General features: G+C 37.1%; 3 protein-coding genes across 4 annotated transcripts; all 3 read left to right on the top strand.

Moving 5' to 3' along the window:
- The first annotated feature begins 2,689 nt into the window (after nucleotides 1-2,689).
- LOC149018856 (protein ECERIFERUM 26-like) lies at nucleotides 2,690-6,013 on the top strand. The gene is made up of 2 exons (XM_089154439.1): nucleotides 2,690-3,250; nucleotides 4,966-6,013. Exons 1-2 carry the CDS (start codon nucleotides 2,807-2,809, stop codon nucleotides 5,845-5,847), a joined length of 1,326 nt encoding a protein of 441 aa, XP_089010565.1. The 5' UTR covers nucleotides 2,690-2,806; the 3' UTR covers nucleotides 5,848-6,013.
- A 13,062-nt stretch (nucleotides 6,014-19,075) lies between these two features.
- On the top strand, nucleotides 19,076-19,933 carry LOC149018855 (protein ECERIFERUM 2-like). Its single transcript, XM_089153994.1, has one exon. It carries the CDS (start codon nucleotides 19,076-19,078, stop codon nucleotides 19,931-19,933), a length of 858 nt encoding a protein of 285 aa, XP_089010120.1.
- Nucleotides 19,934-30,143: 10,210 nt separating this feature from the next.
- LOC149018854 (cyclin-C1-1-like) lies at nucleotides 30,144-66,807 on the top strand. Of its 2 annotated transcripts, none has more exons than XM_089152983.1 (9): nucleotides 30,144-30,457; nucleotides 30,603-30,709; nucleotides 35,412-35,451; nucleotides 38,484-38,528; nucleotides 41,138-41,256; nucleotides 41,353-41,461; nucleotides 51,284-51,328; nucleotides 61,334-61,481; nucleotides 66,190-66,807. In XM_089152983.1, the coding sequence occupies exons 1-9, from the start codon at nucleotides 30,426-30,428 to the stop codon at nucleotides 66,292-66,294; spliced, it is 750 nt and encodes a 249-aa protein (XP_089009109.1). In that variant the 5' UTR covers nucleotides 30,144-30,425; the 3' UTR covers nucleotides 66,295-66,807. The 2 variants fall into 2 exon arrangements, with proteins under 2 accessions (XP_089009109.1, XP_089009108.1); XM_089152982.1 differs by having other exon boundaries at nucleotides 30,146-30,457; nucleotides 41,347-41,461.
- Nucleotides 66,808-72,089: the final 5,282 nt, after the last annotated feature.

Raw genomic sequence — 72,089 nt, 5'->3', positions numbered from 1 at the left:
TGAAGAATCTCTAGCCAATTGTATTTGGCTCCTTATCTCCTTGGCAGAAATCTCCTCGTGAGTATCCAATGAGTTGTAAGATTCAGCTATATATAATATTCTAATTCAAATGAACTCATTGGATTATCCTAACATTTGGATTAGAATATGACATGGGGCTAAATCTTATAAGTCATCGAGCACTCATCGGGAGATCCCCTCCAAGGAGAGGATCCAAACTCCTAGTAGTTACACTATCTTCTTCGGATTTGATTTCCCCTAGCTAGTTATTGGCACCCTCGACTTGGCTATCTGTTGTTTAGATAGTATCATGTGTTATTTAACAATTCAATCCAAAGCTCTTTGATATAACATTTGTTAAAATGAGCACCAAGAATCACGAACAGAGATGGAATCACTTTGAAATAACACAGATTTAATGTGGTTCATAAATCAATGATGTTTTACATCTACATACAAAGGAGAAGAGGTTTCACTATGTATGGAAGAAAATTATAGTGCAAATCTCTCACCAACTGCTCTAGTGTTACAAACCTCAAGTCTTGTAATACTTCTACAGGAGAATGTAAGATACATATTTATAGAGTTTAAATGCAAAAAAATCCCAGCAGGAAGGCTCGTTCCGTAGGGCTGCAACTGAGCTGGGCTTTTGCAATCCCAAGCTCAGTCCTATATGTTCTAATCTGAGCTCATTCCCGCCCTGACCCTAGTTCAAGACCAATTGTCCCTGGCCCTAAGCCCTACAGGGCCAAGCCAAGCTCATTTCCGCCCTAATTGGCCCTAATTGGGCCAAGTCGGGATGGGTTGGCCCTGATTGGCCCTAATTGGCCCTGACCCTGATTAGCCCTAATTGACCCTATCCTTAGCCCTGATTGGCCCTGTCCCTAATTGGCTATGATTGGCCCTGTCTCTGGCCCTAATTGGCTGTGACCCCGATTAGCCTTGTCCCTGGCTTCGATTGACCTTATCTTGGCCCAAGCCTTAATTGGTCTTATCCTTGGACTTAAAATATCAAATGTAAATTCATAAAAAATATATAATAATAATAAAAATAAAAGTATCATAAGTAAACTAAAAATAAAATTCATAGAAATATAAGATGATTCAAGCTCATACAAAATGATAAAATAATCAATAAGTTGATAATGTTGCTTTAAACATAAATAAATTCATACCCCATAATTCTATATTGATCTCTGAAAGTCTCTCATTGCTTTGACGATGGAAATTGAAAACCCCTCCCATTGATATTCTTATTCAACAAAAAAAAATCATATTCAAAACTTTGTTACCAAGTAAATCAACGATAATTTAGTATTGATATTTTTTTTGTAATTAAAAAAATTATATTTTAATTACAAACATAGCTATCTGTCTTTAATTATTTTCCCCCCTTCTTCTGAAATATCACATTGGAGGCAAAAGAAAGATGTCAATATTCATGATGAGAAGTTGGGGTCTAGATATTAATTCTTTATATATTAGCTTTTATTATTTATAATATATTATCTCGCCTTAGTCCCAAAAAAAAATCAATGATTTTTTGGAACTAAAAATGACTTAGTTTGAAAAATAAAAATTATCTTAAAAATAATATAAAAAGTGAACTCATAGTTTTTTTTTTTTTTTTTTTTTTAATAAAAGTGAACTCATAGTCTAATATAATCAAAATGACTGAAGGTTAAAATCGAGACTAATGTGAAGATTAGGGTAAAAATCTAATACATGATCAGGGTCAAATTAACATTAAACTAGAGCCAAAATTAGGGTCAAGATCGGGATGTGGATTATAATTAATTCATCTCCATATAAGTGGAGGGTGCAAACTCAAATAAGGGCCAAAGTCATGGCCTAAATTAAGGCCAAGATTAGGGCCAATATCAGGGCCAAGATCAGGGCCAGGATCAGGGTCAGGATCAGGGTCAAAATTAGAGCCAAAATTAAGGCTAGAATCAGGGCCAAGATCAGGGTCAAAATCAGGACCAGAATCAAGGTCAAAATCAAGGCCAAAATCAGGACTAGAATCAGGGGCCAGAATCAGGGTCAAAATCATGGCCAAAATTAGGGCCAAAATCAGGGACGGAACAGGATGGGCTGAGCGGGTCAAAGAGTAATCCCAGGCCCGCCCTTGGCCCTAGTTTAGGGCCAGAATATTTTGGCTCTAACCCGCCCTTAGGGCCAAGATCTTTAGCCCAAGCCCTATTCGGGCTCAGGACGGGCTTAGGGCGGGACAAGGCCGCCAGGGCAAAACTTGCACCCCTGACATTCCGTACCCGCGTCCATCACATACATCAAAATATATAGGTCATTCGGGTCACCAATAAAAAATATATTGGTGCGGATGGATCTTCTGAATAGGATACAATAATTTGAGTCGCACATAACAGCATAGTTACTGGGCAATCTTGAATGCTAATAAGTAATTATTGTAATACTGGGCAATCTCGAATGCTAAAAGAAATCAATGCAATTAAATTTTGAACACGTTTGATCTTCTCTCTCGTTTTTTAATGATATCGTACTGGTCTCGCCAGTACTCGCAGTTGGAGCTCATTAATTTTACAAACTTCGAGAGAGATGACCCTCGCATTAACTCATCATCCTCTCGCAACAGTTCTCATGTAAGGAGAAATAAGTTCGTTTTGAGAGATCAACTCTCAAATAAAAGGAGCACCACTGCTGAAGCTCTTCTTACAGAACATTGCTCTCTCTCTCTCTCTCTCTCTCTCTCTCTCTCTCTCTCTCTCTCTCTCTCTCTCTCTCTCTCTCTCTCTCTCTCTCTGTATGTGTGTGAGTGTGTGCAACAATGGTTGTTCCAGACAACACCAAAGATGGAAACATGATCTATGATATGAAAATTTCGTCCGTGGGACCTGCAGAAGTAACGGGAACAGATGTAATACATGAACCCACAAATATGGATTTGGCAATGAAGCTTCATTACGTAAGAGCAGTTTACTACTTCAAACCCAGTTCAGTTGTTGAAGGACTTACTGTTCCCACTTTCAAAGACGCCTTATTCAGATGGTTTAATCTCTATTCACATACCTGTGGAAGGTTCAAGAGAACTGAGTCAGGTCGTCCCTTCATCAAGTGTAACGATGCTGGGGCACGGTTCATCGAAGCCAAATGCACTAAAACCATTGATGAGTGGCTGGAAATGAAGGACCCCCTCTCTCTTCACAATCTCCTTGTTCCAAATCATGTCCTTGGTCCTGAACTGGCTATCTCTCCTCCAATCTACTTTCAGGTTTTTTGTGTAATCTTTCTCTGTCTCTCTGTGGTGTTTGTCTGTGCTTGTGCTATTTTCTATAGAAGGACTAGGAGTTAGTCAATCGGTTTGGACTAGTTCAGCTTGATTTCACTAGTTTTAGTGTATGATTAAGCAAGTCCAAAACCTGACCCAATAAGGATTCATCAGTTTTAGTTGGGTTTTGGTTTTTGAATTCATTTGGGTTTGGTTTGATTAATCATCCATTCACTTTTGAATTGATTTTTATTTACCTCATAATATGTTTAGAAATAGGAAGATAAAGAGTATTGTTTTTCAAACAGTTTTTCAACAAAAATTTATGGAATAAGGTTGCATACCTCCCCAAACTGGAAATTGCTAGGAGCAACCCTGCTCCCAGCAGCTGAATGACTGGATGAATTTTTGGGTCCAGATCAAATCTGGACCATTTAATTAAGTTTTCACTTAATGGTCCAGATTTGATTTGGATCTAAAAATTCATCTGAGCGGTCAGATGGTCAGCTGCTAGTAGCAGCACTGCTCCCAAGCATAATCCTCCCAGACTCTACTTGTTTGGAAGCATTCCGCACTGTATTCGCCCTTCTGAAGAAAGAGATTGTTTTTTAATGAATATTTGGTTTGATATTGATTTCTTACTAGGTTATATCTTTTCCAAATTTTAATCCCAACCTATTTAGGTTTTTATCCTTTGCTACTTGACACCCTTTATCATAAGTCATTGATTTGCATATGCTTTCTGGTTAATTTAGAATTTTCAAAATGAGCAACAATTAGATTGCATTTTTGAACAAATGATTATTTGAGAGGGAAACACAAAGCAACAACCAGTGTCAAAATTCGAAACTGCTTCATCATAAGGAATACTGAATATTAAAAACTTGACTTGAAGAGGTTGGCTCGGTTGAAAAAAGACCAAGCTAGGCCTCGTAGTATGAGGTCTAAGAGTTCGAATATCCTTGAGTATAGGGATAAAGCCTCGCCCTATATTTAAATTACATATAAAAATTACTATAAGGATGTAGTGATGTGGGGAAAAAAATTTGAAATATCAATTGAAAATTTGAAATGCCCCGTTATATCCAATGTCATCTCATTTATTATAATGAAATAAAAAGGTAGTTGCTTGTTTCTCTTGTCTAGATCATGTGGTCCTTTGGCCAAAAAAAAATCATGTGGTCCTTTGGCCAAAAAAGAAAATCATGTGGTCCATGAGATTCATTCCTTTTTGGTCACCATTTTTGTGAAATATCAATTGCTTTTATCCAAAATGGAAAAAAATAATTAATACAATGCCTTATCATATTCTATCCTATCCTTTTTATCTCATTTATTATGAAATAAAAAGGTAGTTGTTTACTCCCTCTTATCTAGATTATGTGGACGCATGTGATTTATTCCTTTTTTAGGATCACCATTGGTGTGGTGTGCTATTCTTTCAAAATCCTTATCAGCACCCCGTCAAGAGAGCACTCTGTACTCCTCGACAGCTGTACCACCACAAAACATGTGGAGGACAACAAGGGTTGATGATGATTTTTTTATATTTTATTATTTTTAATTTATGGGCCCCACATGTTTTGTGGTGGTAAAGCCATCGAGGAGCACAGAGTGTTTTCTTGAAGGGGTGTTGATCCGGACTCATTCTTTCACTCATACACTCATAAAATTCTTCTTCTGAGGCTAATAATCACCCAATGTGCTTCTGTTTGCAGATGACTACCTTCAAATGTGGTGGAAAGGCATTGGGCTTTAGCTGGGCCCATGTCCTTGGAGATGCATTTTCTCTCTCTCACTTCCTCCACTTGTTGGGCCAAATCTTGAGTGGTCAATATTTACCCAAACCATCTTATCTACCAGAACCTCCAGAAACAAAAGCCAATAATGAATCGAGCAACCCATCATGGCTTGCGGTTGAACCGCTATCATTGAAACGGGTTGAACCGGTTGGAGACCACTGGATAACTGCGAAGAACTGTAAAATGGACACCTATTCTTTCCGCATCACAACCCAACAATTGAAGGCCATGAGTTCAACGATGTTTTCTTCAACTGCCAAACTCCCACCTTTTGAAACTCTCTCTGCTGTCTTCTGGCAATGCTTAGCAAGAACTAGAGAAGGACCAGAGCCTAAAACTGTAACCATTTGCAGGAGAAGAGAGAAGAAGGGGTCTTGTTTGATCAGCAACAACCAGATGATAAGCAATGTTCAGGTTGATTTCTCTGTCACAGAAGCTGATCCAAAGTTACTAGCAGCATTGATCTTGGAAAGTCAGAAGATGGATGAGAAAAGCAAGATTGAAGAAATTATGGAGAAGGATGAAGGGTTGTCTGATTTGATCATTTATGGAGCAAATCTGACATTTGTGGACCTGGAAGAATCTGATCTTTATGGCTTCGAGGTGAAGAAACAGAAACCCGTGTTTGTGAATTATACAATTGATGGTATTGGAGATGAAGGGCTCATTCTAGTAATGAAGGATTATCCTGCAAGAAATGTTGATGGTGATGAAGGAAGGACTGTTACTGTTATTCTTCCTGGAACTCAGATATTGAAGCTGAAAGATGAGCTCCAAAAGGGGTGGTCTATTGTTTGACGATAAGATGCTTAAGTTATATTAACCTTATCAAGCGTGTAATCTTGTGTTCTATGTTTTATGGATTCACTATTTGTGGCTTAGTGTACTAGTTGGAGTAGTTGCATATATATATATATATATATATATATATGGGAAGACAGTAGCTGAACGGACGTGTGAATATGTTAGCTAAACGATTATAAATAAGATTTATTAATTAAATCTTAATTGTCAAATAAAATTTCTATTTTTCCTCTTATTATTAGTCAGTTTGTTAAGTTAACCTTCTATCACCTGTTAAATTTAAAAGAGAAAAGAAGTTAAAAATGCTCGATTCTTGACGGGTTGGCAGTTAGAATTTTTTTAAGAAATTAACAACCTCCATTGTTTAACTCTAAAGGGAAACCTCCATTGTTTTAACTCTGAAGGGAAACCACCACAGTTTAATTCTCACAAGTAACTAAGAAATTCTCTTAAAACCTTCATTGTTGAACTCTTAATAACTAAAGTAGAAGGTCTCTCAAAATCCCACTGTTAAATTCTCAACAAGTGAAGAAGAAATCCTCTCAAAACCCCCCAGTGTTTAACTCTCAACAAGAAAAGAAGAACTTCTCTCAAAATATCCATGACATGATGAACCAAATTGACCCCCCAACTCGGATAATCAAAAGAATAATGGCAATTGTAGCTGTCAAGGGCTTTACCTAGTTGATCCCTTTATTAGAACATCACCCGAGAGATTTTGGTAAAGAGAACACCAACGACTCAAATCCTATCCATCCAAGTTCCTATAGCAATTTTCAATCTTTCCAAGTATTCATTCGTTCTCTTCCATTGCCTTATTATAAAGGGTTTCCACATCTTTCATTTTTAATCTATACCCAAACATAGCCACTTTGTTCTTTTTCCTCTCTCCGGTAATCCAATGTGGTAAACCCTTTCGATCTTGGAAGTCAATTTATATCCATCAGACTTATAAACAAATGCTGTTTTGTACAATTTTCAGAAACCTATCCCGTCTCCATGGGTAAAAGGAACAGAGGAAGAAGAAAGAGACTGTTATCGACAACCGGTGATATCAGGTTAAACTTAACTAACCCATAATAATGAGAGAATAATTAGGAATTTTATTGGACGATTCAGATGCAGTTTAACAAATTTGACGATGAATATTTAGAGCTGTTCAGCTAACCTATTCACACATCCGTTCAGCTACACTTTAGCCTATATATATATATATATATATATATATGGTTTTTCGAAGTCCAAAAGGAAACGCATCCCTTGTTTAATTGAGTTGGAAAGCATTCACTATAAAGACAACGCCCTGACCGTAGTTTCGATATTGTGAGGATATGTTCTCAACATTAGTTGTTTTGCACTACTCCTTTAACTTGTGTTTTGTATCCTAAGGATGATTGCATCCATATAGTATAAAATTGCATTTGCACCAGGCCCTAAAAGTCTTTTTTTAATTATGACGGTAGTACTGAGTAGGAATACACAATCACTGTTCACACGTTTACTATTCACGTTACTATTCATTATTCACTATTCACGTTTACCATTCACTATTCACTATTCACTATTCACGTTTACTATTCACATTTTACTGTTAAGGCTTTTTTAATCATTTCTATTGTCTCAATCATGCATACTTCAGTAGATACATTTACTGTCTTTATAATTGCTTTGCATAATAGTAACTCGAATAATGGCTTAAAAACAATCTTTTGTAGTTTACTTGGATATTATAAGTCAATTGTGAATAATATTGAACTTCCTGAACATTTAGTAGAACAACGAATAATTTTACCTATAGAAATTCGTGAAATAATTTTTGAAAAATTAGCGTCATCAATAGAAAATACTCATGTAAAATTAGTAAAACAAAAGAATCAATTAAGAATTGATACTAAGCAACAAAGACAAAAATTATGTTTATATTGTATTACAAATTATTTTGATAAACGAGATCATGAATTACCTTGGTATAATAATATTGAGAATATGAAATATAAAACTCCTGTATCAGCAGATTATGAGCCCTATGGAAGAATGTTATCTCTACCCCATACAATAAAAAAAAAACACCAAAACTTTAAATATAATCCCCTCCCAAAAAACTTTTTTTTTGAAATTTTTTTTTTTGGATAAATACAACATACAACAACAACAACAACAACAACAATAAGCCTTTTCCCAACTAAATGGGGTCGGCTACATGGATTCTTGCCCTCCAATCAGTTCTGTTCAAGGCCATGCTAGATACAAGGCCTAAGCTATACATATCCTTTCTCACCACTTCTCCTAAGGTTATCTTAGGTCTACCCCTAGCTCTTCTAGTTCCTTCAATATGGATTATATCACTTCTCCGAACAGGAGCATTTATAGGTCTCCGTTGAGCGTGGCCGTGCCACCTCAAACGACTTTCTCTAAGCTTATCACTTATGGGAGCAACTCCCGGACCAACTCTAATATGATCGTTTCTTATCTTATCCATCCTAGTTTTGCCACTCATCCATCTTAGCATTCTCATTTCTGCTACACGAGTTTATCGATATGATTCTTTTAACAGCCCAACACTCTGCACCGTACATCATAGCTGGTCGGACAACGGTCCTATAAAATTTTCCTTTAAGCTTTAATGGAATACGCCGATCACATAAGACCCCGGATGCACCTCTCCACTTCATCCACCCTATTTTAATTCTTTGGGAAACCTCATCTTCTAAATCACCTCTTTTACTTATGATTGAACCTAGGTACCTAAAACAATCACTCGACGAATCTCTTTATCGTCAAGTATCACCACTTCATCATCTGCCCGATCATGACTAAAGTTACAAACTAGATATTCTGTCTTCGATCTACTAAGTTTAAAGCCTTTTGATTCCAAAGCTACTCTCCATGAGTCTAATTTGGTATTAATCCCCACTTGGGTCTCATCAATCAACACAATATCATCCGCAAAAAGCATACACCAGGGGACCTCATCTTGAATGTCTTTGGTTAATTCATCCATTACCGGTGCAAATAGATATGGGCTTAAAGTTGACCCTTGATGTAGCCCAACTGTTATCGGAATTCCTTACTTTGTCCCCCACTTGTTCTAACACTAGTCACCGAACCATCATACATATCCTTAACTATATCTACATATTTACTTGCAACACTTCTTTTCTCTAGTACTTGCCAAATTAACGCTCTAGGGACTCTATCATAGGCTTTTTCTAGGTCAATAAATACCATATGAAGGTCTTTCCTACATTTTCTATACCTTTCCATAAGTCTCCTAATTAAGTAAATAGCCTCCGTTGTAGATCTTCCCGGCATAAACCCAAATTGGTTCTCCGTAATCGTAGTTAAGTGTCTCAACCGGGTTTCAATTATTCTCTCCCATAATTTCATCGTATGGCTCATCAATTTAATGCCTCTATAGTTATTACAACTTTGAATATCTCCTTTATTTTTGTAAATTGGAACCACAACACTTCTCCTCCAATCATCCGGCATTTTCCCCGTGCTCATAATCTTATTAAACAACTTAGTCAACCAAACTAGTCCATGGGTTCCTAAGCTCTTCCATACTTCAATTGGGATTTCATCGGGACCTTGTGTTTTGCCAAGTTTCATCCTCCTTAAAGCTTCTTTTACTTCGGACATCGAAATTCTACGTATATAAGTTCGGACACCGGTGCCTTGGTGAAAAGTGTAATCGTCCGAGACATAAGTGCTTGAAGAATGCTCATTTAGTAAACTAGAGAAATAGGTTTCCCATCTTTTCTTAATATCCTCCTCACAAACTAATACTTTACCATCTCCATTTTTAATACATCTAACATGGTCAAGATCTCTACTCTTCCTATCCCTCATCTTAGCTATCTTATAAATAGATTTTTCCCCTTCCTTTGTGCCCAACTTATTGTATAACTCTTCATACTTTCTTTCCCTTGCTTTTCCCGCAATTTTCTTAGCTTCATTTCTATCTAACCTATACCTTTGAAGATCCTCAACATCCTTAGTTCTTTGCCATGTCTTAAAACTAGCCTTTTTATTCCTAATGGCAGCTTGAACCTCACTATCCCACCACCACGTCTCTCTATAAGAATGGATCTTTCCTTTTGATTCACCTAGAACATCTTTAGCCACCTTCCAATACACATAGCCATCTCATTCCACATTGCATTGGTATCCCCTTTAAAATCCCATTTTCCTTGTTTGACTACTTCATTAACGAAGGATTTAGAGTACTCTCCTTTCAAATTCCACCATTTTATTCGGGATAGTTTACCTTAGACCTTTTATGTGTTCTTGGGACTAAGCACATATCCAAGACCACAAGTCTATGTTGTGCGGTTAAGCTTTCCCCGGTATCACCTTGCAATCCTTGCACAACAATCTATCAGTCCTTCTAGTTAGGAAGAAATCTATTTGGCTTCTATGCTGTCCACTTTTGAAAGTAATTAAATGCTCATCACTCTTTTTGAAGTAAGTATTTATAATAGATAGATCAAAAGCGGTAGCAAAATCCAAAATTGAAATCCCCTCGTCATTCCTTTCTCCAAAACCATATCCTCCATGAACACTCTCATATCCTCTTTGATCTTTTCCAATATGTCCATTTAAATCACCTCCTATGATAATCTTTTCTCCTTGACGAATTCCTTGCGGTAATCCACCCATATTTTCCCAAAATTCTAGCTTTAGACTTTCATCTAGTCCTACTTGAGGTGCATATGCACAAATTATATTACTGAACTCTTTCTCCATTACAAGCTTGATAGCAATAATCCTATCACCCACTCTTTTAACATCCACCACATCATTTTTTAAATCTTTATCCACTATTATACCCACTCCATTTTTATTTGTTTTATCCCCAGTATACCAAAGTTTAAAGTCATCCAACTCTTTGGCTTTTTACCCCTCCATCTAGTCTCTTGAATGCAAGCTACATTAATCCTTCTTCTCCTCATAACATCTATCAATTCTAAGCTCTTACCAGTTAGAGATCCTATGTTCCAAGATGCCAATCTAATCCTATGCTTATGGACTAGCTTCTTTACCCGCACTCGTCCACGGCGCGGGAACCCTTGCCTACTTATCCCGCATCCGGGCGCCGTGCGCGCGTCGCTCGGGCGCCCTGCTCCCTTGCCCACTTATCCTACCCGGGCCTGTGTGCGCGTCGCTTCTTTGTCGGGGCGCCCTAGCATGCTTTTATCATATAGGTCGAATCCATGAAAAAGGTTTGGCTAGATTTTCCGGTGCGCGCCGCGCGCCCAACCCTCCTCCTTTAGGGGGGGGGGGGGGGGGGGGAAAAAAAAAAAAAAAAAAAAAAAAAAAAAAAAAAAATAGAAAAGGGAGAAAAAAAAAAAAAAGAAGGGAGAAAAAAAAAAAAAGGGGGAGAAAAGAGAAAAAAAAAATGCAGGGGGGGGGGGGGCAAAAAAATATTTTGATAATATAAAAAGGGGGGGGAAAGGAAATAATAATTTATTTGAATTAGATAAAGGACGTAATTAACTTAAAGAATGAATTAATAAAAGTTAGGCAAAATCAATATTATATTAGAAAAGTAATGGAACAAATTATGCATATTACAAACCAGTTAAAAATACAACAAATGCCAACAAAAAGAAGAAATACACAAATTAATATTTTTCTTGGAATAAGATCAGAAAAGATATCAAAAACTTGAACAAAAATATACTGATATAATTAAATTAGTAAATAGAAAATTTGATGAAATAATACAACTATTGGAACAAAGATTTGGAAAAATAGAACAATTAATACAAATAATTGAAACATGAGTCAAGAAACAAACCATTTTTATGAACAAATATTATAAGAAGCATCAGCATATCACAATGATACAGAAAGAATATCAAAACATGAAGCTAATCAACAAGCCGATAAAAAAATGATAAAACAAAATAATGTAATTATATTATTACAACTTAGAATATTAAAATAAATGGATAATTACTATTGGCCCCTGTACTTTGATTTTATTACTATTGTATCCCATGTACTTTTCAAAATTACTAATCCAACCTTTAACTTTGTCTACAATTACTATTGCCCCCTACTGTTAAGTTCCGTTAGTTTACTGATGATGTGGCATCTTTATATTTTCTCAAACCCTAAAATACCCTTATACTTATTTCTTTACTTATTTACCATTTTGTCAAAAGTTACAGTAGTACCCTTAATTAGTTGTGGAGAAAAAAATAACTATAATCCGTTTTATTCTAAAAAAAAAAACACCAAATAAAGAAAGAATGATTGCATAAAACTCAAATAGAAACCGAAGAGAAAGGAAAATGGAATTCAACTAAAATTGGAAACTGAATATCACTAAAAATTTTCAAAATAAATGAAGTTTAGTGAAGGTGGGAAACCGAATTGGATTGGATTTTTCTCATTTTTTTAATTCAAAATAAATGAAGTTTAGGGTAAAATTGACATTTAATCTGGTTTTTATTAATAGGGTAGCATTGTCTTTTGATTTCTTAATTTTAATGAAGGGCAAATTAGACATTACATATTCAAACTTAACGGCTACTTAACACCGTTATAAGGAAGGGGGCAACAGTAATTTCGTAAAGAACAAGGTTTTATTAGTAATAAAATCAAACTACAAGGAGGCAACAGTAATTATCCCTAAAATAAATTGAACAATTACAAAAAGATCTTTTACAATTACACAGTGTACGACCAAAGAAAACTAACATTAATGAAATTCTTACAAAAATGCAAAATTTAGACATTAATAAATCAATTGGTAATGAAATACCAAAACAATCTATAAAACCAACATACTTTATTATAGAAAGAAAATGAGTATAATGATTAAAAAATTTTCAAATACCCGAAATATTATAGGACATTCTTCAAAAACATCTGAAAATCCATAAGAAAATACAATCACAGAAATAATATATATTTATGAAAATATAGACATCTTTAGAAATAATGCATTAAACTTATTAAATCCTAAATCATTATATAACACAACACAATTTCCTAAAAACACAGTACATAACAAGTATAAAAATGAGGAAATAATAAGTTGTCTTGACGGACATACTGTACGCTTACCAATGGTTGATAAAGAATTAAAAATTTTACTAAAACCTAAAAATATAAAATTAATACATACTGGAATATTTGTAGTAAGAATTAAATCCCTTACAAGAAAACATTTAGGAATAAAAGTTCTAATAACAATTTATAATTCAAGATGAAAAAAATACAAATTCAATAATACAATTAATGGAAATAGATATGAATAATAATATAGGTTTAAGATTCTTTACACCAGATATATTAATAGATAAAGAAGCATTTATAAACAATATACAAATTGGCATACAAACAAAATGATATGAAAGATTTACAGGTAATAATCTCATAATAAGCACAGGATTTTTAGAAGCAGAAATGCATAATTCAACAACAAACTACAAAATTAATATACAGGATATAGTTGAAAGTATGACTAGTGAAGGAGTAAAAACCATAACACCACCAAAAATAGATTTATTAGAATACGCAGGATTACCTTGGAACATTTCACAAATTATACAAAATAATAAACCAACTATTATAACTCCTTCTGATCACTCAACATATCAAACATCCACAGGAGATACATTAATTAAATTTACAAATTACAAAACTTACACACCATTTAAAGATGAAACCGACACAGAATCAATAAATGAATAAAATAAAATCCACAAGAATAATAGATTATACTACATATATGTCAGAAGACTTTAAAGAAATAAATAATAATCAATTAAAAATCATAGAATTTATAAAAGAAAGAAATAAAAGGTATATAACCACGAAAGAGCATAAAAATCAAATTATAACAGAAACTCAAAAAAATATTGAACAAAAAAATAATCTATCTCAAAATAGTCATGAACAAGAATATACAATAGAACCAGACACTGAATATGTCCTTGACCCTGAAGTAGATACATACAAGAAATTCTTAATAACATACATGAAAATGAATACGTTGATATTTAAGAATCACAAGCTAGTGCAAACAGATTATTCAACAATACCAAGATCATCAAGTACTAATATACTTAGACCATCAACATCATACAATGACATATATTGGCCTCAACATCATCAAAACTCCAATGTTAAGTTAGGAACAACATAATTGAAATCTAGAGGGAGATACCAAACAGATAAATCAGTACAGTTTCAAGATCATGGAAGAAGAACAATTTTGAATATTACACACCATGACCCACAAAAATGGAATTTTGTAATATCCGTATGGAAACAATTAGTGATAAATGACCTCTATAGATATTTCAATCTTGCAAATTTAACAACAGAAGAATTATTTGCTAGGTTAGAAACATATTTAGGTGATTCCGTTAAAGCTATATGGGAAAAATTTAAACAATAATATCAGCAAAATTATCAATTTTTATTAACATTAGGAAACAATCCATTTAATTTTTTAAATTATGTAGGACAAATAATTACAAGAAAGGACCCAAACTTCTGGAATATAACAGAACATGCAGATGCTTTAAAAACTTTAGGACAAATGTCCCTAACAGATTATAGGTATATTAAAAAAATTTGTAATGATTATATGTATCATGGAATAAAATCTGGCTTATATTTTAGTGATGAAGTAAATAATAAATTATTTCTCAAATTACTTGGAGTCTTAGGATAACAAATAATGCAAGAATGGAAAAAAGAATATGATACTTGGGATACTAACAAAAGAAATAGACTTGATATAAGATATAAAAGGATTAGGTTTTAAAATAGAATTCATAATGGAAGTCTTAAAAGATAAATGTGTCGATCAACTAGCACAAAAACAATTAAAAGGCGAAAATAGTTATTGTGATATAATGTATATATCCCAACAGTACAATAGAAATGTATCTTTCCATAGAAAAGAAGCAAAAAGAAATATTAGACAATTTAGAAGTCAACAATATTACAAAAACCACTAAGAAATTATAATGGTAATTCTAGAAAATCTAATTATTCTATAAGAAAATCAACATCACGAAAACCTTTTCTATCAAAAGGAAAAACACATTAGGAGATATGATCCTAAAAGAACTTATAAAACACAGTTAAAATACTATACATGTGGAAATATATGACATTTTAGTAACAATTGCCCCAACTTACAAAATACTTATACTAAAAACTCATATTTGGTACAAAATACAAATCAAGCACTCTTAGAAGTAGATATAGACGTATCCAATATCGAAAGTATTTATAGTATAATAGAAATACAAGCTGATAAAGAAAATCTAAAACAAGACATCAATGAATTACCACAAATTGAAGAACAGTTTTATAATCTATCACTAAATCATATTTACTAGTAATGAATACTTGTCAGCATAGTTGGGAAGATAACAAAGGTAATTTAACAATAGCCTGCATATACTGTGGCTTTTGGCCATCGTTACACAATCGATATCAATGTACAAAATGCTTTAGAGAAGCATGCAAACTCTGTCTCACCGGACGTCCATTACCATTTCCTAGAACAACTGAATATTCTCACAATATCATTATTTCTCAATACGAACCCCCTACTCCCAATTTTTCTATTGCACCATCTGATCTTAGATTGACTCAATCAGAAAATACCACCCAACAACATATCCTTCAATTCCAGCAAATAAACTCAAAACTTACAAGCATTGAATCAGATATTACAACTATTAAGGAAGAAATTAAATATCTTAAATCTCAAATTGCAACAATAAATAATAATCTTCAATATCTAACTTACTCCAACCAAATCTATTGTCTAATACAGAATTTCACAATATTGCTCCTTCTACTGATTTCCAATGCTCATCAAAGCCAACCATTAGAAATCTTTTAGTAAAGGTTAAAATTACACTTCTTCACAATCATAAAGAAATTTACCTTACCGCCCATGTTGATACTGGCTGCACGAAGAATTTGCTCTCTTCTACTTTTGTTTCTTCTGATGATCTTCAAACCATTCCCAATCCTCAGTCTACTCTTAGTTATGGAATCGATCAAATTCCCCATTACTATACACATCAACTTCAGCCTGCAACTTTAGCATTTAAGAATCATTGTAAGCAATATTCAGCTTTTTTTTTTGATCAAAGAAAGGCAAAGTATTATATTAGTTAAAGGCACAAGTACATATTTTGGTTGTATCTATTACAACCACTCGGTTGTGATAGTCTAGTGCAGAAGATTCATATGCTATATGGTTAAACCATTGTTGGGCTTGGTGGTTACCCCCTAAGGTGAGAGTCTTTTATTACTATTATGTTAACAAATGGGGACATTGCTTTGGCCAGTTGTGATTCGTGTGGGTTCTTCTTGTCTCCCCATTTCATCCAGAGATTTCCTTTTCCTCTTGTCCACCCTCCTTGTCCCACTGTTGGCCTCGTCTCCTTTCCTTCCCTTTTCTTCCGCTGCATCTTAGTCTTCCTTTCGGGCCTGCTCCATCCCGCTTTTGTCTGTGTTTGTCCCGCTTCGGCCCCTCTTTGTTGTTCTACTCGTGTTTGGTTTATCACTTTGCCGGTCTCACTATTCGAGTCATCTTGGTATCTAAGTAATTTGTCTTGGGTCCATCTGTGTGTTGTGTCCTCTCTTGGTTAGGCTGTCTTTATTGATTTTATTATTCCTTTCTTTCCATACTACTGTTATTATGAACCGATGCCATCCATTGCTTGTGTGTCTTTTCCAAACCTAGGGTTTAGAATAAAGAGTTGCGAAATCCATAATAGACCCCGTGTGAGTCTTTCGGCCTTAAACCTAAGGGTCCAGCAGCCCATATTCTTTTGTCCAGCCACGGACATGAAAATATGCCCTAAAGTCTCCACATTTTTTCACACATCTCACATATCGGGTTCATTGGTATCCATTTAGAGAGAATTTCTTTCACTGGAAGCCCCGTATTTACGGCCCAAAAACAATTTAAATTTGGGGTGAAGGGGAGTTTCCAAAAAAGGACCACCATTTTTAAGAGAGTGGGCTCTGGCATTCTCTTCTTTGTAATAGGGATTTCCTTGCCAATTTGACAGAGAACTCCCCATTACTAGAAATAAGAGCCCTCCACTCATCCTGTTCATTATTCAAAACTAGATTGGAAATGCTATAAACTTGTGAAGGTTGAGGAAAGATTAACTCCCTGTTTTGATGGTTGGCTGCCACTTGTTCAACTGACGCATTTCTTGCCCACATATCGGTATTTGGTGTTAGATATGATCGATCCATTGGTTCTTTTATCCATGGATCAAACCAAAAAGATGTAGTCCTTCCATTTCCAACTTTCCTCCAGACCATTTTTTCGAGGGTAGGTAACATTTTTTCGAGGGTAGATATTTCAGCTTGATTTCACTAGTTTTAGTGTATGATTAAGCGAGTCCAAAACCAGACCCAATAAGGATTCATCAGTTTTAGTTGGGTTTTGGTTTTTAAATTCATTTGGGTTTGGTTTGATTAATCATCCATTCACTTTTGAATTGATTTTTATTTACCTCATAATATGTTTAGAAATAGGAAGATAAAGAGTAATGTTTTCCAAACAGTTTTTCAACAAAAATTTATGGAATAAGGTTGCATACCTCCCCAAACTGGAAATTGCTAGGAGCAACCACTCCCCCCCAGGGGTGACCATGGGATGAATTTTTGGGTCCAGATCAAATCTGGTCCATTTAATTAAGTTTTCACTTAATGGTCCAGATTTGATCTGGATCTAAAAATTCATCTGAGCGGTCAGACGGTCATCTGCTGGTAGCAGCACTGCTCCCAAGCATAATCCCCCCAAACTCTACTTGCTAGGTTATATTTTTTCCAAATTTTAATCCCAACCTATTTAGGTTTTTATCCTTTGCTATAGGGGTGTCAATTTATAGTCCAAACCGTTAAAACCGAACTGCACCAGCCTGTTATAGCCCAAACCGGCCTGAACCGAACCTTAATGGGCCGTAATTGAGCTAAGGGTTGTGGAGTCCACACCAACCCGCCCCCCCCCCCGTTTTGTAATTTTACATTAAATAATATTTGAATCATTATATTACCATTAGGTAGTTGGTATAGACAATTAAGAAAATTAAGCACGAATTCAAAGATCAAATAGTCATTTTACTACTTAATATCTAGGTTCTTGATTTCTATAGAATGAGTGGGTTTTTTTAATGGAAATTGACCAATAGCAACTTTTCTTTCTATATAATTTTTGCTTTTGTTGTAGATGCTCAATTGTTTCTTTTTGTTCTTTTTCTTACACACCATAAACCGTTAATCAACACAAATTTAAACCATTAGCCTAAACCATTAGTTAGCCCGAACCCAAACCGCACCAAACTGAAACCGGCCCGAAACCGTTATTTTGCTAATGGGTCATGTTTGGGCTATGTGTTTTTTAGCCCGAAACCGCCACAAACCGCACCGTTGACATCCCTACTTTGCTACTTGACACCCTTTTATCTTACACTTTGTCACTTAGATGGTGCCTCATGTTCAAAAAAAAAATCCTATTCATAAGTCATTGATTTGCATATGCTTTTTGGTTAATTTAGAATTTCAAAATAAGCAACAATTAGATTGCATTTTTGAACAAATGATTATTGGAGAGGGAAACACAAAGCAACAACCGGGTCAAAATTCGAAACTGCTTCATCATAAGGAATACTGAATATTAAAAACTTGACTTGAAGAGGTTGGCTCAGTTGAAAAAAGACCAAGGCCTCGTAGTATGAGGTCTAAGAGTTCAAATATCCTTGAGTATAGGGATAAAGCCTCGCCATATATAAAAATTACTGTAAGGATGTAGTGGGGTCGGAAAAAAAATTTGAAATATCAATTGCAAATTTGCAATGACCCGTTATATCCAATGTCATCACATTTATTATAATGAAATAAAAAGGTAGTTGCTTATTTCCTCTTGTCTAGATCATGTGGTCCTATGAGATTCATTCCTTTTTCGTCACCATTTTTGTGAAATATCAATTGCTTTTATCCAAAATGGGAAGAAGAAAAAAATCAATTAATGCAATGCCATATTATATCCTATCCTATCCTTTTCATCTCATTTATTATGAAATAACAACTACTCCCTCTTATCTAGATCATGTGAACCCATGAGATATATTCCTTTTTCAGGATCACCATTGGTGTGGTGTGCTATTTTCACTCATACACTTATAAAATTCTTCTTCTCTTCTGTTTGCAGATGACTACCTTCAAATGTAGTGAAAAGGCATTGGGCTTTAGCTGGGCCCATGTCCTTGGAGACGCATTTTCTCTTTCTCACTTCCTCCACTTATTGGGCCAAATCTTGAGTGGTGAATATTTACCCAAACCATCTTATCTACCAGAACCTCCAGAAATAAAAGCCAATAATGAATCGAACAACCCATCAGTGCTTGCGGTTGAACCGGTTGGAGACCACTGGATAACTGCCAATAACTGTAAAATGGACACCTATTCTTTCCGTATCACAACCCAACAATTGAAGGCCATGAGTTCAAAGATGTTTTCTTCAACTGCAAAAATCCCACCTTTTGAAATTCTCTCTGTTGTCTTCTGGCAATGCTTAGCAAGAACTAGAGAAGAACCAGAGCCTAAAACTGTAACCATTTGCAGGAGAAGAGAGAAGAAGGGGTCTTGTTTGATCAGTAACAACCAGATGATAAGTAATGTTCAGGTTGATTTCTCTGTCACAGAAGCTGATCCAAAGTTACTTGCAGCATTGATCTTGGAAAGTCAGAAGGTGGATGAGAAAAGCAAGATTGAAGAAATTATGGAGAAGGATGAAGGGTTGTCTGATTTGATCATTTATGGAGCAAATCTGACATTTGTGGATCTGGAAGAGTCTGATCTTTATGGGTTCGAGGTGAAGAAACAGAAACCCGTGTTTGTGAATTATACAATTGATGGTATTGGAGATGAAGGGCTCATTCTAGTAATGAAGGATTATCCTGCAAGAAATGTTGATGGTGATGAAGGAAGGAATGTTATTGTTATTCTTCCTAGAAATCAGATATTGAAGCTGAAAGATGAGCTCCAAAAGGGGTGGTCTATTGTTTGACGATAAGATGCTTAAGTTATATTAACCTTATCAAGCGTGTAATCTTGTGTTCTATTACTTCTATGTTTTATGGATTCACTCTTTGTGGCTTAGTGGACTGGCAGTAACTGGTTGGAGACTGCATATATATATATATATATATAGTTAGAAAATATACATGCAAATACACATCGTTCTTTGTGCAATTGAATACACATGAAGATGATTGGTCAGTTATGCACTTTTTTACTAAAACATAAACTTTTATTAATAAACAATCTCAATGGGAAAAATAGTTGAATGATTTCATATGAGAGAACCTCAAATATATAGGCAGCTAGGCCTGTAAACGGACCGGATTCGGCTCGGATACACCAGTATCCGAATCCGAATCCGATTAGCAAATTCGCTATCCGAATCCGAATCCGAATCCGGCAAAAATTTAGAGAAGGCATCCGAATCCGAATCCGAAACTTTATCGGATATCCGATAATAATCCGATCCGATAAAATATCCGATTATTTATTGATAATTGTCACTTTTTTACATGTTTTATTATAAATTTCTAATTTCCGATTTTCGAATACCGGTTATCCGAATCCGATTACCGGTATCCGAATCCGATTATCACCTATTTTTAAAGAAAAAATGTTAAATACTCTACTCTATCCGGATAAAAATTTATCCGGATATTATCCGATCCGATAAGCAATTATCCGAATCCGAATCCGGTTGCTTAATGAACGGATACGGATGTTTTCCGGTAAGAAAATTTTCGGATACGGATACCCTTAAACGAATACGAATGCGAATTCGGAGGCGGATTTCGGTTATCCATTTACAGGTCTATTAAGGCAGCATACATCCCATGCTGTTAGGTAACTATGAACAATAAAAGAAAGATATAAAACATAGAAATATAATACATGGAAATGTTTGTATGGAAATATAATACATGGAAATGTTCGTATGGAAATGATTTACTAGAGAAACCTAATCAAGCCAAAGCCAAATTAGGATATTGATGAAATGGAAGGATGAGATGGTATGGAAATAATTTAAATGTAAAGAATGATGAATGGAAGGAATTCAAATGAGAGGAGTGATGAATGGAAAGAATTCAAATGAGAGGATGAAATGATATGGAAAGAATTCAAATGAGAAAATGAAATGATATGAAAATAATTCAAATTAGAGACAATTAGGGAAAGGATGAGAAATCATCCTTATCACGCCTAATAAGTTTGGCTTAACAAGCACATTAATCCTGAGATTTAAATTACTCACCTTCAATTAATTGCTCAGCTTCTCACGATCCCCACATTCAAGAGACGCCAAAACGGAGAAACAACAAGAAAAACTGAGTAGCCACAATCGAAATTGTTAAGATAGACTAGGTCACTAGAGATGGGAAAGATGAAGAATGCCTTGGCAAGAATAGCCAAAGTGGATTACTGGTGGATTAGGAACAAAGCCAGACCATATTCGTTATTCATAGTTTTAACTTTTATCCCCCCCCCCCGGATTCACATCCTCTGTAATTCCTTTCTCTACAATTCCCTACAATTTCCTCATAGGATTGTGTCATGTAACATTTAAGTAATCCAATGGTTATCCAATTTAAACTAAATTTGAATTTTATTTAAATCCACCCATAAATTTGAATTTTATTTAAACTTTAGTTTGTTGGGTAACCATTGGATTACTTAAATGCCACATGGCACAATCCTATGAGAGAATTGTAGGGAATTGTAGAGAAAGGAATTACAGAGAATGTGAATCCCTCCCCCCCCCCCCCCCACTTTTCTTAATGCCTCGATGATTCTCTACTTAAGTTTATCTAACTTCCAATCTCAATTTCCATGATCTTAATTTTACCTAACTTCCTCATTTAAAGTTTTGAATTTTTCTTCTATTTCTTTACCGTTTCCATTTAAATAGGGAGAGGTACCATGGGACCTAACTATTAACAAGGGGAGGCTATGTGGCATACATATGCGCAAATGAACCAATGGGAGTCCAACTGGTCATTGTTGTAGGACAAGACAATGGTTCAAGGGAGTAGTGAAATGACTACCCTACCCCTACTTTAAAAACCCTAAAGTAAGGTCTTACATGTCTATGATTGAAGAATGGGCCAATGAGGTGTATTGAAGTTGATAAACTATGGATGCTTTATTGTGTCATTTTGTCCAAGAAATTCTGAGTTCAAGCCTTGTAATATCCAGCCATATTCTAACCCTGACCCTAACCCAGATCTACTGTTGTATTTAGGTCCGAAGACCCAAAGCGGTGGTAGATGAGACTTATGGACCCTTTTGATTGATAATTATGAGTCGAAGACCGAGCCCATGGACATTGACGATGATACCCCTTGCTTGGGTACATTGTCGGTGTTTAACGAAAGTTTGCGCATCGGAGAAGAATGATTTAGTTGAAGTACTTAATGACCTCCCGTGCACAATCCGAAGGTATTTCCCAAAACTAGACTTCTTGATTGAATTGTAGAAGAAAACCCCATTCAATTTGACCTTGTATAGTCCTCCAAGTCCCTGCCTGAAGTTGCTGAACTATACCTGTTTTTCTGCTGAGAAACATTTTGGTCGATGCCATCGACCAAGGACATCAACCAAAGTTTCCCAGTCAGCCAAGTTAATGATTCTTTGGAATATTCCCTAATCTATTTATACTAGCCTCGTGTTTTGAACCCTATTGCAATCATTTCACTCCTGAGAACGTGGAGGGAGCTTCCCAAAGCAACTCCTAGGCATTTGTGAAGGATACTCCACCAAAACTCATTGTTAATCATTGTTTCTTGTCTCCATCTACAACTACAAGGTATGATTCATCATTCCACTCTCTATTCTATCTTTTTCTATTCTTTTCTATCCATCTTTTGTTGTTGAGACTTTGTAGATGGTGCTGCAACCTTGCAACCATCACTCCAAGTGTCCACTCTTGCTTAACCGATGATCCTCTTAGCTATCTATTGATGTTATGCCCCCATCTCAAGCCTAGCATATGTATTCTTTGATTTTCCTCTTAACATCATGCCATTTTGTACAAAACTGAGTTGTATGGTATGCTATGTACATGTTTATCACTAGCATATGATTCTAATCGAATTTCTATAAGTTCCCCTAGTTAATGCATTCCTTTTCAATGTCAATGCAATCAATTCCAATTCATGCTATGATGCTTGTCTCTTGAACTTGATAGCTCAATTTGGGGCTTTCTATTTAAACCATTGGATTATGTTAATTCCTTTATTTGTAGTGCCCTCATATTGTTCTTAAGCATTCCTCCAAGTTCCGGATTGATCCGAACCCCGGAAAACCAATTTCGGATCAAAACCCCCAAAATCCACTATTCTGTCCCGAAGAAGTTTTGGTCAATCCTCCTTGGTGGATGCCATCGACCAAAGTTGTTGCTGACAGCAACCTTAGCCAGTTTTGACCCATTTAACATCCGATCTTCCCGATTTATTCTCTAACTTATTATTGATGTTTGTTTAGGGTCTTAACATTTCTTTTGGACCATTCCTTGGTAATTCTCAATTCATCATTAACTCAACCTAAGGTAAGTATGGTTATCTCCATAAACATATAGGCCATAAACTTATGATTTGTGCTCATACTTAAGGAATATAATCTCTTGATTGTTTTTAATTATTATAAGATTGTTATACATGTGTTAGGACAGTAGTCTTGCAATTCATATACTATTGTCATATTAATTTGTTATTCTGATTACTTGTGTCTATGATGAATCATTTCAATATTATGATTTAACTTTTATCGTGAAGATGTATTGGATGCATGAGAAATGATGAACTTGAATATGTGATTGCCTACGTATAACTTGGGATTTGGGGAGGGTCCTATTGACACTTCTGTCCTTGGGCATCGGAGGGAATAGTATGGGATGTTCTCCAAAAGTGCCTATCGACACTTTCCCGGGTTATTGGATGACATACATAGGATTGTCTAGTTGTGTGGCTAGGATTGTCCTTGTCGTGTCAGACCCGAATCGGAAGGGCATTGAAACAGAACGACCCGTGGTAGTGTATGGTTTGATGAGCGCTCTAGGCCGGTAACCAATCCGGTAGGGGACATAAACCATGCTACGGATACCCGAAAGGGGCCATTTATTGGTAGGGTTGCAAATAGCTAGACTTGGGCTCACAGGCGCTCAAGACCGGTAACCAATCCGTGAGAGGACGTGAGAGCTTCTTGTTTACTATTTGTGGATGACCAAAAGGGTTGATGAGTCCGTAATCTGGGATTACGCTGACTCTAGTGTGAAGGATACCGGAAAGGATCGCCAGGGGCGAGGAATGGACGTATCTAGATCTGACTTGATACGACTGAGTAGATGACTTGCATTAGGCTAGGCTTTACTGTGACATGCGCCAGTACTTATACCAAATGGTGATGTGAGAGAGCGGTGACTGATTCCCCTACCATGGTTTGAGAGGACTTTACCCAATTACTAAGGCATTCCCAAGATACGGAATGGGTTGAGGGAAAGTGACTGACAACCCAAAGAAGTATGATGCTATGACTTAAAGCATGTCTACCTTAGAGACCAACATTCATAGAGTTAGAACCATACTTGCATCATATGTTTCATATCACATTGCATTATGTTATGTTTTGTATATGTATGATTTTAAATTATGGAATAACTAGTGGAACCTGCTCTAGGAAATGGACATGATCTAGATGGAAAGAGTGTCAAACGATAAGAAGATTTGGAGAAGTTCAGGCTCTTGGATTTAACGAGTTTAATGGGATGGTTCATGTTGGTTTTGGACCAAACGGTTAGCAGGTCTCACACGGGTTGTTCCAAACCTGTTCGAGCTGGGGCTGCTCAACCCAAACACAGCACGTTAAGGTTCAGTTTGGGCTGGTTTTAATAGTTCGGTTAGGTTTTGACACCCTTAGTTAAAGTAGAACCTCTGTAGATAGACTTCTAAATCCAGATCTCTTTAAGTATATTTGGAATTCCATCTATAAGGATGTCAAAGCCAAAGCCAAACTTTCTCTTCCTATGCCCAAATAGCTAGGATTTTTGTTGTCTATAATTAGCTTCCCTGCAATTACCTGGAATTGCCTATTAAGACCATGACACATGACTACATCATATCATCTAATGGTAGGATTAAAACCTGTTGGGTCCGGCCCATGGCCCATTAAAGCCATGTGGGGCCCATCTTTAAGTGAAGCAATAGGGTTTCTTTGAAAGTCTATTGCCACCTCACTCTCTTATATATATGGTTGCAGCACAAGAAAGACAACACAGAAAAAGAAAGGAAAAGAGGAGAGAGAAAAAAACGTGAAAGAGGGAGAGAGAGCCAAAGCGGGAGAAGAAGGAAGAAGGGATTTTCTAGTTTTTTCGGCGAATCCAACTGTGATACGTTGCCGGAATGAAGTGAGATTTGAAGGGAATGGTCGTGGCACCTAGCTCTTCATATCCAACGGACAGAATATCATTCTACCACAGTTCTCGAGAAGCCTCTCTGGTGACCTTTCTCCATTCTCTTTGTGATTCCATTTATTTGATGATGTGTTTGTGATTTTGAGTTCCTCTAGTGTTATCTAGAGATGGGATATTGATTGTGTACTCATTATTATTAATAGTGAAAGTCTTGGGTGAACTCCGATAACCGGTCCCATGATTTTTTCCTTTGTTGCTGGTTTTTTCCAAATTTAAATTCTTCTGTGTTTGTTTCTTTAATTTACACTAGCATACTATTTAGCCCCATTAAAACCCATATTAGGAAAAAAAAACTTACCTATCTCCTAAATTTTTTCCACTAATTTTTGTCATTTATCCTTGTTAATTGTTGTTAATTGATTTTGCACCGTCAATCTCTCTCTCTCTATCTCTCTCTAATCATTTTCTTCTCTTTTTGGGTTGAGACATCCGCTTCAAGTACATGAGCAGACAACGAAATCCACATCTATTCATTTGTTGGTGGGAATGTGTTTTGAGCATTTTCCACATTTTGATGGATTCAAATTGACCCGTCTTAAACTCGCAGCGGCTGCATGGTCTTTTCTTTTTCTCTTTTTTAGGTAAACTACTGCATGGTCTCAGTCACTCTGTATTGGATGCTACTCATGGATTTGAAACAAACTTTAATCGTTCTTAAAGCTCCATCCACTTCATTTCTTACTGTTGCTACTCATAGATGAAAGAAATGGTGGATCTTCTTTCCTAATAGGGTGATTAACCACCATGAGAAAAGAGTAACGAATTAATTTGAGAGAAATTGTTTTCTTTTTTGGTAAGAAATTTGAGAGAAATTGTAGTGATTCACTAGAGAGATAGTTTATAATTGGATTTTAATTATGATTTTTGGATAATTAACTGCCACAAATCACAATCTTAAATCCCTATTATACGGAATCACAGGAAAATGAATGGTAAATGATATGCATTTAAATTGCTACATGTTAGATGGAGAATCATGTAATAAATAGTGCCTGGGACGTGATTTGCAAAAAAGTTTGTAAACAAATTTAATTCTTGAAATTTTCAAGAAAAATTACGTTATTATTTTAGGTTTCTTTACAACGGTGCTTAAGTTTCAATAATTATAGGGTAATTTTCGACCCCGGGTTGGTCTATGCTTTTGTCCAAAAAAACTTTGCTCGCCTCCCTATACGAAGTCATTTGGGCATTTCTTCTGACATTTGTCTTTTTTTTTCTTTTTAATTAAAAAAACATGAAAAATAAAATTCAAATCTTTGACTAGAGATCGATTGTTGCATTCGAAATCAAAGAGTTGTTTAGATCGAACATCATGCCATTCGATCAAGGTTGTTAGATGAACATTGCCGCGCCTGGTTTTTTACTTCGGTCTGGAATCACATCTTTCTTCGTCGGGTTTCGATTTGTCTTCCCGCTTCTTGGCCATGGATCCTTTCTTATCGTGGCGTTTGTTTGTTTCTTATCATCTTTCGCAGCGGTGTTTGGGTATGATATTCGTTTGTTCTGTATTCCATGGAGTCCTAGCTTTGGTTCCATGGGTTATGGCACTGCCCACAACTTCTCCCATCCCCAATGTGTTCACCATCTTCGACTTTAGCCTGGTTTCTCATTCGCGCTCCATCACCTTCGCATCGTAGTCTTTTTTTCAACTGGTTTTTCTTTTTTTCTCTTGGTTCTTCGTCATATGAATTTACCTTTTCAAATCCTTGAATCTTGTTTCCACTTACCGAGTTTTCAAAGGTCTGGCAAGGGCTTTGAGAGGGATTGTAGTGAGTTGATGAGGATCAGTGTTTGATGTTTTGTGTTTGTGGTGTTCTGCCCGAATCACGATTGAGAATCCCTAATGAATATTGACATGAATGGTAAATGTTGCATTTAAATTGCCTACGTGTTTGATGGAGAATCATGTAATAAATAGTGCCTGGAACGTGATTTGCAAAAAAGTTTGTAAACAAATTTAATTCTTGAAATTTTCAAGAAAAATTACAGATTAATTATTTTTAGGTTTCTTTTTACAAACGTAGTCACTTAATGTTTCAATTAATTATACTAGTTATTTTGAGTTTACAAAACTGACAAAAATATAATTTTTCATCCATTTAGACACTTTTTCACTCCTAAAATTGACCATAAGAACATGGTGGTGAAAAATATTGATTTTTTCCCTTTGAACAAAATGATGATTTTCTCCCTTCGGTGTGACTAGTTTTAGGGTTAAAAATGTTCAAAAGGGAATGAAAAATTAGTCTTCGTAAGTTTTGTAAACTTAAACTCAATTCAACTATTTTTGTTAAGGAATAATTATTGGTGTTGCCGATACTATAGTTTAATTATTATTTTATTTTCTATACTTTTTAAAATTATTAATTTAACCTTAGACTTTACTTATAATTAACTCCGTTTATTAAGTGATGATGTAACGATTTTTATTTATTTTAAAATTCTACAATAACCCTAAGGTTTTATATTACTTATTTACACTTTTTATTTAATTGCATTACTATCCTTAGGAAAAAAAATTAACCCTAATTAAACGATATTCTTCTTTAATCAAAATAAAGAGCATTAAAAGGGGGGGAGAGAATTTTTTTATGTGTGGATCCTCTTAGTAGATTAAAACCTAATGTACTTAATGGCGACTAATAGTGTTAGTTTGCTTATGACCTACATGTAATATATTGAATTAAGGAAATCTAACATTAGTTTATGGTCTACTAAAGGGACCCATATATAAAAAACTCAAAAAAAAAAAAAAAATCATTTTCTTCTCTTATCTTACCCAAGAAAAAAAGAAAATCTTTTTTTCTTCCTCTTCTTTTCAAGGACTTACCCCAGCTCCTTCTTCTCCCTATTTACAAAATCCAAAACTTAGATTAAAAATATAAGATAAAAAAAAATGGAAACTCCTTTTTCTTTTATCTTCTATATATTTATTTTTTAATTTAGTGTTATTTTTTAGCTTTTGTTATTTACTGTACAATTTTATATTATCAACTTAGGAAGTTACTACTTCCAATAGGTTTTAGTCTATTTTTCTATCTAATTTGACATTATAATTTTAAGAAGTTCATTTTTTTACCTACAAAAATAAATAAATAAAGGAGTTACTACTACCAATAGGGTTCTATATATTTTTTTTAATACAAAATAATAAGGATACAAGTGTAAATTTGGTATTTCTTATTGTTTTTGTGCATGAGGATAATATAATCTTATGGTTTCTTAACTCTCGAAGGTAAAATAGACATTAAACAACTATAATGGTCTTCTAACATTATTAGAACATAGGAAGGCAATAATAATTTCACAAAAAGTAAAGTCCTTGTATTAATTAATCTATGGTATAAGAGGACACTATTTCTTTGCAAATGTGGGGTGGTAAAACTCGTTGAATGATAGAACAAGAAATGAAATGAAAAGGATTTTGTGAAAAATTTCAATTGTGATCCCACTTTATTATTTTCCATAATTTTTCACAAAATTTCTCTTATTTAATAGAATTTTAAATAGACATGGATGAAAACAAATGAACATAAATTAGCATATCACATTAACTGAAGCTTTCTTAATTTACCTTTTTTTTTTTTTTTTTTTTTGGGAGAAGCCATATTTCCACACCAATAGAGATTTCTTATTTTGCCAACGCAGAACTGTTCTAGTGGTTGAAACCAAGGTCCAACATGTCGCTCCATGTTGCCGTGTCGGACAGTGGCGACACGGCGATTCGGGCGACATGGAGCGACATGTCGCCCGATTGTTTTCCCTTGCTTCATCATTCTCCAAGAAGGCAAGAACTCCTCCAATTCCTTATTCTTCAGAAACTTATCTTCAAAGCCACCGCTTGCAGGAACCCCCTGCTCCTTTTCCTCCTCCTCCCCTCACCTTCGTCTCCTTCCTCTCCATCCTCATCGTCCTCGTCATCATCCATCTCTTCAAAGTCATCAAAGTTCTCCTCATGTCCATCAATTTCGTCAACATCAGCTTCGTTTTCCTTCCGGACGACATCTCCTTCTGCCTCTTCTTTAACTATTTCTCCATCAATAAGCTTTGAAATCTCGCCAGGATTCTTTTCAAATCGTTTTATATCTCTTTTAAGGTTCGATAGCATAGTAGTGGCTGTGACTGGAGATCTATCTGTTGCCATATCTTCTCTGCATCGAAGAGGAGCCGGTCGAATGGTGATTTGGGAGAGAACGGTTGTAGGGATGAAAAGAGATATTGAGAAGCTATTCGAGATGCCTGAGAGAGCTCGGTAGAGGGAGAAAGCCAGAGAGGAGGCTCTGTCGACTTCAGTCGGAGCAGAGCTTCCGAGCCTCCTGCGCTTGCGCTTTCGATCCTTCCCTTTGTCTTTCTTTCTCGGCGATATCGGCGATATATCGCCGACTTTTGGTAAAGTCGGTGTCGCTGGGGGGTTTCGTGTCGCCCCCCAGCGACATGGCGAAAAAATCGCCCACAAGGTACCATGGTTGAAACCAACACCTCTGGGTTTGACTCTCGCTGATGCATATTAATATCCTCATCCCCTAGCTTTATAAAGCTCCTTTGTTAAAAAAAAAAAAAAAAAAAAAAAATTTTCTTATTTTATTGAATTAAACAAATTATATTTTGAAATTCCATCAAAATAATTTATTTTTCATTCCACTTTAGACTTAACAAAACACACGTTTACGAAAAAAACCCTAAAAGTGGCTTAGTCATCTGCAAACAGGACGACGGGTAAAACTGTTTATAAAATTGTAAACAAATGCAAATAATTTAACAATTTTTCTGAGAAAACAAAGATACATGAATACATAGTAAGTTCAGACAAACACGAATCTGTAAGGGCTGATCCCTGATCCGATTACTGATACCATGATTTCAGGCTTTCAGCTACATTAGAGCCGAATCAGTTCGGCACCTCCTTTACTGCTTGCTATTCATTCTTCTCTTCTTCAGAAGAAAGCTCCTGTGGAAAAATCAACGCCTTGGTCGATAAAAGGAGATTTCAGGACTCTTCTCAGCTTCCAAAATTATGGCCGCCAATTTCTGGACTTCCTCTCAGTGGTAATCACCAATTTAGGTTTCGTTTTTATTTCTTCGAACTTTTTTTCTTCTTTTTTTTTTTTGAATTACTTGTTCCGCTTTTTATTTTAAATAAGTTTGGATAATTCATTCGGTTTGTTTGTTGGTTTTGGTGAATGTAAATCAGTAAACACCTTATGGACCCGGAAGAGGTGAATGTGGTGCCTGCTCTTGATCGGGAAAGGGGACTCACCTTGGAAGAATTCAAGATGATTAAGATACAGATGACAACTTGTAAATTCCTCTACTGCTTCATTTTTTGTGGTTTTGATTGGATATTATGATCCATTTGTACTGTTTCTTATGTTATTTTGATTTATTTTTGTTGTTGGATAACGATAGTGTCCATTTGTGCTCTTTCTCATGTTATATTGATTTTGTTGTTATTTAATACAAATCATGTCTACTGATAGAGGATCCTTTTCAAGGACAAAAGAATAGGTTTTACAATGTTAACGGAAGTTTCAGTAGTGCAAATACCTATGCCCAAATGATAATTTCTTTTGCATATGTTACCAAACACCTTGAGGAGCTTTTGTATTTCCAATCAATCAAGCCCCTCCATATTTCTGTCCAACACCGGACACCAAGAGAAGAGATTAAGAGAATGAGAAGACAAATTCTAATGGTGGAGGGTTGTGCGCTCCATGCTTGTACATGTGACTGAATTACAAGGATTTCTGTTTCACTGGATTCAATCCAGTCATCCCGTATTTCATTGTTAGAGGAATCCCATATTGACTCATTATTTTCCTTATTTAACAGTTTTGGAGTCATTTTATTCTCCATGATTAACTTTGTTTTTATGTTTTTGGATTTTATATGGAGGTATCTTATTGGGGCTTTGGTTAGTAAGATAAGAGTAAAACTCAAGTTATTGTTAGTCCATTTAACAAGACAAGATGACATGTGAGATGAGACGATGTGCTTAGTACATAAGGTCTTGAGTTTCAAATCTCGAGTTATAACTTTAATGATTGGATTGTCATTTTAAATTTTTTTAAGGTTAAACTATGAACATGTAATGTTTAGACCTATTTGAGTTTTGAAGTTTGAGCGTTAGTGTATGAGTAGATCATTTTACGGTTTCACTTCGGCTTAGTGCTTTCCAACTTGGGGTCCAAAGTGGAACTCACGGTTACATTATTTTTCTTCACAATTCTAAGGTAACTAATGTGTTGAGAAAGGCTGAAGTAAGCTGGGTAGCAAGTTTCAGGCCTAAATGTTCCCTGATACCCCTTGAGTTGGGGAAACAATTCCACCAACTTGGTGAAATCTCGAGCCCAGCTCATTTTATTTGAGTTGGTGAGATAAGCTTTGAGGTTGAGATCAAGATCTTGAACCATGCTCCAGGAACAAAGTCACATGGATCCTTCAATGGCGGATAAGAATAGGAAGAACTGAGTCCCTCATTTTTGCCTCATTGGTTACCACCAACCATTCACATGATTTTCCCCCATCAAACTTCAGATCAAATCCTGACCATATTTATTGCTGGATATTATGTTTGAGTTTCAAACCTGAATTTCTGAGATCTGCCAGAATAATTCGAGATCAGAATAGGAGATCTCTTCATTCATATCTACCTAATTTTCTGATTCTGATTAACCTTTTTTTTTGTTGGTGATTGATCCTGACTACTTACAACTAAGCTAGCTGGTTTTCATCTAATTTTAGACAATTATTTTCAAGATTTACAAATAGTTCAGTAGCTCTCAATTATTATTAGCATGACTTGAATTTTTGGGTGATCCAACAAAGACAACATTAGAGGAGAGAGGAAGAGAATTTAGGGGTAAAAAGTAAAAAGAGAAGCCATGAGCTAATGAAAAGAGGGATAAACCAGAGGAGAAATGAAAGTCATGAGATAAGGAAACTAGGGGGGCAAAAAGAAGAGAGAAATTGAGTTCCTGATGATTTAACAAATGAGTTGAAGAAGGAAAACCAGGTGGGACAATGAGGGGAAAAACAGGGAAAGAAATGTGAGAACCTGAAGATTGGAATGGATCAATTGAAGAAGGAAAAGCAAGGGGCTTTGAGTGATAAAAGTCGTGGTCCTCATCATTCTTGAGTTAAGGGTCCTTTTAGAGTTTCATCTGATTGATGAACTTCTGAAAGGATTTAGAAGAGATTGTGTCTCTTTAAAGTTCAATTCCAGGTTGGAGAGATTTGAGGGAGTTGCTTCCAAGTGCAAAATATCACTTTGGTTTGATTCAGATGGTAGGAATTGAAGGAAGATGATGAAGGTAAGGGTTTGATTCTTTTGAAAGGTTTATGTTTAGGGGCAATAAGGTAATCTCATAGTCATCTATGGATAGGCCAGGAATTACAAAATATGAAACGATCACTTACTAGAAAATGTTAATGTATTGGACTAGGGTGTCGTTTTGTTACTAATTTCTGGGGTGTCCATTCTTTTGGATTTAAATTATTGGCAAAGTTATTGGAGGGGGGGGGTGTCTCTATCATCACCTCTTACCATCCTCCATTTGGTTTTGACTTCGATTCTTAAGATGTCATTGGTTTTGATAGCTTCCCATTTATTCAAAACCTAAATGAAGGAAAAGGACACTACAGTTTTGGAAGTCCTCCTTGCATGAAGCACTCTTCCCTTACCCTCTAGGTATTCCTTCTTTTCTCATGGTCAGTCTTCCTCCACCCCCTGGTGGTTATTCTGTCTTCTTTCCCCCTTGACATTTTACTCCTCTTTTCCCTTTTTTTTTTTAGTTTTTACATGGCACCCACTATTATTGGGGTGAAACTAGTGACCACCCACTGTTATACTCTAAATTACATGGCACCCCCTCTTAAAATTACGAGTGACCCACAGTTAAGATTTTCTGTTAAGTGGTGGGTAAAATGACCTAAATGCCCTTACCCCCATTTAATTCATTTAAATAAAAATTACCCAAATGCCCTTTGGAAAAATGACATTATTGCCCCCAATTTAATTCACTAAATGACCTAAATGCCCTTGCCCCTTATCCTCATTTATATCTTTGATCCTTGGGTGAACCCATATCTATTTTCTAAATTGCAGAAAACGGAGTTCTGGCAGAGGTTGATTCATTAGCAAACTCAATTTCTTCATGAAGAATCATAAAAGAAATAATTGTTGTTCAAATTTGTCAACCATTTCTGTTCTCTTACTCACAGTTTCTTTGCATTTGCTTGGTCTCGAATGAAATCGACTCCATGAAACCCTAACAACAAAACTTGCAAAACTAAAAATTAGGGTCCGAATCCTTCTGTTTTTCAAATGCTGATCCCATTCCCTCAATTTCCTATATACTTCCGAACCAAATTGTAACCCTAGTTCACCAAATTCACGACAAAGACAAGCAATGATCCTTATCAACCACGAATCAACCCAATTCGCATGAAATACAAGCTTGCATTTTGTAAGAACCCTGCATCTCTCTCCTTCCCTGAGCCTTTCCAAGCAAACAACACAATCTCCATTCAACATAGTTCGTATTTTATCCATAAAAAATAAAAAAAATAAAAAAAAGGAGCAACAAAATAAAAAATGGAAAAAGGTGAAAAATCTTTTTTGGTGAAAAAGGAAGGGGATTAGTTGAGAATTTGAACCCAGATTAAGAACAAACATGTCTCATTGCCTTCTTGAGGATCCTGATTTTACAGATTCTACCGCTTGAGTCATTGTGAATTCTAGTTTTAAAATCAATAACATATATGTATGTTCCTCGTTATTGCACAGAGCTACGAAATTTACTGTTAATTTGAAAATATATCCAGTAGGGGGATGGGGGGAGGTGGTTGCCGGCCGGAGTGGGGGTCTCGTGGTTGCTGGAGGTGGTGGCTGGTTTGCGGCAAAGGGTTGTAAGAAGATAGGGGCAATAATGTCATTTTACTACCCAAAGGGCATTTGAGTAATTTAAATTTCAAGTTTTAAATGAGTTAAATGGGGATAAGGTCATTTAGGTCATTTTACCCATTGCTTAACAAAAAATCTTAACTGTGGGTAACTTGTAATTTTGACACTGCCATGTAATTTAGAATATAATAGTAGGTGATCACTAGTTTTAACCAAATAATAGTGGGTGCCATGTTTAAAAACTCTTCCCCCCCCCCCCCCCCCCCCCAACAAAATGCTTTTCTACAGCCATTCCCTGAACATGCAAGTATGCTTATTCTGTGTTTTTGCTGAATAGCATCTGCTTTTGTTTTGTTTATATTATTGAGAACATTGCTGCCCAGGAATTTTAGTCCCTTTGTCCATAATTCATCTTATTTGCCCCTTCCTCAATGTTTAGGATACTTTTTGTCATTACTATTTGCTGTTCTCATTCTTTGCTATTTAGGCTGCGTTTGTTTGCTGGAATAAATGTGGGGTGGGAAAATTCTTGAAAAAAACAAACTTTTGCTACTTTTCCTTTAAATCCTAAAAGTGTACATTGTTTGGTTGCTTGGGGTGGAAAAGTTAGAGACAAGTTTCCTTAAATTAAGGAAACTTGTCTGGTGAGGTGGCAACCCAATTTTCCCACCCAAGCCTTTTCAAAACCCCACAAAATATGTGGGACTTTGTGAAAAAGTGTTGAAAAGTAAAATGTGGAACCCACAATTAACACTTTTCCACACTTTCCTTTCCTTTTCCTTCTTCCTCACCCCACTACACATGGGGCCCACTTGTTTTTTTTTCCCCCACCTTTGCAAACAAATGCAGCCTTAAGGAATTACAATGTTCTTTTTTTCTTTCAGAATTATAAATATCCTCGCATTTGGTTACATGTTATGTTGCCATGATCCCTCCATATATTCCAGTTAGATTCTTGTTTGGTTCTTGCATATCAGCTTCTGTTTTGTCTTGATTAAAGACAGCACTTTAGGCTGCTTTACTAATCCAAAAAGGGGGGAGGGGGTGGCTGTTGTGCTGGCATTTACTATATTTTTTGTTTTATTTCCCTTGATGCAGATATTTGGAAGCTTGCACAACATATTAAAGTTCGGCAAAGGTTTGTCCTTTTTTTGTTCATTTGCGCTGTTTGCCAGTTACTTCAGCAGAAACTGTTCATTTGTAGTCAGCAAAAGATGATTACATGCACTTTCTTTTTGACACATACTAGCTATAATGTTTTACTTTTTATTAGTATTCTTTTTCCTTTGAAATATGCGTACATGCCCTTTTTTTCTCTTTTTTTTTTCTTGGGGGGGGGGGGGAGGTTTTCGGAGGGGAGAGGGTGAGGGAAAGAGAAGTTCCGGCTCCTCTCCTTGGAGTATTCCTAAGGAGTGTCCATGAGTTATTATATTCAGCCATGTGTAATATGCTAATCTAAAGGTTATGTTTAAAAACCTATGTATGATAGCAACTAATAACCATCACCCGTTCAAACTGGGTAGGGCTCTGTTCAAACCTGAGGTGTCCCCATCTCCCCACTTTCTTTCAAATCCCTCCTTGTCTTCCTCTAAAGGCTCCAAAGCTGGCAAGTGTAGTTCACTGTCACTCATTGTGAAGAAGGTATGCTTAGTCTAGATGGTCCAAAGCTGTAGCAGGCTGTCCTGATAGATATCACCAATGATTGGCAAGGATGTGAAATTGCAACCTTGAGGGAATATCGACCTGGGTACCCCAGCTTACAGATCATTATGCATAAAAATAATACACGAATGTAGAAAAATTCATCAACATCCATGAATCCCACCCAATTGCATTCGGTCTTTGCCATGAGAATGCAATGGGATAAACCAGCTTCCTGGGTCATGAGCCAAGGCCAGACATGCTTGCTGACATTGTAGGTCTCTGATTGAGCTCATTTATCACTTGCTAGATATCGTTGTCAATGTTGTTATCATAGATGAACCAACTCAACAGGCCAAACATGGTTGATGATCCATTCCCTTAGGGAAGAGGATTGGTTCTGTACCATGGCTCCACATGCCGGCTTCAAAGCCCTGAGAGGAAGATGAGGAAGACAGCAATAGGGATTTGAAGAAAGGAGGAAGATGGGCTTCCATCGGGTTTTAGGGGAGCTCTAACTGGTTTTAAATGGACTAACGGAGATGTGTTTTAGTTGCTGTCGGAAATGGTTTTTTACCATAACCGTTAGATTAGCATATTACATATGGCTGAATAGAATAGCTCTGCGCACCCCTTTGGAAATTTCCTCCAACAACAGGAGCCGGACCTGGGAAGAGGAGGAATTGGTTTGAGAGCGAAGCAAATTCCCTGATGACTTATGTCTGTGTACAACCTCTGATTGAAGGTCGATAATAAAGTTACAAATTTCAATAATAATCCCTCAAGAATCTGTCCTTAATTGTCCATGTTTTATTTCAGGTCATTTTTTCCTTTTAGATTCATACCAAGTTTGGGTGAGATAGCCTGGTTATGGATTGGTATTCTTTATGGTGTAGCAAGGGGCTCACGTTGAGGCCCTGCTGGTGTTGGCATATAGCCAGATGCATCTCCCATATCTTGGGCTGTGTGCTGTGACGTACTGGGCTGTTTAATGGTTTCCAGAGGCACTGCTGTGCCACAGAGTGTCCGCATACATTTGGTTACAATGCTAACTGATACTCTGAGTTCCAGATTAAAATAACAACTATGACAGAGACACCCCAAGAACTTCCCCTTTATTCAGACACCCCAGTGGAATTCAAAAAGAATCAGACACCCGATAAATCTATTATGAAATTACACCCTGTCGATTTCATTAGTATTTTTGTTAAGTTACAATTTCCTATTTTGTATTTCTGGAAGTGCCCTTATACCAGTGTGAGATTACTGTGTTTCCCTTTACTTGAAACCTTTAAAATAACTAGTCATTGTCTTCTTCCTCTCAGTGATCATATTCTTCTAATTGCTACCAATTTCTGGGTAATTCTTCTTCTAATTATTGCTGAATTTGCTTGTACTCCTAGAAATGGGGGAGAAAAGGGGATAAAGATCGCATATTGTCTTTGAAGAACTTAACAACCTCTCCCCTCTTTCCCTCCATCTCCCCCTGTCTTTCTCTTGTCAGCGACTTTCTGGTATCTCACCTCCCCCATAAGACCTTCGTTCCCATCTTCTCAACCTTCTCCTTGTCTTCCTCCCTCATCCTGGCAATAACTTAGCCAGAGAACGTACCACCCAGAAGTTGCAGAGGCTCCAGAGCTATCTGTTCTTCAAATCAAGTGTCCTTTGCTCCTGACTGGGATGATGGAGAGGTTTGTGGTTTGTGGAGTTTCCATCTTCCAATGATTGATATTGTAACCTGCTTCTCTAGTATTTTTCTTTTCCTATTATTGTTGGGAAGAGCTACTTCGAGCTCTTCTGATTTTGGCTTTTGGTTCTGGTCATTATTGATGAGTACAACAATAGATAATTTCCAGAATTGGTTGCTTTCATTTGTTAAATTGTGAAATGATCAGTTGAAGCACTCAAATCTCTTCGGTTAAATGAATCCGTTGAGGAAGGTAGATATTCCGAAGCCTCTCATAATGAAGTTGCTGGTCAATGGTGCAGCACTTCAGCGGCACGCAACTGCTAACCCATGCTATGGTGTCTCTCTGTCTCTCTCACTCTCTTATTATTATTGTTTTACCTTTTCTTCTCTTTTTCATTCCGTTAATTAATAAGAGAAAAATAAGGCTGTAAGTGACTGACTCGGGAAATGGAAGAGGAAACATATAAAGAAGAGTAAACTGGTCTTTTCCAATTAGACCCAACAGTTCTATCAGATTAGGAGCTGTGTGATTATTTGAATGTGGGGTGTTTGAATAGAAGCAAAGTGTATGGGAGGTCTATGTCATTTGCTTCAAAAGTTATTACTAGTAACATCTGTAGAGGTAATTGGTTGAAATATTATCACTTAATTTCATTGAGCATATTGCTTGATTGTCCTTGCTTTTTTGGGTCTAATATGACCATATTGCTGACAGTATGTACTGCGTACTTTTCTGCCAAGCTACGTGTATCACGAGTTGGTCAGTTCTAACCAGCCCATGAGAGAGAGTGAGCCACTACTGACTAGATGATATCTAATGAACTTGGTCAATTTTTCAGGGTGGTTGCTACTGCGGTTACTTATATGAGACGTGTCTATACAAGGTACTATGATGCCTCATAGTAGTATATACGCTCTTTGCTTATCATGCAGCTTTTAACTTCTGGCTGTTAGTAGCTTGTGGTTTCAATCATATAGATTTTATATTTTTAATTATGAATGAGAAACCCATCATATTAGATTATTAGTTACAGTATCAAATCATATTTTCCTTATTTCATTTCTCTTTCTATTCCTTTTCTAATCAAACAAATAAAGATATGCAGAATCGTTTATAATGTAATGATACAATATAATACTAGCCGATACGTATCCATATTGGATCCAACTGATATTATACATATCAATCTATCTCTGTTTTCTTTTAAAGGGCTCGTATTGAATTGCACCAAAATGTATTGGTTAGAATGATGCAGTACCTGATATGAGATGATGCGTCTCTTAAAATCACTTGACCAATATGGTACATGATACCGATACTTCAAACCATGGTGGGTAACACTTAATCAAACTTGTTTTGTTTAAGAATAGTTAGCACGTAATAAAGGCTGTTAAGGATAAAAAAAATTAAGAGAAAAAGAGCCCGAGAATGAGAGGAGGAGCCTCACTCTCAATGTGAGAAATGTCAAAAACCATTGCCTTTATTTGATAGAAAATCTGCATGTAAAAAAAAAAAAAAGAAAAAGAAGAAGAAAGGTTTCTACTTGTGATGGAGTCCAATATGGACTCTTATCTCCCGGCAGATTCTTCTTGGCTTTCCCATTATACCCTTTTAATACTCCCCCTCAAGCTGAAGAATAAACATCAAACATTCCTAGCTTGTTACAAATACAGTCCGCTCTCCATCCCCCAAAGATTTGGTGAATAAATTAGCCAAGTGTTCTCTGGTTTGAACATGATGTGTAGAGATCAGTCCTTGCTGTAGCTTCGCATGGACAAAGTGACAATCTACTTCAATATGCTTCGTCCGTTCTTGAAAAACATGTTTTGTTGCTATGTAGATAGAAGCCTAATTATCACACTAAAGAGATAGGTGACTTATGATTAAAGCCAAGCGCTCCTAGAAACTGCTTGATCTACATCAATTCATAGGTAACATGTGCTACAACACAATACTCTGATTCTGCACTCTGTAGAGCAACCAATGTCTGCTTCTACTCTTTCAAGACACAAGATTTCCTCCAACAAAGGTATGGTAGTCTGTAGTAGACCTCCTATCAATTGGTTGACAAGCCCAATCTGTATAGAAAATCCCTCAACTCTCTTATGGCCATGTCCTTTATAGACGAGCCCACGTCCAGGAGCCCTCTTAAGATACTTCAATATGTATAATTGCATCCCAGTGAGTGGTTTGAGGGCTAAACAAAAATTGACTCACATTGACTGGAAAGGCAATATCAGGTCGAGTCACAATCAAATAGTTTAACCTTTTTTTTTCCCTTCTACGAGACCAGCTAGGCTGATTTTACCCTGTACAGTTGGTCCATCTGAAGCTGGTTCGTTTCTGCAGAGGCTCTATATCATATGAAGTTCTTACAGACAGATTTTGCAGAAGACTTACAGTTGCTTGTGAATTTGAGTTTGCTTTCTTTATTTGTTGGGATTGAATGGTGATTTACTGTATAGGTTTATTCATAGTTATCACTTGTCAAAGCATCCACTAAGGAGACATGCGACAAGGTGTTTTATGGGCACCAAGGCGATGGTCCGCCTTTTTTACATGCAATGCTTGATTCTCTAGGCTATGCCTTACATGCCATTTGATGCTTTATGGGCTGAGTAGTTGCTTTTTTGACATTTTGTACTTAATTTTTTTGGGGTTCTTCAATGATAAAATTTATTCCATAGGATCACATAATATTGGTTTTATACTTTGTTAACCATGTAACGAGAAGCATGTGATGATTTTATTAAGGTTAAAAGGTCAAAAAATAAAAATTGAAATCCAGTTGTAAAAGAGACCAAATTGATTGGGACTTATTAGAAATTAGATCAGAAGGGGAAAAGAAGAAGAAGTAAACTTCATTTTATGCAGTCCATCAAAATCATTACTAGTTTGACAATACAGAGGTGAGTATTATTACTACTTTTCATATTTATATAAATCAGTCATGTTATTATGCTATGTTGTTATTGTGTTGTGACTAGATGAACTCGTGGTTATTTATTTATTTTTTAATGATAATCTTGCATTCTTATAACTCTCTAATATAAGTTTATAAGTAGAAATATAGAAGTTTTAATATGCTATTTGTACCACATAAAATGGTCATATAAGAAAAAAATGTAATCAAAGATGCTTTGTTCTCCAAGGCGACGCCATGTGGCCGCCTAATCACCATGGTGCTTAAGAAGGCCCCGAACACCTTGGTTGCCTTGTCAATTTGATAATTATGGGTTTCATTGTTCTTTATGTTTTTATATCAAGTTGGACATTAAGTCTATTCTGATTGACTGTTATTTCTCTTATCCAAGTTACTTTTGGTCATTTCATCATGTTCGTCTGTCTGTCTGGTTCCCACAGTTAGTATTCTGTCTGTGTTACTTTCTGGAGACATTTTAATTATGCTAAAGGACATTCAGTCTTGGTGAGCATTTGAGTCTGAATGTTATCTGTTTTTAAGCTTGATTGACTTTCCAAATCTGCTTTCAGAAAGAGTATGACAGAATATGATCCACGTATAGTGGCTCCAACCTGCTTGTATTTGGCATCTAAAGCTGAGGAAAGCACAGTGCAAGCTAGACTTCTGGTATTTTACATTAAAAAAATGTGTAAGTAATTATTGTTACTGCACCAGATGCTACTTATTTAATTCTTTAGAAAATTATGATATTTTAGTGGTTCCTTGTTATTTATGACAGATGCAGATGAAAAGTGTAGGTGTGAAATCAAAGACATCCTTGAGATGGAAATGAAGATTTTAGAAGCTCTTGACTACTATTTGGTCGTTTACCATCCATACCGTTTTTTGTCTCAGTGAGTTCTCTACTCTCTAAGCTTGTTTAATGCTTCTGCAGCATGAGTTGGACATTCTGTTGTTTGTTTAGCAGCACTCAATGTTGACACATTTCATATTTCCATTGTTCCACGCATGTGCCATGCAAATTTAGCTTGGAGAGGAATACATGAAAATCTCCCAAGTTATTAAATGGTATAAGAATGAAGGATAACATGTGAAATAAGTAAACTGATGATGAATTTAATTGTTTATATATGATAAAACCCTACTAATATCTTAGAAAATCAATACGAAAATGCAAGAAATAACACTGATAAACTAGTTTTAATGGTGCCAGTCACCCCCACACCCCAGAGGTGCCCCTCAGCCTACAGCTGCTCAAAATCACTCCCATCATATTCGATATCCTCTCCAATCCCTTGTCCCTTTATTTATTACCCCCAACTAACCCTAATTCTCTCTCTCCTCCACATGGGCTCATTGTAGGGTCCTAACAACTACCGGCCCCTCGAAAATCACCTTGTCCTCAAGCTGATGGAAAATTTGAGGTTTAGTCTGCACATGTGTCCCTCAACCTACGGCTGCCCATGGCAAGACCTTCAACCATTTTGTAGAGTGTTGACCCCCGTCTGTCTCTAGGAACTTGGTATTGCTCTAGTGATTCTTCAATATCTTTGTCATGCTTCCCTTCTAAAACACCCTGAAGAGTTATTACTGCATCTTTGGTTTTCCTTATGATAGTATCCTCATCTTCAAACACCAGCTGCTGGAAATCATTTTGTGAAGAACTCAGACTCATGGCAGCAGCCCATCGCGAAGAAACTAGCCATCTCCTTTGACCTTCTTGCTGCATCATCTTTGCATTGCGTGGCCTGTTCTCACCTTCTCCAAGGACTAAACTCCGTAATACTGGGCATTTCCAGCTCTTGTACTTTGGACCATCTTAGAGAAAGCACTCCCTTCATTTAGCAGTAGACGCTCTGGAGAATCAAATTCTAGAACCTGACCAGCATCAAGGAGGAGGACACGATCACAATCAATAATGGTATTTAGTTTGTGAGCAATTACAAGCATGGAAACGAGGTCAAAATCGAAAAAGAGAGGTTCCAGTGACGGCGTAGACGAGGAAAATTGCATCGCGAACAAGTGGCGAGTTGAACAAATGGCCCGAAACAGTCGAAGATTGCACTGTTGAGCATCATAGTGCTGGCATCCACTACCACCCCTACTTGCGACCAGTCCTCTGTGCGAGAGCCCCAAAATAAATCTGCTAAAAGACTGAAGAAATATCATCAAGACTAGGAGTGATACACTTGATTCTGTTGCCGGCAATGAAGCCAAACGCTGCAACCCCAATATCGCTGCCTCACTTTCCGTTGTGATTTTCAGATGTTGAGGACGATGGCTCCCAATATTCGGGTTCAGTTGACCACTCCTTTGGTGTTTGTTTGAGTCGGATTGGTCTTGGGTTGGGGGTTTGGTTTGTTCGAGTAATATGGGCCCAATATAATAATGAGAAAAGGTGGGTTTTGGGTTAATGAAATGGGCCAGGTCCATGAGTGATGGTTAAAACGGGTGGGGTCCAAATACTTAATGCCATGGGTTAAAAGAAATGGGTTGGGCGTTGGGTTGATGGGTTGAATTGGGCTTTGGGTCATAAAAATGGAATGGGCCCAAGATAATTCGTTTGAACGGGTTAAGAAATATGGGTTAATGAAGTGAGATGGGCTTGGGGTTAATGAATGGGTTGGGCCCCAAGGGGGTTTCTTAGGGAACTAGATGGCCTAGTCTTTAAATTTGGTTCGTTTGGGCCTTATGTGTGAGAGTAAGCGTATTTGAGTTGGGTCCAAATTAGAAAAACCTTGGTTCTTAATAAGTGAACCGAACCCGTAAACTGGTTTGAGTTGGTTCAAACCAACCCTAAAAATCCTCAACCAGCGTCTTCTTCTCCTTTTTCTACGAAAAGAACTTCTCGCTGCCACTTGTTGGACAACTTCTGCAACTAATCGGTCACTATCGTCGGCCACTTCCTGCACTTGATCGGAGTGGTGCTGCGATTCCCCCTCTCTAAGAATTGATGCTGATTCGATAGGAGGACTCGTTGCAACCTTCCCGTTACTGAAATCGTTAACCAATGCCTTCTTGAAGTTCGTCCAGGTAAATTCCATCAAGTCCTTGCAATAGATCCAGTCGAGTGCCTCTCCTTCCAAATGTTGGATCGCCACTCTTAGCCACTGCTCTTCCTCGATTTGGTTCTCCTAGCAGAATAACATAACTTCTAGAATCCATCTCTGACTTTCTCCTTTGCCAGAAAATGAAGGCAGTGCCATTACCTCCCTAGGATCATGAATGCTCTGATGCCATATCTTAGAAAATCAATACTAAAATGCAAGAAATAACATTGATAAATTGGTTTTAATGGTGCTAGTCACCTCCACACCCCAAAGGTGCCTCTCAGCCTACGGCTGCTCAAAATCACTCCCATCATATTTGATATCCTCTCCACTCCCTTGTCCCTCTATTTAGTACCCCCAACTAACCCTAATTCTCTCTCTCTCCTCCACATGGGCTCATCGTAGGGTCCTAACATTGATTTTCTAAGATATTAGTAGGATTTTATCAACTGGCATCAGAGCATTCATGATCCTAGGGAGGTAATGGCACTACCTTCATTTTCTGGCAAAGGAGAAAGTCAAAGATGGATTCTAGAAGTTATGTTATTCTGCTAGGAGAACCAGATCGAGGAAGAGTAGTGGCTAGGAGTGGCGATCCAACATTTGGAAGGAGAGGCACTCGACTGGATCTATTGCAAGGACTTGATGGAATTTACCTGGACGAACTTCAAGAAGGCATTGGTTAACGATTTCGGTAATGGGAAGGTTGCAACAAGTCCTCCTATTGAATCAGCATCAGTTCTTAGAGAGGGGGAATCGCATCACCACTCCGATCAAGTGCAGGAAGTGGCCGACGATAGTGACCGATTAGTTGCAAAAGTTGTCCAGCAAGCGGCAATGAGAAGTTCTTTTCGTAGAAAAGGGAGAAGAAGACGCTGATTGAGGATTTTTAGGGTTGGTTTGAACCAACTCAAACCGGTTTATAGTTCGGTTCACTCATTAAGAACTAAGGTTTTTCTAATTTGGGCCCAACTCAGATACGCTTACTCTCACACATAGGGCCCAAACAAACCAAATTTAAAGACTGGGCCATCTGGTTCCCTAAGAAACCTCCTTGGGCCCAACCCATTCCATTAACCCCAAGCCCATCTCACTTCATTAACCCATATTTCTTATCCCGTTCAAACGAATTATCTTGGGCCCATTCCATTTTTATGACCCAAAGCCCAATTCAGCCCATCAACCCAACATCCAATCCATTTCTTTTAACCCATGGTTTTAAGTATTTGGACCCCACCCATTTTAACCATCACTTATGGGTCTGGCCCATTTCATTAACCCAAAACCCACCTTTTCTCAGTATTATATTGGGCCCATATTACTCGAACAAACCAAGCCCCCAACCCAAGACCAATCCGACTCAAACAAATACCAAAGGAGCGGTCCAACCGAACTCGAATATTGGGAGCCATCGTCCTCAACGTCTGAAAATCACGACGGAAAGTGAGGCAGCGATATTGGGGTTGCAGCGTTTGGCTTCATTGCTGGCGACAAAATCTAGTGTATCGCTCCTAGTCTTGATGATATTTCTCTAGTCTTTTTGCAGATTTATTTTGGGGCTCTCGCACAGAGGACTGGTCACAAGTAGGGGTGGTAGTGGATGCCAGCACTGTGATGCTCAACAGTGCAATCTTCGACTGTTTTGGGCCATTTGTTCAGCTCGCCATTTGTTCGCGACGCAATTTTCCTTGTCTACACCGTCGCCGGAACCTCTCTTTTTCGATTTTGACCTCGTTTCCATGCTTGTAATTGCTCACAGGCTAAATACCATTATTGATTGTGATCGTGTCGGGTTTTATCAATCAATACTAAAATGCAAGAAATAACATTGATAAACTGATTTTAATGGTGCCAGTCACCCCAGAGGTGCCCCTTAGCCTACGGCTGCTCAAAATCACTCCCATCATATTAGATATCCTCTCCACTCCCTTGTCCCTCTATTTATTACCCCCAACTAACCCTAATTCTCTCTCTCTCCTCCACATGGGCTCATCGTAGGGTCCTAACAATATACATGAAAATTGATTAATTATTATACTACTGTTTCTTAATGATGGAGCATACGGATGAGAAAATAAGTCCATGGTCACAATATATGCATCCAAAGTAGGCGAAGTCTAAATTTTCACTGCCTGATCATCTGGTGTAGGCAGATAGACTAGGAGCCACCAGTAATGTGCTAGAGGAATTCCAAATGTTAAAATGTACTAGCGAAAAACCTTAGATGTATTAAGTAAAAACTTTTATAGAATACTTCAACAGTGATACATATTTGAAAGAACTTATTTCATCCACTGACTTGAGATATTGGGAAAGGTAGAGTCAGATCTCTCATCAATTTCAAATCTGGAATATTTCTGAGTTAGCAGATAAAAGTAGAACTGGAAATGAAAAGTCTTTAAACTGGCACAAAAAAGAAAGGAAAGATAATTTATTTTATATGGAGGTCTTTTGCTTGAAATTATAAGGTAACGTGGAGTGGAAACATTATGGAAGCTGAAACAATGGAGAGGTCTAAAGTGAAAGAAAAGGAATCACCCCAGATAGAATTTATGAGGCCTAAATAAGAACCATTACTCTTTGAAATTTTGGAACATCTCTTTTTGCTTCAAAGTGAAAAAAAAGAAGAAAATAGGTGGATCTCGAACTCTGGCACTTCGCCTAAATTTTCATGAGTGGTTCACATACTTGTTATCATGAAAATTAAAGAGCCAACTAACTTAAACAAATCTCGAATAAAACTACTTTCAGCCTTTACCTTCCAGCCAACAAAATATGTATGAATTTGGCTTTTCAGGTTTGTGGAACCCTCCTTGGATCTTACTATGTATCCTGTAATTAACCTCAGATCTACAGTAAATTATCCTAATGGATTTTGTATTGCATCTGGGCTAAGTGTTATAGTTCATAAGACCAATTTTCTTTGCGTCTCAGTTGTACTTGTCCAAAATTTTCTGAGATAATTTTAGTTTATTATCACAATTCTTCCTCATTGCGTTAGTACGGGCTTTATAGTGGTTTAACCGATGGTGAAGTAGGTTGCATGGTAATTTTAGTTTATTATCACAATTCTTTCTCATTGCATTAGTTGTGGGCTTTATAGTGGTTTAACTGATGGGAAAGTAGGTTGCATGCTAATTTAATTATTATCACAATTCTTCCTCATTGCATTAGTAGTGGCTTTATAGTGGTTTAACTGATGGTGAACAGGTGAAGTAGGTTGCATGGCCTATTAGTATTGTATGATGTGTGCTTATGGGTTGGACTTGTTGGACTGGTGGCAACCCAAGGGGGGTAGTGAATTTGGCAACGTGGATTTCTGCAAACTTTTGTTAGCAAAAAATCCCCAAAGAAAGAACACAAAGGTGTTGAAAAAAAGGCAAGATACAGAGGATAAGAGTTTGAATTTAGAGAGAGAAATAGACATTCATCTTAGAGTTGTTTGGCACACTTGCTTACATCCACTACCGAGAGATACCCATGTTTTTGTACTTTACACTATCTGAATCAACTTCCAGTATGGGTCTCAGACTCTTAATGGCAGCAATAAATCCATCCAAATTGCTTTCCTGATGGCAGCAATCATTCCCTTACAAATCAGTCTTGTGGTTGCAGTTTTGGAGACATTCAATCTCCTGCCATTATAATGACTGTTGGATAATTCAATGGGATAAAATTCCATCCAGTCAACTGGTATCCAATGCTGGTTGATTGACTAACATTGGGTTCAAACTTAACCGTTGGGGAAACTCCTCACAGCTTTAGGCCTATTGACCAAGCAATTGACCACCTAGCCAAATCTGGCGACCTACGTGGTTCTCTGATATCTCTTCTTCTAGACAGTTCTATTTGAGCTTGGGCTATTTGACGGTTTGACTATCATACTGTGGTGGTATCATGGGCCATCTGAACCTCTGGTTCAAGGCATGACTAGTATGATACATTGTCACATTGCACAATCCAAGATTGTATAGTTTTAGTCCAAATTTCAGATCCACAACGTTTACCTCAGTATCAATGGTATACAAAGAATCCAAAATCATTAGCAACAAAATGAAAAGAAATTATATTAATTAAATGATTAAGGTTCTTACAAACTAATTATCCGATTAGTCTTAATGCCACGATGGCATCAAAACCAGATAACAGAAGTAAATATCCATAGTATCTGAAAATCAAATAAAGAAACTAGGTTTTTATGCCCTAAATGCATAACATCACACAGTGCATGTCATGTGTGCTAGTCTCCTGAGCTAACCAACCATGCTCCTTAGCTAGAGTATCATTTTGAATAAAGTTTAAAAATAAGCATTCCCCAAGGGGTAACTTGTCTTACTGAGGGGAAATGCAAATGCAATGCAATCTTTAACTGCTTTCTAAAATGTAACGATAAGACATCATAACGAATAAACATGCAAATGCGCAATTGAACAAAACCATATAGTCCATTGATATACATGCTTCTAGGTTATTTAACAAAAAAAAATAGAAACAATACGCCTAACAGTCTGTCACTAAGTCAATGCTGACGGATTACTACTTGCAGCAGATTACGATGGTTTTATTATTCTTTTTCTAAATGGATATGTGTAGGTCAAATGCTAGTTGCATCGGGAACAGTGTGGCTCCCGATTTGACATCCCCGAGTATAACTTTGTTCTATCATCCTTTAGTTGGGACACACCCATGCCTCGTCCATTTCTGGTACAATTTAACATTGTACTCCGGGACAGTTATTTCGGTATGATCTCATCGAACTAATCCAATAGTTTTCATCACACATAAAGTCCTGTTGGAAAGGGTTGTTGTATTGGGTATGCTCACTCAACCATATGCATACAGCCATACACAACTTATATGATATTATGACCCATTACACTCATGCATTTGTCCCATATGACATGCACTCGTATATAAGTGAAGCAAAGAATCAAATAATCCCAGCCCACTGATCATATAATTCATCATCGTCACTACGATCCACAACTTCATAATCATTTACAAATCCTCAAACTCAGTGCAAGATGATCTATAAGGAAAATTATAATGATGTATGATGCTCAAAACATAGTAAAACTTTCGTAAAACAAAACTAATCCCATTCACCTCTATGGTAGCAATTGAATTGAGTACCAAGGTGTACTTTGACATCCTGATAAAGAAAACAAATAAAAGGTCAACATCCACTCTCTGAGAATAAAGGGATCTCTTTTATTTCCTCTAGTTCACAAGTATTTGGAAATCAAGATAGACAACTTGATAAGATCCTTATAATATCTTGGAAAATTACTACAAAGTTGCAAGAATTAACAAGATAGACTCTGGTTTCTATGGTGCCAGTCACCCCCACACCCAGAGGTGTCTCTCAGCCTATGGTTGCCCACAAGACTCTCCAAACATTATGATGAAACCCTGATAATATTCCCCAAAATTCATACAAGAATGCAAGAAATAACAAGATAACACTGGTTTCTATGGTGCCAGTCACCCCCCACACCTCACGGTGTTCCCTCAGCCTACGGCTGCCCACAAGACTCTCCAAAATTCGATTCCCTCTCTCTTCCCTCTTTCCCTCTATTTATTATCTCAAATAACCCTAACTAACCCTCATTCCAGAAGGCCTCATCCCTAGGGTAACAACCCTAACTAACCCTCATTCCACAAGGCCTCATCCTTAGGGTCCTAACACATTCCCACCTCTCCACTCTCTTTTCCCTCTATTTATTACCTCAACTAACTGTTTTTGAAAAAAAAAAAAATAATTCTATTAAATGGGCTAGACATGAACACTTAAAATCATGGGTTAACAAATATGGGTTGGATATTGAGTTAATGAAATACGATGGGTTGGGGATTAATGGAATGGGCTGGGCCCAAGTGGGTTTCTTAGGAAAACATACGGCCCAATCTTTGAACTTGGATCTCTTGGGCTCTAAATCTGATTCTAAGCATACCTGAATTGGGCCCGAATTAGAAGCTCCTTGGCCCTTAATGTTTGAACCAAACTGATTGACCGGTATGGGTTGAGCCGAACCAACCTCAAAAACCCTAAAACTCCACCGTCTTCTTCCTTTCCTGCGAATAGAATTTTTGGCCGCCTGCAACTTGCCGTTGATTGTACTTGGCCTCCTTCTATGCTTCTTCACTTCACTGCATCTCGATTTTATAGCAGAATATTGCTCCTCCATTCTGGTCCGGTAGGTATCTTCACTCAATCCTATCTTCATCTTTTTGCTCCACGTTTGGTGATGCGTGACTTCCATAGCCGGCAGTACTTCATCCTTCATTTGATACTTCTCAACTTGGTTGTTGTCTATCTCCAAATTTGATGTCGGTTGTCTCCCGTCGCTAAACTCACACCTCAGGGCTTCTTTGAATCCCGTCCAAGAAAATTCTTGTGATAGATCCAGTAAAGTGCCTCTCCTTCCAGATGTTGGATCGCTACCCCCAACCACTGCTCTTCCTCAATCTGGTTCTCCCAGCAGAAGAGAAGAACCTCTAAAATCCATCTCTGAACTCCTCCTTCACCAGAAAACGAAGGCAGTGCCATCACTTCCCTGGATCATTACAGCTCTGATGCCAATTGATGAAACCCTAATAATATTTCCCAAAATTCATACAAGAATGCAAGAAATAACAAGATAACACTGGTTTCTATGGTGCCAGTCACCCCCCACACCTCACAGTGTTCCCTTAGCCTACGGCTGCCCACAAGACTCTCCAAAATTCGATTCCCTCTCTCTTCCCTCTCTTCCCTCTTTCCCTCTATTTATTATCTCAAATAACCCTAACTAATCCTCATTCCAGAAGGCCTCATCCTTAGGGTAACCCTAACTAACCCTCATTCCACAAGGCCTCATCCTTAGGGTAACCCTAACTAACCCTCATTCCACAAGGCCTCATCCCTAGGGTAACCCTAACTAACCCTCATTCCACAAGGCCTCATACCTAGGGTCCTAACACATTCCCACCTCTCCACTCTCTTTTCCCTCTATTTATTACCTCAACTAACTGTTTTTGAAAAGAAAAAAAAAAGGGTCCTAACACAACTTTAAACTGAACAAGGATATGGTATGTTGCTTATTTTCAAGGGTTACTAAAGTTATAAAAACAGGATCAAAGTAATCCTGTATTTCTTCCTGTGATGATATGGGTATCTCTAGGATTACTTTTTTAGGGATTAACCATTCATGTTGTCATTAAGTTTATTAAAAGCCCACTGCCTCCTTTAATATAAGGTGTACATGGGGTAACCCTAGGGCTCACCTTTTCTCCCATGGTTTCGTAAAAGTTTGTCATCCTAGTCAGGGGTTGAAAAATAAGGAAACCATGATCAACGCAATATTAAAAGTCAAACCATAATGAATCCTGTTGGGAAGGAGTTCCAACTTAAATTATTTGGAAAGCTAGCGAAGGTCTTCAGGTTGTAAAGTTTAGCTAGCCTAGGTCTTCAGGTTGTAAAGCTTACTTGCCAACATTTTTCTCTGTGTGTGGGCTTGTCTTTGTTCCACTCCTTAAAGCCTGAGAGATGCAAATTTTACTAGATTTAGGCTTTTCCATTAACAAAAGTAAGTTAGTGTACCAAGAATGATGTTGCGACAGGACATGTACTTGTCTATTGATATGTATATTGATCTCGAAACTGTTTGACCTTTTAATTGACAGGTTAATCCAGGATGCTGGTATGGCAGATTTAACTCACTTATCTTGGTAAGATTCAATCTGAACGCTCATTTTTACAATAAACATATAGGATGTGTTTGAAAGCAAATTAAATTACTTCTTGTAATCTTATTTTTCCTTTTTAGTCAATAATTTCATGTGAGGCTGCTTCAGACTACTAGGAAATAGGTGGGTATTGAGTTGCTAGAGTTACTATATCCTTAGTGTTTCCTTGCCGTTGACTATTGGTGGATATCTTATATGTCAAATTCACCAAAGATAATTTATGGCTGTTATCTTCAGATTCAAACCATAAAACACTTTACATTCTTGATGCAGCACAGCTTTGGACCAACCCAAAGCACTTTGCAAACTTAGTTTGGGAATCTGCTTCAAATATGGATTTGGCCTAGTAGATATTTGGGATTTTATTACTTATTTTGTTGGGATTGTTATTAAGCATATTTTGAATTTTAGTAGGATGCACAAGAGTAGTTTGTTTTAAAATGCTGAGTCCTAGTTTATTGAAGTCTATCTCTTTTACTATTTTCTTGCTTCTAATCAGCATATTGAGTATGGAATAGAAAAAAATTAATTGAAGCTTGAGCTTGTGCATATGTGTGCATCCCCCCCCCCCCTTTTCTAATGCCATGCTCTTTCCTTCTCTCCCCTCTCCTTCTGCAACTTTGACTCTTTTCTGGTTTTCCCTCTTCTCCAATTCTTTTTATTTCTTTGACTTTTCTCTCCACCATCAATTGGTATTAGAGCCCAAACCTAGGTAAATTTCTCTCTTTGGGATTCTTCACCCTTTGAGTCTCTTCATACTATTTCTTCTCCTTCCTAAGATCTTCCTGCCTCTTGTATCCCTTCTACATTCTTCCTTCCTTTATCTTTCCATAATTTCTTTTCTCCATCTTCTGGCCGAGCAGTGTGGTAGCAACTGGCAACCCATAGACCGTATGGCGTTCACTGAAATTCCAACTCCATCCCTAATCTATTTCTGTTTGTCTGCTTAGAGCTGACTTATTCTTAAAAAGAAAAATGAAAAAAACGTGACAGAATCAGAGGAGCAGAATTGAAAACCAACCCCATGTGGTTCTGCTAGCAGCAACCCGAACACCCCCGCCCTGGCACCACCACCCAATATAAAAATGAAGAAAAAAAGAAAAATAATAAAATTGGTTTTTGAGGCTCGAGCTACTGAGGATCACCTTCATCCAAAGTCGACTTCCTCCTTGGCATTGGATTTTTGGCCTATTCCTTCCCAATCTTGTACGTGAAAACTTTGTAAGTTTCCTGAAGTTGTAGACTCCTACCCCTTCTTTCTCTTATCACAATTAGCCCCAATGCCCATCTACTCTCTTTTTTTCTTTCTTTCCTATGCTGTTCCCAATAACACCCATGCTTTGTCCCTCGTTACTTTCTAATTGAACCCACTTGGGTTACTAGACCAAGATGAACTCAACCAAGTATGAGTCATGCATCTGGTAGAATATTAGGAGGTTATGTTACTTGGGGAATATTGTCTTTATTTTTTAGAAATTAGCTATCTAGGATATTTGGTTTCTAATTCTTTTAGTTTCCTTATTTGAATTAGTGTCCTAGTTAGATTTTAGTCTTACTTTAGGAATTGCTTACTTATATTTAAGGAGTCTTTTAATCTGTTTTATGTACAATGTAATTCTCCATTGTTGGGATATAGATTGGAAAATTTGAATTGAGTTTTCGTTTGTGAAGAGCCTGAGGTTGTCCACCTGCGCAGTCTTCTACCCACCACCTTCTCTTATCCATTCTTCTCCCCAGCAGCTCTCGATTTCGTTCAGGTTTCTCATCTCCTACCACCATCAACTTGGTATCAGTGCTGAAGGATCCATTATCCTTCTCGTTTTCTCTTTCATTACTGCTTTATTAGTAGCAGTGAAAACATAACCACTTTTGATTCCTGAAGGCAGTCCATATCTCCCCTTCCCTTTTTCTCTCCCAAAGGTTTGACAGCTCGCCTTCACCTTTGTTTTCTGCTAACAGTTAGATAGAAAACTTAAAAGAAGAAATTTGTTTTTATGTGTCACCTGCTGAAACTAGAAACCTTCCCCTCATTACCTTCCCTTTTCCATGTGTTCACCAGCCCACCATTCTGTTCCACTGAAAGGGAGGCCCCAGGGGGTGGGGGAAACACCCCAGTGTCCCTTTTTCCTTCTCTGAAACTTCACTAAAGAGATCCCAAAGTCTTAACAGTTTCTGTAATTTCTTGCATTTTCCTTTGGGTTGTGGGTCGTCTAAGACATCCTGAGCCCTAACGGTAGCACCCCCCTCCTTTTTCTGATTTTCTTGATGATACCCGTCTCCTTGTTTTGATCTTCAATTCTATTCTCCAAATCCGCAATTTGTATTACGAACTCATTTCCAGGTTTGACCAAAATACACCACTTAATTGTTTGGCTCTTCCTGTTTGTTCCTTTTTATTTTGTCTTTAATAGTTTCCAAGTATCACCTTCCCCACCCATCATTACTTATTTTCACCACACCACACATTATTTTCTGTTTAAAAGTTAAAAATCTTGTATTGTTATCATAAAACAACTACATAGTGAAAGTTGATCATGAGAAGTGTTGGACCATTGCACCTCCCCCCCCACCCCCCCAAAAAAAAAAAAAAAAATCGAAGCCGATGCTTGTGGTTGCTGATCCACTGATATTCCTACGGTCGAGGTTTTTCTTAGAGCTGTGGGAGAATTGATGTGGCACAACCTTGGGCCAACCTGAAGCCGTTTAGATTGGGAACCAGGTCCAAATGTGGATTCTAGTCTAGTAGACATTGCGGATTTGATTCTTTATTTTATTGGAATGTATTTGGAAGAAAATTTTAGTTTGGCTAGAATTTGGAATAATTTGGATTGCAATTGTCCTGAAGATAGTATCTGGTTGGGTCCCTACACAAATATGATCTAGACATGATATAATCTATGATATATGTATGGATGTATATGCGCACATCCGAAAGAAAAAAAAATTGTGGATATGGTCAAATGGTAAAATTTCTGTTTGCCAAGGAGAAGACGCGGGTTTGATTCCCGCTATCCGCCCATGTTGAAGGAAGGTATGTAGATGTAATGCGATAAATTTTTCGGTATAAGCAATATTCTATTGTTTCTTCATTCAAGAAAGAGATCTTTATTCTATTTCTATGTTACTTATAGATCGAAGGAGTAACCAATTAATGCCAATTATTAGAAATTTAAAAAAAAAAAAAAAGAAGAAGAAGAGGGAATAGGTCAAAACCTTGTTATAAAACTTATGCTTGATAGAAATATCAGATAGAGTTGACAAATGATGCGGGTTTGTAAAAGATTCTCAAATTAAAATTACCAAAAAAGAAAGCGTTCACTCCCCTCCCATATGTTGCATCTACAGTCCTTTTACCTTGATGGATCTCTCTCTCATTTAATAAATGTCTAGAATCTTGAATTACTAATCATTTCGTTTCTTCTTTGCTCCATATAGATATCGAATAGAACGAGCTATTTTTATTTACCGTTGTCTTTTGACGGGCGTTCAAAAGTCCCTCAAAAATAAGTAAACATATCCGAAACATTTGTTTGTTTATAGAACACTTACCTAAATTTCAAATTTTTAAGACTTGAGGATAACTGATAAGAAAAAATACCAATTGAAATAGGAAGTTCCAATTGAAAATTTTGATTCATGGGATTACATTATTGATTTATTGTTAGAATTTTAGTATGTGTAATCAGCCTAGGGATTGAAAGGAAATTTAGAAAGAAAAAGGTGAATAGAATAAGACTAAAGAAGAAGAAGGAGAAGAAGAGAAGAGGGAGACAGTTTGTATGTATATGTTGGCTCTCCCTTGGTATGTAAAATCAAATCTCAGTTTAGGAAAAAATTTCCTAAATTGAGTTAGAGCAAAAAGGAAAATTATATATTGCATAGAATCTCCAAACTTACTAAAAAGGAAACTATCCAAGGAAGATTAGTTGTCAACCAAACAATAAGAAAATGAGAAAGTAACCAAAATAGAAACCTTAATTTTTCAAAACTTGTGCACTAAGACAACTTCTCCAAAATATAAACTTCTGCACCAAGGCTGCTACAATTCTCAACACTCCCCTTCAAGCTAGAGTATACACAAAGAAACTCCGGCTTAAGAATAAACTTAAAAGGCAACATCAATTTTGAACCGTGGAGCACTAATAGATGCCGATAAACATTGAGAGAACTCTCCCCAGGAGATAATCAACATCAACTTAAAAAAACCCTTTAATCCTTCATGTCAAATGAACCATCCAATAATGAGAACAATCGACGACATTGAAGACCAACATCAAAGGCACTATCCAAATAATACCAGGAGTTGGGAGGAATCTTGACACTAATGGATAAAAATTGTAGCTCCAATGTTCACACATAATCTTGATTCGATATAGAATAAGTCTCCAATTTCTCCCTCATGTAGCATTACACATGGATGAATAATGACAACCAATATCCATTATAGGATGCTCGCAAGCAAGAATCTCCAATGTGCCCTTTTATGGTAGATATAGTCTTCATTCTTCTAGCAAGTCTGAATTCAAGAAATAATTTCCAAACTCTCCTCATGGTAGTTATAAGATGCACGCACTGGATTCAAAAATTGACATAATAGGAGTCCATCAAATAAGATGGTTAACATATATGCCCAATGGCAATTCTGTAAATTCTAACCACAAAGAAGGATCCACCTTTTAATGACCCTAATGGCAGTTCTGTAATTCTGTTTTTTCCATCTCCTGTAAAGAATAGCATAACAAGGAAGCTAAATAAAGAGAGGCAAGTAGCATGACTTAAGCAATGATCAAGTCATGAAAAATATTACTAAATAAGAAAAGGAGAACTTATGCTGGAAACAAAGGAAATAGGTGGAGCACTGATAATGGAAAGAGGGGCTGTATGGAGGAGTAATAATGGGAAAACAAATTTGGAAGTAATTATAAATAAGAAAACCTAAGATGCTAAGAGAATATCATGGGACATGAGGGAATATGGAATGAAGGAAGAGAATTTTGGTAATTGAGTAAAGAAAAGTTGAAATCAGATAAAGCAAGTAAGTAATGTGATAATCTTCATCCCTCAATTAGGAAAGCAAACAAACTGCCAAAGAGAAAAAGGAAAAACAAAGTAGAGGTTTTTGAAGGGAAAAAAAATAAAAAATAGAAGGTGACGTTTAACCTTAGTTACCAAAAACCAGGGACAGAGGCAACAGTACTTTGGTCTTGTAATAACTGATAATGTGCTCTCAATATTTTGAGAAAGAAGAAAATAATCTGATTCAACAAGTCATGAACCAAAAGTTCAACTGGAAAATCCCAGCAAAACAGTCTCTGTCAGAAGAAAGATGGCAATAGGATGTGGTAGCCAAACCACCAGAAACTTTCCAGATTGTGATTGAGTTTCCTTCTAGGTAGATACAATAATCCCTCAAAGTCTTAGCAGCGTCAACATCGATTGCAAAATGAGGAGGTAGCATATCCATCATAACCCAGACAGAACAGAACAGCAGATCGATAAAAAAAACTAGAGACTGTTATGCACAGATTTAGATCTCATTCAATAAGAAAACAAATCACCTTGGGTCTCTAACAGTTGGAATGGTAGATGACTTCATATGCATTGTTGGAGAAGTTGATACCACATGATTATAATAGCTATGAGTGGTTGTTCACCAAGTAAGAAGAAAACAAAGAAAATTGATCAAAATTTGAGAGAGAAGAAGCAGTCCCTAGGCTGATTAAACCCGCTCTGATACCATGTTAGAGTTTTAGCATGTGTAATCAACCTAGGGACTGAAAAGAAATTCAGAAAGAAAAAGAAAAATAGAAGAAGAGTGAAGAAGAAGGTGAAGAAGAGAAGAGGGAGAGAGCTTTGTATATATGTTGGCTCTCCCCTTGTACTTTATTCATAAAATGTAAAATTATATCTCAGTTTAGGAAAGTTTCCTGTCTGTCATTAGTTCTTCCTGTCTGTTAAGAGGGCATTTTAGGGAAGAAAACGAGCCACTGAAATTTAGCAACTCTAATTCTTAATGAAATTAGGGGTGGCTAGGACTCCTTGGTAGGTTAGATTTTGGAGTTTTAAATCCTATACTACTTCTATCTCTGTTTCCTAATCAAAATCTACTTGTAATATGATCGATAAATAGTAATAATTGGCCTTAGTCTTCACTTATCCATTGTGAAGCTCTACTTCACAATCATGGCTTCTCTTCTTCATTCCTCTCATTATTTCGTCTCAAATTAATGGTATCAGAGCCTACTGTCTCTTAGAGCCCTGCGATCTCCTTCTTCACATCTTCTATCATCTCTGAGGTTTTTCCACAGCAAATAGAGGCATCAAGGTTTTGGTAAAACTTATTCTAGCTTGTGGTTTAGGGGGAGCAGCACCTTATGCTCTATTTTGGTGGATTTATTGATGGACTAAGAAGTTCTAGGCAAACTTCTCTTTCAGTTGAGTTTTTCTACATCTGAAGCTTCAGATTTTGAGGCAAGTACTTGTTATTGTGTTTTTTGGACTAGGCAAAGGAGCCATTCTAGTTTATGGTCTGTGATACACTTTTTTTGGGGGACTTTTCTGCAATTGAGAAAAATTCTTTGAACCATCCATAAAAAAAAATTCTTTAAATCAGAAGCCGCTCATGAATAAATTCTATTTTGAGATGATATTGAGGCTCTCTTTTCTTGGATCAATTTGCTAAGGCTGTATCTCTCTTATTTGGTGTGGGGGGGATAAGCTCTGAAGGATCCTTGAAGTATCTATTATTTTAAGGCTGTTTCTCTCTTATTTGGTGTGTGGGAATATCCTTTCAAGGATCCTTTCAATGTCCACTATTTGTGTAATTGTTCTGGAATCTCTGTTGGTAGTTTTCTTGAGATCCCAATCTTCTCTGATTCTGGAATAACTTCTACTTTTCTCTCTCTGTAAGGTATTTTTCAGTTGGATCCCTTGAGGTTTGACCCAAGGCAGTTTTGAATCCTAAAACAAATGCATTTTGCATATGACTCCACTGTAGTATTTAAAAATGCCCAAATAAGGACATACCATTCACTTTTGACTAAGTCCGTTAGTTTTAATTTTTTTGGGACCAATTTACGCTTCCTTCATTCTATGAGGGTTATTTTTTATTTTTTAATCTTCCTCAAGAGCTCCAATATCCTGAATTGCTGGGTTCAATTCAATTTGCACTTTATTTTAGCTTTACCAGATGTTTCAGACTTTCAAAGGAACTTGGAGACTGACCAATCTGAAGTTAATGCCCAATGATGGAAGTATGGGAAAAAGTATAGAAGACTAGTGGGAAAGCTAAATTATTTGATTGTGACTCGACCTAACATTGCCTTTCTAGTCAACGTTGTCAGTCAATTTTGTTTGCTCCATGGACATCACATTGGGTAGTTGTTATTCAGATCTTGAGATCTGTTAAGGAAGCCCCCTGGGCGTGGACTTCTTTACACTAATCATGGCCATATACAAATTGAAGGTTCTCTAATGCAAATTGGGCTGGATCTCCTATTCATAGGATATCAACCATATGATGTTACACATTGTTGGAAGAAACCTTGTATCATGGAAGATTAGAAACAAACGGTGGTGGCAAGGTCAAGTGCAGAGTTTGAATATCGTGCCATGTGACATGTCATGTTTGAGTTAGTGTAGATAAAACAATTACTCCAAGAACTAGGACTTGTCAATCATAGTTGTCAAGGTGATGCTTAGGCGTCTGGGCAGTATTCGAGAGTGCTAGGTGAGACTTGCTTTATGAGAGCTCAATAAAGCAGGTGCCTTGGTGCCCAAGGCGTTGCCTATGTGTCTAGGCAAGGTGCCTTGCATGCCTTGGACGCCTTGGCGGTCAAGTGTCCGCCTTTTTTTTTCATTTTTTATGTAAAAATACCAAATGGAAGGCTGATATTTATCATCCTACTTGATTCTAATCTAGATAAATCTATTGGTTGAAAGTGCATTGAAAGTTTAACCGGTGCTACATGGGGATCAAATATCAACTTACTTTAAAACAAAAAAGAAAAAACATAACCTAACCACTATAAATCATAGAACAACTCTTCTTCTTCACGATGACACGACTGCTCCTCACGAAGAAATCCTCACCGTGGCTTGAACCATCGATAATATCTGGTAGTCTCCTTCTCTTTCTTCACTGGCGATGCTATTTTTAGATTCTTTGACTTACCTTTAGGCCGCTACACTCTCAGGAGTTGCAGCTTCCATCTCTGGCCACTCTCCAATGGTCTTCTTCCCAACCAAAGGTAAGTCTCCTTCTCTTTGCTCTCCGACCGATGCCTTTTTTTAAAAAAAAACTCTATGACTTAGTTGTAGGTTGTAGGATGCTGCACTCGCAGGAGTTGCAGCAGCCATCTCCAGCAACCTCTTCTTCTTAGGCTATGGTTCTCTTTCTTCTTTCTTCTCTTTTTTTTTTTTTTTTTTGAACTCCACGGCGTGTGACTATTTCTTCAATTTTTGTTACAACTTACTTCAATCTTGTATAATGAACTTTTTTTTATTAAGTTTAGAAAATGTTTCACACTTAAATTCTAGGAATAAATTATGTAACTTTTAGCTTACATTTGAAAAAAAATTAACATTAGAACACCTTGACAGCTTAGTTGTTGCCTTGTGGGCGCCTTGGAAGCCCTCTATTGCCTTGGTCACCTTGTTGTTAATGACTCACCTATGAAGTTATCGCCTAAGTGCCTTGGAAGCCCTCTATCGCCTTGGTCACCTTGTCGCCTTGACAACCTTGTTGTCAATGACTCACCTATGAAGTTGTGGTGTAATAACCAATCTTCTATTGACATAGCATCCAATCCGGTCTTCCATGAAGTCATGAACGTACCACACATTTGAGGTAGATTTTCATTTTGTTCGTGAGAAAATTTAGCAAGGTATAATCTCCCCGCCATGTCCACGTAGGGAAGCAACTTGCCGATATTTTCTCCAAAGCTTTAGGGAGTACAAGGGTTGTAACAAGCTGGACATGGACAATAAATATGCTCAAGCTTGAGTGAAAGTGTTAAGTGGGCATTTTAGGTAAGTACAAGAGCCATCAAGAATTAGTACCAGGCATTGGATGTCGATGGAATTGGGACTGGCTAGGAGTCCTTGGTAGGTTAGGATTTGGAGCTTTAAATGCTATACTAAATCTTATCTTGGTTTCCTAATCAATTTCTACTTGTAATACGATCTATAAATACAGTTGGCTGTAGTCTTCAGCAATTCATTGTGAAGCTCTACATCAGAATCGTGGCTTCTCTTCTTCATTCCTCTGATTGTTTCATCTCAATTTAGACTGCCAAACCAAAGAAATTTACTCGTTGGTTATATTATGCAGCTGTCTGGTTAGGGCAGGACCTGCAGATCTTGTCACAGTGTGCTATTAAGTAGTGAGTCAATTAGTCCCTTGAATAAATGGGTGTATATGGAAATAATATAATAATAATTACCTCTGTAGTTTCTTCATTACTAAACCTTTTTGTATTAAGTATTGCGTTCCTGTAAGCCCTTTTATAGATGTCCACATCCTCTGTTAAAGGGTGGCCTTTCAAATTCATTAGCCTCTTGTGCCACTTCCTCTTTTCTTGCGCATCCTGACAGGCACATCTTTTATCCGATTAACCTATTTTCTTCTCAAAAATACTTTTCTTGCGCATCCTGACAGGCACATCTTTTATCCGATTAACCTATTTTCTTCTCAAAAATATGTTTCTTTTTCATTTTTCGTGATTAACTATAAACTATTTGACCTTCTCTGAACTTGCATATCCCTATAGATATTTGTAAAATTCACTAGATAATTCATGATTGTATCAGGCTGTCAGGATCTCTGAGTTTGCTTGTATGGCTTCTCTTACTGAACTTTATGGTCACATGTTTCTAGTTTTATATGTATATGTTCAAGTAAATTACTTTGATTTGCCCCCACTCTATTAAGATGCAGTTTTGCTTTGGGGGAAAGCATCTTATTTGTTTTGTCATTTCAATACACAGGGGTCTTGTCAATGACACCTACAAGATGGATCTTATTCTCATCTATCCACCATACATGATTGCGTTAGCATGCTTATACATTTCAAGTGTACTCAAAGAAAACGACTCCACTGCATGGTTTGAAGAGCTTCATGTTGATATGACTGCGGTCAGGCTTACTTTGCAATTTATTTTTTTTATTTGTCTTAGTATTAACTTCCCCCACCCATATTAGTTTTTATGTCCCCAGAACCCAACTTTGACTTTAGATTTCTTTTTTTTTTTTTTTCCCCCTTAAATTATGGCTTGGCTCTCACTTTGATAGTGCTCTTAAAAGTGTTGCGCCTGTGTTCAATCCAGTGACATTAGTGTATAGAAGGGTAACCAATGCCACTTTTTCCTTATCTTTTCAACTGAGCTGATATAAAAGAAGCGGGATGGGTGGAGATGTGGGAAAGAGAATTAAAATACTTGAATCACGGGCCGACAATCAACTCTAACGTCTGTTGGAAAAAATAATATATAATGATTGGTGGACCACAAACTATCTCGTATAAACATTGAAATGCTGAAAAGAACTAGAAAATAACACAAAATTCATCACATGTGAAGGGGAATCGAATATCTTTTTTTTGGTAACAAGTCTAGGATAAAACAGCAGTAGAAGAATAGATAAAAGAAAAACAAGGGAGAAAGAAACTGTGATTCAGAGAAGGTAAATCATGAGTAAATAACCCACAGCCACCCAATCATGTATAATGTTTACAACTCAAGGAATCATACTAGGAATAGGGAAAGTCGACTACACTAAGGATCAGAAAGAAAACTGATCTTAGGAATGGAACAGATCCTAAAGTCTCAGGTATGCTCCACAGTAAATGGCACACATGGGATTATAACCAGTCAGATGCATAAAGTATGGAAAGCAACAAAAAGGGGGACATGGACAGTTGGCATAGTTCCATTGGGGGGCAGCCATATTATCAACAGGTCTGGACCACTGCAGGGAATTGGTCCACGTGTAAAGGGGTTAGGATTTTTTTTGTTATATTAGGGGTTGGGGGGGATGAGAGAGAAGAGAAAAAAGGGGGTGGGAGAAGAATTGTGTAAGGGAAAGGGACGAGCTATGCTCCTAGGGGAGAGGAAAACTCGCAGGTTAGGGGCAATTTGAAAAGGGAATCCAGGGTTGTGGGAGATCTTATATTACAGTTTGATTGAGTCGTCTTCTAGTGTTGAAACATCGGATTATTTCCATTTACAAATCCCGTTTATAGTTTATACCATTCTGTTGCAGTGTTTGTGCGTGAGTGAATGAATTAAGGGCAGAGTGTGTGTGACTTGTTGTGTAAAGGAAATTGCAGGGGAGATTGCCGTGATTGCTGCAGGATAGCCAGGGTCTTATCAACATGGTATCAGAGCAGTTATGATCCCAGGGAATGGTAAGGAGCAGCATGGAGGGAAGAGTCAATGAATTGGAATCCACCATGAAAGAGCTTCAAGGGAAGATCTGTCCTCGATTCCAAGTTAGGGTCACTGTCCAGCAGATGGAGAAAGAGTAGCAACCCAACTATGAGTTTAGAAATGAACTCAGAGCCTACCTGATGCATGACAAAGCCATTGGAACCAATCCACAATCACTGAAAGTGACGGAGGAGTGAACATTGAAAGATCCCCAACCTTTAACCAGACTACAAAGAGGAAGCTGAAATGAGCCAGTACGAGGAGAAGAAATAGAGTATCTAGGATGCCTCTTCCCTAGGTGCCTGGCAATCTCCATTTTTCTCAGGTGAGAGGTTTTTCGCCTTGTGTGACCTCACTGGGGAGAATGAAGGTTGCAGTGATGTGCTTTGAAGGGGCAGCTTTGGGATGGCTCGATTTTGTGAGCTGCAGTAACTGATTGGCACCTGAAGCGAGTTGAAGGAGGAGATGTGACGCTGGTTCTGCCCACTGAAATCCAAACCCCCCAGGAGGTTCTGATCTCACTCGGGCAAAAAAGTGGGACAGTCGCAGAATACAGGGGAGAGTTCTAATCCCTAGTTGCAGTCACCAGAGAGAAAGATGAGGTGTGGTTAAGAGGAGCTTTCATGGCCATCTTGGTTGAGGACATACGGGCTGAGGTTTGAGCATTCAAACCACGGGTTTGGCCCAAGTAATGGACAGACTATTGAGGCCAGGAACTAGGAACTGTGAGGCCCATGAAGGACCATGGGTCATCAGTCCAATCCACTTGGTTTAGGAAGGACCCAGCTAATAACTCAAATGGGCAGAAGTCCAGCCACAACCAGGTCTCAAACAAACTGAGGCCAATTTTGTTGGTTCCGCCAACCCAAGCTACACTCTCTCAAACTTAATTACCCCCAACCCATCGCCTACTCCTGCATCCTTTCAGGTTACAATAACCACCACCGGAAGGAACCATTGCTCAAATGGGTCAACACCAGTCGGAAGAAAAGCAATGGACAAGGAATTGTGCTTTTTCTGTGACGCACCCTATCCCTAGGCCCACAAATGCCCCCCTAGAAGCAACTCAGCGTTTTGCTGCTTCACTAAGAGGAGGAAGATTTGACAACTGAGACAGAAGTAGGGGGAGGATTTTTATTGGTTGTATTAGGGGCTTCGGGGGATGCCATGGCCAAAGTGGTGGGCTGTTCCTCTGTTAAGGTAGAGTCTCCTCCTGATTACGTCTACAAGTATTCAAATCGGAATACAACCTAAAACAGCATAACTTAAAACTGCTTAAAACAAACTATGCTTGTGTTTACGTGACAAATGGATCCCCTTAAAATTGGTCTTATCCGTAACAAATTAAAATGAAAATTAAATAGATCACTAAAATAAAATAATTATTAAATCATCCTAACCTATATATCCTAGATCATGGTAAGGAAAACCAAAATTGACAAAGTAGGTATGGTCCTCTTAGAGGAAGATCACGTGGTAGGGACTTGTATCACTTTGAAGGGCGTGATGCTTGATTTGCATTACTTTGGATTCTTCTTATTCATCATCTTACCCATGATATTCTTTTTTGTTGGCTGCTCTGGGTGCTCTCTTATGGTGGTTCCAATTGGCAGCAAAGACTTGAATTTGTCGGACAGGGCTTGAAACTTTATCATGATATAATCAGACATAGACGAAGTTTTCTCTTGAATATCACAAAATCTTGTTGCCATTATGCTCCATGGCATGTGGGAAATCTCTAGCTTTGATTCCAATTAGTTACATGCACAAATAAACTAAAGAGAGAATGAAAAAATAGTAGGGAGATAAAATAGAAGAGAGAGACAGTTGGGGATACGGATTTGACAACCTGTCACAATTGAGAGACTGCTGATCCTCTCTAAGGATAAACTCAAGATCAATTAATAACTTCCCGTCCCCTTTCTATTATGTCTGGTTGCATGTAACAGAAGGATAACTAGCAATGCAACTGAGTATCGAACTTCCATAATGACTCCTTTCCAATTTACTAATAACTTCTGCTGCTTAATAATTTAGAAGTACTTAAGCAAAGTTACACTTTCTGCCTACATAATATAAACTCTTAAACTAGCATAAGGTGATCAACTATCAGTGATGACTGGTGCCATGATACCACATAACAGCACAAGAAGCGATAAAGCTCCAATAGAAGAAAAGAACCTGAGCTAGTCAGTGAAAGTATATAGTGTTTTTATGACCCACATTCTGCACGTTTGGTATATTATGTTACAACCAAAGAAATCATACTGGGAATGGTAAAACTCAACTAGGCTAAAAGAAACTATGCATGGTAAAACCATAGGACACAAAGATACATGTATGATGTGTCATATACGCATATGTACCACCTACAGTGCATATGGTCGTGCACTGCTTTCATAATCGTGATCTCTACAGTTCTTAAGGGAGGAGAAATTTTTTTGTAGCTAATTAGGCATTCCATCCCTTATCTTGCCATCACCTCTAGGTTATAGTTTTTGGATGGTTGAGCAATCATTAGCACATACCTGAACCAGTAAAGGATTATTTTTCTCATAGTTTTTTATGTTGGAAACTTGAAAATGTGGCAGTTGACGTGAATATTCTCAGTCATAGATTGACTGTGAGCCTTGGTGCAATGGTTAGGTTTCTCAATTGTGACCAAATAGCCAGGGGTTCAAGTTTAGAAACAGCCTTTTTGTAGAAGTAGGGGTAAGGCTGCATATGTTATGACCCTTCCCATACCCCAGTGGCAGTAGTTTTGCATGGGTTTCAGCCAAACTTGAGGAATCTCATTCATAATTACTAGGATTTCTTCCACACCAAGGAATGGACATGATGAGAGCTTTGTAGCACTGTGATCTGTCTAGTCTTTGATAATATGTAAAATATTGTATCTGTTTCCATTTTTTAGTTTTTTCACCTTGATGGACTAGTCAACTTTCATGGGGTTTTAGGAGTCAAGGCACCTCATTAGTTTTTGGCGATTCTTATGACAGTGCTTTACTCACTGACTTGGATAGGAAACTCTGCTATCCTCTTTCTTTTATGTTGCATTCTATTCTCTTTTTGCAGACACCTGAAACTTTCTAGATGAACTTTTGTCTGATAGAGAAAATTATAAAACAAAAAGATGCTGGCTTCTTAATACATAGCAGCCAGCTCAGGCATGGCACAAATGTCATGGTTTTATAATGCTGAAAACTACACTTGCCATCAATTTGTTTTGAATGTTAGTAAGTCTTATTTCTACTTTATTATTTCTCGACTCACCTCATATCTCACATCATGCTTCAAGCCAAAAAGAAAGGGTGGTCTTTACTACAAGCAATCCCATTCTCTTTTTTTTTCTTGGTTTTTCCTTCTCTTTTCTTTTCTTTTTCCCATCATTCTTCAATTAGTTTGGGGTTCTGCAGGTGAAGAACATATCAATGGAGATATTAGACTTCTATGATAACCATTTAATGATCATGGATGGGAGGATGATCAGTGCTGCTTTTAACAAGATAGCTTTAAAGTAATTACCTGAGCAAGTTCATCTGCAGAGTTTTTTTAACATGCTCTTGGGGATGGCTAACTTAGTTGTTTGGAAGACTTAACAACTAAGGATGTCAGCTAGCTCAGCTGATAATTTGCATGGCTGCATGCTAGTTATAGCAGACCCAGGATTAAACCTTGGATTCAGCTGAGGTTGGCTTGGGAATATTCTTCTTTATACCCATTTGGCATAGCATCCAAAATATAAAATATGAATAAAGAGGGTGATATGTAAGGGTTTCTTTTGACTATAGAAGTTTCTAAATGGCACCTCTGTAGGTGTACTCCGAACTTGGTACCTTCTTCTGATTGTCCTTTTCTTATTAAAAAAAAAAAATTCTTCTAAGATAAAGATTATGAATCTATGATAGGTGTTGAAAAATAATTAAGGTGACTGTTACTATCATGTCATCTTGGTCCACTTTTTTCGATTAACATGTGAATTAGGGTGTAAACGGATTGGATTCAAATCGGATAATGGCAATGCCATACGCGTATCCTATTCGGACGAACTCGGGTAATATCTTTATCAGTTTTTGGACAGATTTAGTTGGGTTTGGATGATATTTGGATACTTATTTATTTACATATACATTCTTTTAGATGAGTATAAATACGTATTGAATACAAGTTTTAGACTCACACTCGACACCTTTATCATTTTATTTGTGAGGTTTAAGACTTAGAAATGTAAGGATTTATCAACTTTTCCTTTTTTCCTACTCTTTTTAGTCTTTGATTTTCTTATTTTTCCAGATTTGCCTCAGATTTGCCTTAGTATTTATTTTAGTAGAAAATCTAGAAAAATAATATTTACGTATCTTAAGTTTAAAAATGTGTAGAAATGAGAGACAAACCAACAACACAACTTAGTCAAATAATTTAATCAGTCCGATAATAATCGGTCTGAAATGAGTATTACCATATTTATATCCTATTAGTAATTAGATGGATTTGAATACCCATAAACGGATTCTATTGCACATTTGAAAGCGAATTTTGGTTATCCATTTACAGTCCTATTTGAAATAACGAGTGATATTCTTACTCGTTAGAAAAACTTAATTGCATCAAATTAAAAGGGTAAAAGGTTTAAGCTTACAAATTATTTGACACCTTAGAGAGAGGTGTCAGGAGGATAGTTTCTTCTTAAAAGGAATGAATGGTGATTTTATATAACTGTCTGATGCTAGCAGCTAGTCGAAAATGGTTAACAGTGGGGCTAGTTCTTAATGACTTGTGCAGACAATTCAATAGCTTCAGCAACATAATATAGACTATCAATGAACATAATATAGACTTTTAACTTCATTGATTGTGGGAAATGAATATGGGAAATAAAAAGCTGGCTACCCCTTTGTTTCAACAAGAAAATGAAAATGAATCAGTAGCAGTTTGGATTATCAAGACTAGAACCCAACCAATCTTTGGCTGTTGTACATGGTTTTATCTTGTCGATTTAATGTGTGTTTTGCATTGGTGCCACTGTAGCAGCAGAAAAGGCAAGCTACAACTGTTTTTGTGTTTTTGATGTTTTAAATGGCCATTACAGATTAAGAAAGAGAAAAAGAATGCAGTTTTTTTCAGACATCAAAATGTTTATTTAGCAATTCAAAGGGAGGCTCAAATTTTGCTTCCTAGTTGATTAGAGCCTCTTCAAATATGGTCAAGTTTCAGTAAATGAATATTTGCAATATAAAAGGTGGGTCATGGTCATAGTAAGAGCTATACAAGTAGCAAAGTAAAAATCTCGGTTTGACATTATTCTATACACTTATAAATGAAACTCTTCTCCACAGTTCAAAACGTGAAGAACAATTCAATTCAATGGACTCTCCACATGTATCAAAAAATACATAGTTGATCTGTTACCACGACTTGGCATGGTATCAAACTGATCCAGACAATTATAAATGAACGATAAACCAGAAAAGCGAAAACATTCACAGAAACTGCAACCGCTGATGAGTTCTTCTCTTTTTTCCTCATCATGGTTTAATCTTTCAGCTTATCCAAAGCAACATTAACAATGAAGTTATAAAATGTTTTATTCAGTATATGTTCCTGGGTAACAGTGCTCGTGTTGTTAGAGGTGTTATAACTACCTCTATCTCCTTAAACATCTCCTTCTCAAAATGTTTTTCGTCTTCCTAAAACCTCCAAGTTGATGGTTTCCATCTAGTGCATGGTTCCAAGTTCAAAACTACCCACTCTTGTCCTTCGTCTCATCAGTTCAATGCCCTCCCCCACTTGTGGTGATCGTAAAATTCCATTACCTACTCTAATGTCCTGACTTGTACAATTACTATCAACTTTCAGTGGCTCGATCTTTTTACTTTTTTGTCTCCCCCTCCATATTCTTTTGTTGATTGGTCTACCTTCTCTTTTGCATGATAATTAAGGTAATTTGCATATTTTTGGTTTTAGAGGGTGGATCCAATAGATGTGGTGCACTGGTGGGCGAATTGCGGAAGCTTTGGGGAAGAATATGGACTTGGGGATTTAGGGTTCCAACAATGGGCACCATAGGCACCACCATGTTTTTTTTTTATATGAAAGAAGAAAATTATATTACTTAAAAACACTTACAACCATCAGTTTGCAAGCCATTAGCTTGTATCCTTTAAAAAGTAGCCTGAAGAGCTATGTTAGTAATCCATCAGTGCAGTGTCACAAACGGAAAAGTTCTAACCCTAATGTTTTGCATTATGCTAGCTAACTGCTTGAAGTTAGCAATTACATGGACTGGCCAAAAACAAGCAACCGGTTTGGGTAAGAGATTTGGTAATGCAAGGTGATTACTCCAAAGTTCTTCAACCTCTAGTCCTTTATTCCTGGCCGTAGTAAGTCCTTGGAATCCCATGAGTGTTGCTACCAAAATATCTTATGTTTCCAGCACACCAAAATTGACATACTGTATAAGTCCATCTACTGCAATCCCGATACTCCATCCTGCCTTTTTCATCCGTTTGTTAAGAATCCCTCCACACATATTAGCAAAACATTAGAATTAAGTGGTATTAATGGGCAAATATTGGCATCTAACGTTGTTGAGAGTATAAGATCATCATGAGATGCATTTACGATATTCTCCGGATTCTCAGACTCATATTGTTGTAATTGTAGATATGTAATCCATATATTAACATGAGATAAGATCCGCCTAGGGTCAAGCATTGTTTGTGAAAAAACCTTGGTGTCTCTTTCATGCCATATAAAATACCCCGTAATAATGAACACAGAGAAGATCCATGTAGCCGTTGGCTTATCCATTTGGCGGTGTATATTTTAACACAAACTTAAAATTGTCGTGTCATTCCAATACTCCGTTCTCAAGCCTAATGGTCTGGCTGCATGAATTCTCTTTGTCCAATCACACGAGATCAACACATGTCAGGTTGTTTCTTCTTCCTTTCCACACAAGACACAATGCGGTTGAATACCAGTCCATTGAGCAAGTCTGGCTCTTACTGGTAGGCCACCATTCAAAACCCGCCAAAAGAATATTTTAAATTTTGGATGTTGTGGCAATTTCCATAGAAACTTCCACCACCTAGTCTCCTGATCAGTGTGGGCAGGAGATTGCAACTGTATCACAGAGCGAAGAGCTAACTTCACCGAAAATTCCCCATTGGAGGAAAGACGAGACATCCAAACATCACATTGGTCTGACAAATTTACTGGCAAATGTAAAAAGGGGTTGGGGTGAGAAGAGTTAGAGTAAATATCCCTTTCAGTTGTTTGCTGATCATTAAATACTTCCACTATTGTTGCCTGTCTTTGCCAACGGGAGAAGTCTTGGGTACCGCTCAACGTAGTTTCCTGCTGTGGAAAACGAGGTGTGAACCCCATTTCCAACCCGCCGATTGACCATCTTTTTTAGTTGCAGGAGTATGCTTGAAATACCATTCCAAGTCCACGACCCTCTTTTCTTTAAAACTCTGGGATAAAAAATCAAGCAGTTTTTGAAGTATTTGGCCTTTAGTATTTGAGCCCACAACGTCTGTGGTTGAGAGATTAATCGTCATCCTTGTTTTAATAATAATGCGGAATTATAGTCCTCCATTCTCTTAAAACCCAGCCCTCCATTTTCTTTTGGTTGACACATTCTCTCCCAAGAAATCAAATTGACTTGTCATTGCTTCCCAGGATTCCCCTTCCAGAATCTTCGGCAAATCCTATCAATTTTTGTGCAAGTTTCTTTTGGAAATCTAATACATTGCATCTAATATAGCGCCATTGACTGAATTGCAGATTGTATTAGAATTCCTCGACCCGCATATGATAGATTATTTGCCTTCCAAGCTGCCATTTTTTTTTTTTTTTGACATCCTGTCTATCACTGATTGTAGAAATCTCGTTTTTCCTCATCCTGCTAGCAATGTAGTTCCCAGATACGAGGTTTCCTTGGTTATTTCTTTCACTCTTAAGATGTTCAACATCTTATTTTTGTCTTCTCTTGATACACTTCTACTGAAGAAAGCCCTGCTCTTGTCAAAGTTCATTTCTTGGCTCGTCAAGTCCGTGAACAATTCCAAGACTGCTTTCAAAGCAAGTATTTGTTCCGTCTCAGCTTTGCAAAATAGAAATGTATCATCTGCAAAGAAGAGATGTGAAATTTATGGTGCCCCTCTTCCCACTTTTATCCCACTTAGAAGGTTCAAATTCCTGTACTCATTGAGTAACCGAGATAAGACTTCCATAATCAATAGAAAAAAGGTATGGACTCAAGGGGCAACCTTGACGTAAACCCCTCGAACCGGAAAAACAATAATAAGGAGACCCATTCAGCTTTATCGAGAAAGTAGGTGTAGAAATCAAGGCATTGATCAGTTTGCACCATTTTTCCTCAAAACCCAGGTATTTAAAGAGTTGGATGATAATGTTCCTATCAGCTCTATCATATGCTTTGGACATGTACAACTTTAGTGCAACAAAGCCAGTTTTGGTCCGAGAAGTTTTCATATAATGAAAAATCTCGTGGGCAATGATAATATTATCAGTAATCTATCGATTTGCCACAAAAGCTCCCTGGTTTGGTGAAACAAAACTGGGGAGAAGAGGTTTCAATCTTTTGGCCAAGATTTTTGCAATTATTTTGTAAGACACATTACATAAACTAATAGGCCTAAAGTCCGACACTTCTAGAGGGGTCTCCTTTTTTGGGATGAAACATAACAGAGTGTGATTAACACCGGGGGGAGACTTTCCTCAAGAAAGAACGATGTGACAAAGCTACCCACCTCATTTTGAATCAAATCCCAAAACTTTTGAAAAAAGAAAGCATTAAATCCATCCATACCTGGGGCTTTGAAGGGACCGAGGGAAAATACTGCATTTCTTACCTCGATAAGATCATGAACAGTAGAAAGACTTCCACCAATACCCTCAACGGGTGGAAAGAGACATTTCACAAAATCAGGATCCAAGGGATTAGAAGTTTGGTAAATATTGCTCATATAATTAGCAAACTCCCCCACAATGTCCCTTGGAGAAGAGAAAATCCGGACATTAGCTTTAATTTTCTCAATCCTTCTTCTATTAAGATTGATTTTGCAGGAAAGATGATAAAATTTTGTGTTTCGATCCCCATCAGTGATATACTTACTTCTTGATTTCTGAAACTAGAACATTTCTTCCGCCTGCAAGGCCCAATCCAACAATTGTTTCTTTTGCTTGATCATTTGCCAATCCTGGTTCTTTTCCATCTCCATCACCTCAATTTCTATCGAGGTTCTATGGAACAAATTATCCAGTCTACCAAACACAATATTATTCC

The sequence above is a fragment of the Hakea prostrata genome, chromosome 4, assembly GCF_041222555.1.
Source record: "Hakea prostrata isolate BN-2017 chromosome 4, UWA_Hpros_2, whole genome shotgun sequence".
Lineage (NCBI taxonomy): Eukaryota > Viridiplantae > Streptophyta > Magnoliopsida > Proteales > Proteaceae > Hakea > Hakea prostrata.
Note: the sequence above shows the minus strand (reverse complement) of the source record. Positions and strands in the feature narration are given on the sequence as shown.

Excerpts from the sequence above, each read along its gene's own strand:
- LOC149018855 (XM_089153994.1), top strand. The coding sequence starts at position 19,076 with ATGACTACCTTCAAATGTAGTGAAAAGGCATTGGGCTTTAGCTGGGCC.
- LOC149018856 (XM_089154439.1), top strand. The coding sequence starts at position 2,807 with ATGGTTGTTCCAGACAACACCAAAGATGGAAACATGATCTATGATATG. Across the intron at positions 3,251-4,965 it reads CTCCTCCAATCTACTTTCAG|ATGACTACCTTCAAATGTGG; the intron begins GTTTTTTGTGTA and ends TTCTGTTTGCAG.
- LOC149018854 (XM_089152982.1), top strand. The coding sequence starts at position 30,426 with ATGGCCGCCAATTTCTGGACTTCCTCTCAGTG. Across the intron at positions 35,452-38,483 it reads CATATTAAAGTTCGGCAAAG|GGTGGTTGCTACTGCGGTTA; the intron begins GTTTGTCCTTTT and ends TCAATTTTTCAG. Across the intron at positions 41,257-41,346 it reads ATTTTACATTAAAAAAATGT|ATGCAGATGAAAAGTGTAGG; the intron begins GTAAGTAATTAT and ends TATTTATGACAG.